The sequence below is a fragment of the Protopterus annectens genome, chromosome 8.part1 (assembly GCF_019279795.1).
Source record: "Protopterus annectens isolate FY-2018-M chromosome 8.part1, PAN1.0, whole genome shotgun sequence".
Lineage (NCBI taxonomy): Eukaryota > Metazoa > Chordata > Ceratodontiformes > Protopteridae > Protopterus > Protopterus annectens.
The window spans coordinates 25524011-25596099 of NC_056742.1; positions in this window are offsets into that span (position 1 = coordinate 25524011).

Genomic DNA, 72089 nt, shown 5'->3' on the forward strand with positions numbered 1-72089 from the left:
CTCTATACTGGAAACAGTAAACCACAATTATATGACAAATGGTTGAGGCTAAATAAGTCCAAAAAATAGATATCCAGTTGTGTCACGATACAAATAAAGTTATAATAACCTATTAAGTGTCCATGCCTTTCAAAAGAAATCCTTGACCCCGTAGCTACATATATTTTTGTGAGGAGACAGTTATAATGGTTTTGGCCTATGTTGTAGATGAAAAAAATGCTGTTACCTTGTTCAGCAAGAGAAAAGCCAAGTCACGTAGTACCAGCAACAAAATCATAGTTTATAACATGTATACTGAAGCAAAATAAGACCAATGAATTAAATCCACAATCCGGATAACCAAAACAGGAGGCACAATAGGATGTGTAGAGAATCCAAAGTATAATCCAAAATTGTGAAGCCACAAATCCTTCCTATCTCCACTGAGGAGTCTCCAGCATGGAAAACACTGCTACAACCTTGCTCAACCCCAAGCAAGTGAGACAGGGTGCACGGACCAAACCAAATGAATTGTAGAACACCAAAAAGAGTCCAGCACCATTCAGGTGGTAGATAGAATCATAGTTTATTGTGACTAAAACAACATAAACAACATACCGGTTTGGGCAAAACGTATAGCCTTCTTCAGTGCCTTAACTCCTTTGAATCTATTACACATTTAAATAGTACTCCATTAAACCATACTAGAAGCTGATTGGTGTATGCCAGAATTAACTTAATTCATTAAGGCAGGGATTAAACAGAGCCCCTAGCCTGACAATCCAACCAGATTCCTTATTATTTAGTATAGAATGTCAAACTGCTTTGTTGAATTTATGTCCTTGAATTTTGTCAATGATTGTGAATTGAAATTTAGCAGTGACATGGGTCATTTTATGTTTGTAAAGTGCGTTGGAAATACTTTTAGTTCTTTTATCACTGAGATGTTCACTAACCCTGTGTTTTAATGGCCTGGATGTTTGCCCTACATAAAACGCCGAGCAAAAGCAGGAGGTCAAATAAATGACCCAGTCACTGCTACAGTTGCCAAAGCATCTAATTTCACAAATATGTGGTGGTGGTGGTGTATTTCTGCTGGTAAATTCCAATGACACAGGCCAAAACCATCATAACTGTCTCCTCACAAAAAATATATGTAGCTACGGGGTCAAGGATTTGTTTTGAAAGGCATGGACACTTAATAGGTTATTTTAACCTTAGATTGAAGATCAAATATTCTTGTTACACCCTAGGGATGGTTTACGTGGCTTAGTGCACAAATTGTAGTTGTAAATGTTTTTACATTGACAAAACCAAAAGACGGCTTAAGGAGAGAATTTATGAGCATTTGAGGGACATTAGAATTGGCACCAACACAAGTGCCCTGTTCAGACACATTGACAAATTTCCTGTACACAAATTCAAGTTTTTTGTACTTGAAAAAGTAGTACAGGATCCTGGGGTAGGGTCATTGGGAGGACTACCTCGAGTTCAAGGAATTGTGGTGACAAGTGAGAATAGATGCACTCGCTTTCCCGGATTTAAATGATAGTTTGAATTTTAGTAGTTTGCTAAGGTTGCTCTCGTACAAGACACGATGTGATGAGACTTTTGTTTTGACTTACTTATTCTGTTTTGACATTCCTGATTCTTCTTCTTCTTTTTCTTTCGGCTGCTCTCGTCAGGGGTTGCCACAGCAGATCAACTGTTTCCATTTCTTCCTGTCCTCTGCATCTTGCTCTGTCACACCAACCACCTGCATGTCCTCTCTCACCACATCCATGAACCTTATCTTAGGCCTTCCTCGTTTCCTGTTACCTGGCAGCTTCATACTTAGCATCTTTTTCCCAATATACTCTGCATCCCTCCTCAGCACATGTCCAAACCAATGTAATCTTGCCTCTCTGGCTTTGTCTCCAAACCTTCCAACCTGGGCTGACCCTCTAATATACTTATTCCTAATCCTGTCCATCCTCGTCACATCCAGTGCAAATCTTAAATCTTCAACTCTGCAACTTCAAGCTCTGACTCCTGCCTTTTTGTCAGCGCCACTGTCTCCAATCCATATAACATACCTGGTCTCACTACACTCTTGCAGACCTTACCTTTCACTCTTACTGGTACTCATCTGTCACAAATCACTCCTGACACTCTTCTCCACCCACTCCATCCTGCCTGTACTCTCTTCTTCACCCCTCTCTTCCACACTCACCATTACTCTGAAGTGTTGATCTCAAGTATTTAAACTCATTCACCTTTGCCACCTCTACTCCCTGCATCCTCATGATTCCTCTATCCTCCCTCTCATTCACACACATATACTCTGTCTTAGTCCTGCTGACCTTCATTCCTCTTCTCTCTAGAGCATATATCCACCTCTCCAGGGTCTCCTCCACCTGTTCCCTACTCTCACTAAAGATCACAATGTCATCTGCAAACATCATAGTCCACTGAGACTCCTGTCTGATCTCATCTGTCAACCTGTCCATCACCATTACAAATAAGAAAGGGCTCAGAGCTGAACCTTGATGTAATCCCACCTCCACTGTAAATGCATCCGTCACTCCCACCGCAGACCTCACCACTGTCACACTACCCTCGTACATATCCTGTACCACTCTTACATACTTCTCTGACACTCCCGACTTCCTCATACAATACCACAACTCCTCTCTAGGCACCCTGTCATATGCTTTCTCTAAATCCGCAAAGACACAATGCAACTCCTTCTGACATTTTCTGTACTTCTCCATCAACACTCTCAAAGCAAGCATCACATCTGTATTACTCTTTCCTGGCATGAAACCATACTGCTGATCACTAATCATCACCTCCCTTCTTAACCTAGCTTCCACTACTCTTTCCCATATCTTCATGCTGTGACTGATCAATTTAATCCCTCTGTAGTTACTACAGCTCAGCACATCACCCTTATTCTTAAAAATCAGTACCAAAACACTTTTTCTCCAGTCCTCAGGCATCCTCTCACTTTCCAAGATTTCATTAAACAATCTAGTTAAAATCTCCACTGCCATTTCACCTAAACACCTCCATGCTTCCACAGGTATGTCATCTGGACCAACAGCCTTTCCATTCTTCATCCTCTTCATAGCTATCCTTACTTCCTCCTTGCTAATCCACTGCACTTCATGATTTACTATCCGCACATCATCCAACCTTCTCTCTCTCTCATTCTCTTCATTCATCAGCCCCTCAAAGTACTCTTTCCATCTGCTCAACACACTCTCCTTGCTAGTGAGTACATTTCACTCATTATCCTTTATCACCCTTACCTGCTGCACATCTTTACTAGCTCAGTCCCTCTATCTAGCCAATCGGTACAGATCCTTTTCTCCCTCCTTAGTGTCCAACCTTTTATACAACTCACCATACGCCTTATCCTTAGCCTTCACCACCTCTCTCTTTGCCATGCACCTCATCTCCTTATACTCTTGTCTACTTTTTTCATCTCTCTGACAATCCCACTTCTTCTTCGCCAACCTCTTTCTCTGTATACTCTCCTGTACTTCTTCATTCCACCACCAGGTCTCCTTGTCCTCCTTCCTCTTTCCAGATGTCACACCAAGCACCTTTCTAGCCATTTCTCTTACTAGCTCTGCTGTAGTTACCCCTGATTATTGCACTGTTTTTATATTTGTTGTTTCAGGCTGTTAGTTTTTTTATCAACTTCCCTGTGTTTGTTTGTTGTTAATGAATGCATTTTTGTAGGAATATCTACGATATTCATGTGTTTTATTAACAAGTTGGATGCATTTTTATTTATATACATGTTATTATACACTTGCACTTTAATTTAAACTTTTAATTGTATCATGTGACTGTTTGTCAGTATAAATATGTCTATTAGCACTTTTTACCTTATTCTGATGAAGTTTGCTGATTAGCGCTTAACTTATTTGTGTGGTTCTCTAATAAAAAAACTTTGTTGTGCTGAGAAGGTGTCCAAGGATGTTAGTTTTATTGTTTCCTGGTTTTATTGTTGGATTCTAAACTAGCCATCACACTAACCATCCAGCAAGGTAACATCTAAAATAATTTCTTTGATGAATATTGGTTAGGGACTTGATGAAAAACTTACAGAAGCAGAAGCTACGATCTTAAGTGTCAAGTTTGGTGGATTGTGTGGTCACATTTAGGTGAATGAAACCTAAAATCATTAGCTATGGGCTTATGAACACAACATTTTTTTTCAACGGTAACTTTGTCTTGTTCAGGGTGGACTGTAGTGGATTACTGAATTGTCGATCGGCCTTTTTGAACATGCCAGTTGGGGAAGACTGTTGGTGCATTTTATGACTGTGTTATATGAACGGTTACCATTTGGAGAGCCGTTGTCTAGATGGCGCCATCTTGAAACAGTGATTTGTGAATATAACGGCCTCAACACATGGGAATGGGGTCCTTCTTGGACTTATAAATATTGTGGTGACTGAATCATGCTATATATGTTTAATTGGGTTTTGCATCACTGTTCTAAACTTCATTTTGAAGGTTGTATGCAAGTTATACTTTAATTTGTCTCTGAATATCATGTCATTGTTTGAACTGTAACAATTACTTAATCAATGCATATAATATAGTACAATAAGCAACGAGGCAAAGCAGGTAGTCACTTCACATCAGCCAAGTCAATTCTTTCGCAAAAATAGCTTAACTTTTCATAAAATAATGAAACATATCATAAAATAAAATGTTTTAATAGACTTGATAAGCGCTTTCGCTAAAATAGCTTCTTCAGATCAACATAAGTCAAATTCATCTAAAATTCTATTTAAATAGCACATTCAAATCACAGGAGCCCAATCAGCTCTCACTATCAATTAACAAATTGATGCATTTTAAAGGTATCTCATTGTATATTTCTCTATATATATTATTAGGGACATATAGCAGAAATATTCTACCCATCCTACTTACAAAATAATCAGATATAAACTATAAACATATAAAGAATATATATATATATATATATATATATATATATATATATATATATATATATATGTATATAAAATATAAATACATAAATATACAAAAAATATATGAAACAATATATGTACAACACAAAATATCTAAAGCACATGTTTAAAAATATCTAAAGCACATATTTAACCTAGAAATATATCCTAAATAATAAATACCTATACATTTATTCATCATTGAGTTATTTCATTCTCCTACCCTTTTTAAGTAGTGGCTTAATAGAGGCTCTCTCATTTAGACCCTTACCTCTGTCTGCTCTTAGCATAATTATCCACATATTCTCTCTATATTCAGTATGGTTGCGAATGTCACCTTCACGGATACTAGGGGAGATAATTTCCAGAACTCTAAACTTAAACCAATGTGTATCATTAGTATTAATGACATGCTTCGCCAATGCATTATGTTCTGATTTTTTACGAATATGATACACATGTTCTCGTATTCTGTCTCTCAGTGTCCTGTTGGTTTTCCCAACATAAAATGAGTGACATATTTGGCATCAGCTAAATATACAAGATTTGTTGTGTTACAATTAGCCTTATATGATAAAATAAATTCTTGCTCCAATTCTGGATGAATAAATTTGTTAGATGTATCAATATATGTGCAAAAATTGCATGATCCACATGGTGCTGTATTCCCTGTTTCCAGATGTTCCTTCTTAGGATAGCAAAATAATCTTTTAAGATTTTTCTTATTTTTATATAAAAACTTTGGTTGTTCACCTACATTTTTTGATATTCTCATCCACTTGTAAAATGGACCAATTCTTACTGAGTATCTCTCTAATTCCTTGACTATCAGATGTAAAAAATATAGGGAATCTGATTGTATTCTGTTTACTACGAATATCCATCACTCCTGTACCTGGAGTAGGGCCATAGTAAGGTGCTGCTACTTCTGTGCGTAATGTAGGAATCTCTTTAAAATTATTATCTATTTCTACCTCACTGTAACCTCTGTTTAGAAATTTTCCTTTGAGGTTCATAAGCTCTTTATTGAAACAATCATCTAATGGATTTAGTATTGATGCCCTGATGCCCTGGCCTTTAACTATATTTTTAAAAATATGTGCTGGATGCATACTTGTTCTCAGTAAAAATGAATTACGATAACAATTTTTACGATGGACACCTGTATTGATTAGTCCATCCAAGAGCTTTTCTATATATAAATCTAAATAATTTATTTTTGATTCTGACCATTCCATGGTAAACTTCAGATAATTATTAAGGTTATTCATTCTATCTAGGAACTCTTTTAATTGTTGTTCATTTCCGTCCCAAAGTAAAAAAAGATCATCTACAAAACACCGATAGAAGGTCACATGTCTAGTAAAACCTTCTAATATAAAAAGGGTACTTTCTTCCCACTGTGCCAAAAACATATTAGCGTAGCTGTTGGCACATGAGGTACCCATTGCTACACCATCTAGTTGCACATATAGCTTATCTCCAAATACAAATAAATTGTTTTCTAGAACAAGTTCTAAGAAATATGAAATTAAATCAATCTGTACTTCAGTATACTTGCTGTGTTTCTGCAAATATGCCGTTATATATTGGATTCCTAATTCATTAGGTATAACTGTGAATAGGGATTGTACATCTAATGTGACTAATAATAGATCCTGTGTGTTATTGGATTCCTGATTCATTAGGTATAACTGCGAATAGGGATTGTACATCTAATGTGACTAATAATAAATCCTGTGTGTTATTGGATTCCTGATTCATTAGGTATAACTGTGAATAGGGATTGTACATCTAATGTGACTAATAATAAATCCTGTGTGTTATTGGATTCCTGATTCATTAGGTATAACTGTGAATAGGGACTGTACATCTAATGTGACTAATAATAGATCCTGTGTGTTATTGGATTCCTGATTCATTAGGTATAACTGTGAATAGGGATTGTACATCTAATGTAACTAATAGTAAATCCTGTATGTTATTGGATTCCTGATTCATTAGGTATAACTGTGAATAGGGATTGCACATCTAATGTAACTAATAGTAAATCCTGTGTGTTATTGGATTCCTGATTCATTAGGTATAACTGTGAATAGGGATTGTACATCTAATGTAACTAATAGTAAATCCTGTGTGTTATTGGATTCCTGATTCATTAGGTATAACTGTGAATAGGGATTGCACATCTAATGTGACTAATAATAGATCCTGTGTGTTATTGGATTCCTGATTCATTAGGTATGACTGTGAATAGGGATTGTACATCTAATGTGACTAATAATAGATCCTGTGTGTTATTGGATTCTTGATTCATTAGGTATGACTGTGAATAGGGATTGTACATCTAATGTGACTAATAATAGATCCTGTGTGTTATTGGATTCCTGATTCATTAGGTATAACTGTGAATAGGGATTGTACATCTAATGTGACTAATAATAGATCCTGTGTGTTATTGGATTCCTGATTCATTAGGTATAACCGTCAATAGGGATTGTACATCTAATGTTACTAATAATAGATTCTGTGTGTTATTGGATTCCTGATTCATTAGGTATAACTGTGGATAGGGATTGTACATCTAATGTGACATAGTAAATCCTGTGTGTTCTCATTATTCTCTAGACAGATATACAAGTCCATTAGAAACTGTTTTGTATCTCTAAGAACAAACTGATTTTCATTTATAATGGGTCTAAGATATTTCTCCACATATATGGAGAGTGGCTCTGTCAGCCAACCCCCCCAGAGACTATAGGCCTCATAGGAGGATCCATGGCATTTTTGTGAATTTTCGGTAGGCCATGTATTGTGGGTATTAATGGATTAATAACCATGAGATAACTCAATAATTCTTGTGAAATAATTCCTCCTTTATACATGTCAAGTAATGTAGAAGTGACATAATGGATGATACTATGTGTTTCCTCTTTTGTTATTCTTCTATAAAAAGTATCATTCAATAACCTCTCCATGGCTATAATATACTGGGTGGTATCCATAACTACCATCCTACCTCCCTTATCTGCTGGTCTTACAATAATAGAGTCATCTATCTGGAGTCCCTTTAAGAATTCTCTCTCTTTAAAACTTAAATTCTCTTTATTCTTTCTTCCCTTTTTCCTACTGAAACTATTGCTTTGTATATCATAGTATTTAAAAAGCTCCTCTTCAGTTAGTTTCAAATAGGCTTCCACTAATGGGTGGTTACTAGGTACAAAATTACTAAGGTTTCTTAGCTTATATTCATTATTAATTCCCATATCAGCTTCTTGTATATTCACATTCCCATGCATAAGTTTTAACATGACGTTACGACAAAATACTTTGAGATCTAAAATGGTGTCTGTTATATGGCTTCTACTAGTAGGTATAAAATTCAGACCTTTCTCAAACAAATTTTCTTCTTCTGATGTAAAAGTGTGGGATGAGATATTGAACATTAATAAATCATCTCTTTTCCCCACATCTTTTTCAGTGTTTGATTTGTTGAAATCTTGCCTGAGTGTTTCCGTTTCTGACGGCCACGACTCATGGACTGAGTTCTTCATATACCTCTGTCTTTCCTGACTGGAAGGGGAAAAGAAATATTTTCCCTAAATTCTTTACATAGTCAGTGGTAATTACATCATTCTTGGTTAAAACTTTCGGTCAAACTACTGGTTCTTGTTCTAATGTTATTAATGGTGATTTAGTAACAAAAATCTCCTTTATTGAGTTTCCTAACTGATATTTCAGCAACGGAGCATTTATCTGACTGGCTGGCAGAAATGCATATAATATGTTATGACTAGGGGCTATGTCTAATTTTAGGATGCTGTCTATATTTAACATTTAATATCTAAGCATAGTGATGTTATTTAGAACTTGTACATAACTATATATAAGTTTCAATAATAAGTTTCAATATATTAGGTTTATTGAAGTCACCCAGTGTTTGGATATACAAACTGCAGCCGCTTTGACTGGGTTTGGTGCTTTTTTCTTATGATCGCATTTCAACTTCTATGAAAATGGAGCTATATGCCTATATTTTTATATGTCAGGGGCAAATATATTGGGAATTGACTTATATTACATGTTTTTGACAACAAGTTCCAATTGGGAGTTAAAGCATGTTATTTACTCTATGGCACATGGAATTTATAAGTGGAATTAGGAAAGTTTGCTTATGAGCTTATTGTGAATTGAGACAAAAGTCAACCTCTATACAAATATCCACTTTTTGTGCTGAATTTTCGGAATTTATATGGACAACATCATGCTTTATGAATAAAAAGAGGTGTTTTACATGGCAGAGATAAATGTCGGACATTTATTCAATTGAACATTCATGTTTGATTTATTAGGATATTCCTAATCATATTCCCAGTTTTTGCACTCTTTCTATTATTAATCTTGGAGGCATTATTATTGTCTTTATGGTATATTAGTTCCTCATTGGTATAAGTTAAAATTTGACTTAATATTTACTTATAGACATTTAATATACATAACTTTTTTGGATCCCAGCTGGCTGCACTTTGTATTTTGTCCATGAATTGTTAGTGGGATATCCGACTAAGGGGTTTTTGATTTCTTATTTGATACTTTCAACATTGATATGCTTGTATTGTTGTTATTGAACAAGAATTGGGAATCTGTGTTTATGTCATTTAATTTTTGAATTACAGCTGCTTATTACAATTAATGCTTACTGAATCTTAGTTGGAGAAAGGATTCCTGGCTGTAAGCCATATCATCTAGGCTATAGCAGCATATTTTTGGTTGGTTTACTTATACATATAGGAGTAATCATGGATCTTACAAAACTGCTAGAAGGTCTCTCAACAGACCAAGATAATTTGACAGCATTTGGATTACAACCATCAGGTTCAGACAACGTAACTTTGGAAAAGGACAATCCTGATTGCCTTTGTAGAACTTTATTCCAAAAACTCACTAAGAGTATGAGAACACTTAGGTTCAATATTTGGCATTGGAAGCTTTTTAAAGCATATAAAATAAAGGACATTACCCCCAGGGGTTTATGGGTTTGCACCCAACCTGTAGTCAGTCAGATAGATGAAACTGTATCCCAAGATTGGGCCCAGGCCCAACATAAAGTCTATATGCTGTTTGTAGATGCTCTCATCTCATATTGTGAAAGAACCATAGATTTAAATATTGTAGAAGTAACCAACAACTTGCAAGGAAGTCCAAATATATGAAGGAGAATCCTTCTTTGACAAACATCTTAATGCTTTGGCCAAAGATCTTTCAACTCTTGAACAATTGTTAAAGAGGAAAAACAAATATTTAACAGAGACATTTTAGATTATGACAGAGGGAAACCATTTAGTTCAAACAAGAGTGTTAGATTCCAAGAATTGGGGATTAAACAAATTAATAATAAAAGAAAGACCCAGATCTATACTTAGGAACAGAAGTCACACACATGGGGGGACATCGAGGATAACTTGTCATCAGTCACGGATCTCAATCCTATCTCTACTGAGGAATCTCCAGTACTGAAGAGAAAACCTAATACTGACCCTTTATGGGCAAGAAACACAGGGGGGGGGTAGGAAGCATCGGAGAGGTACAAAACATCCAACAACTCTTGGACAAAATTCTAACACACTAAATACTAACAACATTCATAACATTTATTCCAAACCTTTGTCAGATGCTGAAATAAAATTATTGAACAAAGGATTGAATTTTGTTCCATCTTTTTTTGTGGCTGAACATGCTCTTATTAATGATATTCATGAATTCTGTAGAATTCTTAACCTCAAATTGTTTTTTTTTTCAAATTCAAACCAATCTCAAAGATCTACTGGATTCCATTTCCATAAATCTAATTTTATACCTCCCATGGATAAACATGTCTCAGTTTTTAAAGAATGTGTGCTGAAAGATTTGCACTTTACCATGAGCATACTCACCAACAACAAATACAATCACACTAAACAAGAACAGGATGTCTTACATAAACTCAGCAATAATCATGACCTGGTTATTTTACCAGCTGACAAAGGTGGGGCAGTAGTCATTATGGACTGGAGTATGTATGAAACAGAGGCTACAACACAACTGTCCAGCAACAAAATTTATATGCATATGCCCCTGGACCCAACATTCAAATTCAAACATGAAACTGATGCCTTTCTTAAATTGGCACAGGAGGAAGGGATCATTGACCAGAAGGTTATCAGTTGACGGTCCAGAATCCGAGGCAAAAATATCTATATATTCTTCCCAAAATACATAAACATCCTACCAAACCACCAGGTAGACCAATTGTCTCGGGTCTAGGATCTCTGACAGAACCATTATTGGCTTTCCTCACTGAATATTTACAACCACTCCTTCACCTGGTCAGAGCCAGTATCAAAGATACTACACAATTTTGTAACATCATAAATGATACACAGTTGGAATCAATTTGGCCACTATGCAGATTGGATGTCACTGCCCTACACACTAACATCCCACATTGGGCAGGATTAGAAGCTATTCAATTCTGGCTGGACAAAGCTGAGTTATACACCCCTGGTTTCAACACCCTTCTTGTTTGTTTAGCTGAACATGTTCTCACCAAGAATGTTTTTTACTTCCATGGGAGATGTTACTGGCAACTCAGAGGTACAGCTATGGGAGTGTCTTTTCTTCCCATTTATGCAGACCTCTACATGGGTTACATTGAGGAACAATTGATATATGATGAGAACCATAACATTTTTCTAGATAACATGGATATCTGAGACGTTATCTGGATGATTGCTGGATGGTGTGGAGAGGGGTTGCTGGATATGCAGAGGAATTTGTAGAATATTTAAATGAGAATAAATGGGGAATTCATTTCACTCTCAACTATGATTATCAAGTAATTACATTCCTGGACATCCATATTCTATGACAGGAAGACTATACACTTGAAACGCAGATTTATCAAAAATTCCCCCAATTCAGCACCTTTCTACATGCCTCCAGTCATCACCCCTCCCACATCATCCAAAATATCTCAGAATCCCAATTTCTACAAATTAAGCATATATATTCATCGGATGAAGCCTACAACATCAGCAAAAGTGATCTTTCACAATGATTTTTGAATAGGGGTAATCATGTAAACAACATTAATAGGGCATGCTCTTTTGCTACTGAATAAGATAGGAAAAAGTTGTTAACTTATGGCAAGGGACCCAAAGGCAAGGATGTACAGTCTCCCCAACCCATTCACCTAGTTACAACATTTGGAAGCAATATAGATGCCTTTAGAAATATTATTAATAATCATTGGGATATTCTATTGGCAAATGAGAGACTAGCTGGAATACTTTGCCCAGAGTGTCTTTTTTCATATAGAAGAGGCTGTAGTATTAATTCCCATGTAACCCACTATAAACACTCTTCACCTACTACCACACAACAGGTCACCCTATTTGGAGATAAGTTAGTGGGTAGCATCCCTTGTGTTCACTGCAGTTTTTGTACATATATATTCAAATCAAAATAATTTACCATCAGCAATACACCACATATTTTTGAAATTGGATACTTTGGCAACTGTAGCAATGAATGGGTCATTTATTTGGCCACCTGTTTTTGCTCAGCTTTTTATGTAGGGCAAACATCCAGGCCATTAAAACACAGGATTAGTGAACATCTCAGTGATATATGAACTAAAAGGATTTCCAATCCACTTTACAAACATACAATGACCCATGTCACTGCTAAATTTCAATTCACAGTCATTGACAAAATTCAAGGACATAAATCCAAAAAAGCAGGTTGGCATTCTATACTAAATAATAAGGAATCTGGTTGGATTGTCAGGCTAGGGGCTCTGTTTAAACCCAGTCTTAATGAATTAAGTTAATTCTGGCATACACCAATCATCTTCTACTATGGTTTAATGGAATACTATTTAAATGTGTAATAGATTCAAATGAGTTAATGCACTGAAGAAGGCTGTAAGTTTTGCCGAAACCGGTATGCTCGTTTTGTTGTTTTAGTCACAATAAACTACGATTCTATCTACCTCCCAAATGGTGCTGGGCTCTTTTTGGTGTTCTATAAGACACACAGATGCCCCACTTACCAGACTGGACAAGGAGATAATAATGGTTTGTTGCTTATCTTGTTGCTTATCTGGAACCAGGATGCTCCAGGTTGCACACACACTCATGTCAATGCACCACAGATACCAGCATGATTCTGCCATAGTCCATATTGGTGTAAATGAATTCAGATGTACCTCAATGGACTATATGATGAGAGACATTATTGATCTTTCTGGATGAGTCTCCAGCAGGTACGTTCCCTACATTGAGCAGTATTCTGCCTTCACCAAAGATGATGCCACAGTATAACAAAAATAATTGACTTTAGCGATTGGCTTCGTTTCTGGTGTCATTCCAGGGGGATTCAATATTTGTCATCATGGCAAGACATGGCTAACAGACCTTGTTGCATTGCCAAGTATGGCATATACCTCTCGTCCCTGGGTTTCCGGATCTTGAATAAAACTTTATTCAACCACTAAAGCCTTTTTTAGGCAATGCCAAATTGACAAAATTGCCATCTTACCAAATAAAACCCAAGGAAACCTAAAGGTGTTACTGCTCAGTACTAGGGGGTCTTAAAAAGAAACTACACACTGTACAAGTTCTCCTCAGTCTGGAGAAAATAGAAATTTGTGCCATTACAGGGACATGGTTTACTGCTGCAGAAAGTACTCCAGCAGTACAAGGTTTCAATTCTTTCCACACATTTAAACTATCAGCCATACAGGCAGGGAACTAAAGGTGGAGGTGTCTCTATCTACATTAGGAATAAGTATTCCACTATTTATGGTGAATTACACATGGAAGCATTCCAGGGCATCATCCTGTTTAATCAACCTAAAGTCCGTTACCATATCTTAACAAGCTATAGCTCACCATCTATGCCCCAGTAATCCCATAACTCACACCTACACCTGCTGGAGGCACTCACCATCCATCCAAAGACACTATTAATGGGAAACTTCAACTACCCCTCTTTAGACTGCGGGAACATGTACTGCCTCCAACTTGCAGGAACAAAATTTTCTGGACTTTATTAACACAAATAACCTTGATCATTTAGTGCAAACTCCAACCAGATGTGCAAACATACTATAACTAGTACTCACCAATATGGTAAAGCCCAGCACTTCCCCTGTTCCACATCTACAATGATGGAGTCAGATCACAAAGCTGACTGCTTTAAAATAAAAATCAACATGGAAAACAAGTAAAGCCTGTGATAGTTAGGAACTATTCAAAAGTAAATGAAATCAAGTGACAGTTTGACAAAATTCAGTGCTCACCGATCCCAGAGTTCACAGCAACCTATGCAGAATTATTCACAGAAACCCTGGGCAACAATGTAAATGGCTACATAGAAGCTGCTGTACATACCACAATTAAACCCAAAATACAACTCCCAAACCACACTGATAGAATCTTATCTTTAACATGGTATATATCAAAAGAAAAAAAAAACAGTTATTGTGAAATCAGAAAGCACAACTCTCATAATGGCAACATGTCATTAATTTAACTAAACAGGAAACTAATAGAACTAATTAACTGTAGCAAGATTAACTGAAAGGTCAAGATAGCCTCTCAAGCTAAAACCAATCACAAGACCTTCTACAGCTTTGTCCAAAACCTTAATATTAACTCAGTGCACTGTTTTGAACTGGTGTTAAACGGTACCACCTTCACTGACTGGAGTGATATAGCGAATCCGCTAGCTGACAAATTCAGGTCTAATTTCATCCCACAATGGGGCCAGATAATGTCCTTGGTTGTCTCCTAAATAGCTTGATACATGACTTATCATGACCACTTTTCAACTACAACCTTAAAACAATCTGTGTAGCATGTGAATAGATGGGCTATAACAGTTATCCCTCATCACTAGGGTGGATCATCAACTGACCCCAAAAACTACAGAACCATTAGTCTGATTCTCTGATATGCAAAGCCATGGAATGAATTATCTTGGAAATTATCAGCAATGATACTGGCAGTAAGACAATGGATGAGTGGAAAATAGTGCATACTGCCTACCTAGGCCTGGCTAAGATATTCATTACAACACCCCACTTAGGTTCAAAACTCATTGAACAAGAAATAAATCCCTACATAACTTGTTGGATTGCCAGCTGGCACATAGATAGAACCCAAGACGTCAGGATTGGTAAGAACACCTCCACCAAGACATTGATCATCCATAGAGTACCTTGGGGTTCAGTGCTGGGCCCACTCTTGTTTGGCATCTACTTCTCAGAGGTCAAAGCTAATGTCAAGGGCCTCTGGATAACAAAGTATGCAGATGACTTCAAATTGGGAGTTATCACAGTTTCCACCATGAGACTAACATCATACAAGAGGGTCTAATATAGACAAATGGTCTGTGCTAAAACCAAAGATTAAAACTCAATACTAGGAAGTGCATTATAGTACATTTTGGAAAAAAATCAACCCAGGTTAATTACTCCACCTATAAGACAACCCTAAGAGTTGAACCAGTAGGTAGGTATCTGGGAACATATATAGATAGTAATCTGGCCTTTCACCAACATGTAGTCAAGGTAGTAAGAAAATCATTATATATGGTGCTCAAGTAAAGGCATGTCATCCAGCCTCAAGGAAGTTATAGCACCACTTTAAACACCCATATCAGACCTATCATTGTGTATAATGCACCCTTCAGCACATTCCCTACCAGGCATAAACAGCAGTCAGAATGCTCACAGAAGTTCCTCACCAAAAGAATCCTGGGTATTGACACATTGTCTTATACAGATCACCTTAAAGCCTTATCTCTGTACTCAGTCTTCTACAGGTTAATGAGATGCGATCTACACCTGGCATCCTCAGATCAAGCTATAATCCATCTTTTGAACATCTTCAAAATGAATAGTACTGGAAACACGAGATCCAAGAATTTGCACTTTGCTTGTGATATAAATACATGTGCTGGTAAGACAGATATGTGTCTCAAAGGATTCCCATGGATAGGGTCCCAACCCATGTAAAGCAGAGTACATCACTAAGCCTATTCAAATGTAACCTTAACCATTGAATGGGAAATTGAAAATTCACCTTGAGTCTTGCGCCAATGTCTCTGGTAGATGCAGGTCAACAGTAAATATTACTGAAATAACGTGCCCCTTGATAAAGCCTTACCAACCTCTTTACTAACATACCCCTCTAAATAGATACCCATGTAAGCCCATGTTACATGGAGACACAATTGGATTGGGTTGGGTTACATGGCTAGGCTTACAAAGGTCCTGGTGGTCATTAACTTAGTATATATCTATGAAGTGGTAAGATATTAGGACAACTAGGAACCTTAATGAACCTTAAAATGATTTGAAGCAGCATGTTGATATTTGCTTATTTAATTTTAGTTTCCAATATACAAATGAATGAAGGCAAACTGCACAGTCACATAACAGAGATACAAGATTTCAACCTGTAAAAAGAAATATCTCTATATTTCATGGTGTGCATAAGTGTGTATGTGAATTATATATGATTGCATGTCACTTAGTCGACTGTTCAAAACATCAAACCATTAACTGATTGAGGACAAATGCTTGAAACACGATTCATTGAGGAAAAAAACACAAATTTTATGAATGGGTACAAGCCCCCTGCACCCCACACCCCCTGCTAATTAAATATATTAACTCCAAGATTGCATACTATGGGCAAAGGGCAAACTCTTCAATCCCTACTATACCACAATGTCATACAGTAAAATGTTTGTATGGGAAATGAGCTGCTTTTCAATTACGCATACAGGCTTTTTTTTTAGTTTGACAAAATTAATTCAGCCAAAGGTATGTTATACATAGAGAGACAAACATACACACACACACACACACACACACACACACACACACACACACACATACATATATATATATATATATATATATATATATATATATATATATATATATATAAATTAGTATACTGAAATTAAACTACATGTGGTTGACAGTCAAAATATTGCCAAAATAAGGTGGACAGAACAGAATATAGACAGTAAAACAGATTGACAGTGACAACAGACTGATCAACAACTGTTGCTATACGTAACGATTAACTCCGTTTATGATTGACAATACAAGCCCAAATGATTCACAGTAGTACAAATATTAAGATGGGGACATGCTACAAATAGCAGAAATGTAAGCAAAATGAAAAGGCAAATGAGAAGCAAGAAGCATAACATACGTAGACCTAGGAGCAGTCATGAATATCATTATCGAAGAACAATAAAGAAGCATAGAGCAGAATGAAAGAAAATCATCTGGTGTTCCCATTCTTACCATCTAAGAAACAGTTATCAAGTTATCTGGACCTAAAGAGACTGATATCCAACAAAGAGACATAGTCTATTAGACTTCCTTAAAACTCTGTCTATGCATTTTGAAGTCTGATATGTACAGACTTAGCTTCAGCAAATAACATTTAACTGTATAGTACATAACAAGAATTGTTCCTTATGGAAGATTATAAATGTTCTTGTCTTACTTCATTGATATGAATATACATGGAGTTAGAGGATATGTGTGTCAGACATGCTCCATTAATAATCAGCCTCTTGGATGTTTCTCAGACTGTTCTCGGTATCACCTATTTCTGTATTGGTTATGCAAGCAAGAATAAAAATACCCTGTAGTTATTGATATTTTCTGGTCGCAGACCTACTAAAATACTACAGCAGTACACAGACATGCTACATTTTTTTAATTATATTTCATTCCCGGTATATCCAAACATAATATTCAAAAATATTTTTACTTACCTATTCAAGAAAGTATATAGTCCACTTAGCATGTCACTAATTATAAATTAGACTTTAAAACAAACATAATCCCCGGGATTCAGTAAACTTCCGTGCAGGAATAGCTTATTCCTGCATGGAAATGACTGTTTAAGTGCAGCGCGGCAGAATGCCATGCATATATATGAAGGTGCGCTGCTTCTGCTCCTAAATGGACACAGAGCATGAACGAGTGCAGGGTGTGTCTGAGAGCAGAGCTCTCACAATATACATGCCTCTACACTGAAGAATTGCTATTTGGCAATTACAATGAGTGAGAATGCTCATGTAGGGGGTTGCCACCATTTCAAATTCCCAAAGTGGGACTTTTACTGTACAAATGTAGCATGTTGCAGGACAAAACACACCCACAGCTATTGCAAAGGTCAAAGCCTCACTTTCCAGGAAAACCCTATGCTCATAGCAACAGAAACATGCCAGGATGTGCAGATGCATGCAGAAATCCACAGCAATAAGTGAAATATGTCACTTCTTAGAGAAAATAACAACAATTTTTTTTTTAATCAAACTGATTAAATTTAACCATAGCTGCACGGGTTTGCCTATTGCTTAGCTATGCATACTCTAGCTTAAATGGCACAAGAAATTTAAATAGCAAGATTCAGTCAGTAGCAGCAGTACTGCAATAGTGTAGTGGTTAGAACGTTCACTTTGCGAGCCAGTTCAATCTTCACTGTAGTAAATTCCATTTTCCATGTGAAAGCAACTAATGAACATTTTTTTTGCTGTATAACCTACTAAATAATATATATTTATGAATTGGAGTACTAAATTAAGTGCAGATGTGAGGTGTCATTATAATAATGTGGTAAAATCCACAGATAAACACAAGTGCCCCATACAGTATACATACACATGAATCAGGGATACTAAACACATTCATAATATGTAATGAATGATAAATCAATGGCATACAGCAAATAGTGTAAAAAATGTGTAAAGTGTCCAAATCTACCGCTTTCCCATGACCCATATTTCTTTTCTTTCTAAATTAGTGCAGGGATAAGTGGGAGTAAACACTTGTACGCAGTAGTAGGCGGGTTGCAAAATTAAAAATAAGCAACGCTAAGCATTGCACACCTCTGCTTACCAGGTGTAAGCAATGTATAGCCCAGCTAAATAGATTTGCCCATTGGTATGCCCCTTTAAGCAATGCCAGACTTAGGTAAGCAGGTTTGCCCATAGCTTAGCATTTTCAAAACCATCCAATAATGACAAAGTGTGGGAAATCAGCCCTATTTAAACCCCTCAGGCAGGAATACATCTCATAGCTGGTTGCAGCTTCCTCCTGTAAGCACAATGTCTAGTGTTGGGGAAGTACCATGCTTCCGAGTGCAGTGCTGGGGCATCCAAGAGTCTAAGGCCATGGCAGGACTCCTGGTGAAAGACCATGAAGAGAGACTGCTGCAGAGCCAGTGCCAGGGTTCCCATATAAAGCAGAATCTTGGGACCATCTCACCCGTGACCTTACCAGTGCCACTAGCATCCCTCAAACTGGTGAGCAGGTCAGGCATCACTATGCTGACTTGAAATGGAGGAAGAGGGAGCTCTTGGATTAGTGGATCCAAGAAGCTAGGCAGTGTGATGTCCCAGAAGTGTGTAAGTACTCATTCTACTAACTGTTTAATAATTGCCTAGCTCATGCAAATTATGGATAGGTATGGCTAAATATTCCTCTAGGTCTATGATAGCTGCAGCAAAGTGGCCTGTGAGTCAGGAAGCCCATGCATGTAGACTGCAAAGGCTGCATCATGAGGCAGGTTAGTAATAATCTTGCATGTACTGTCATAAAAAATAAATCTAAAAGTAGCTGAAACTTAATTGCCAGTACAAAACCTGTATTGTGTATGGGATGCACTGAATAAACCAGACAATATGGTTGGAGTCTCATATAGGTTGTATGTAAATAAAAGGGTAACAGCTTGTGTTTACTCTGGTATCATATGGTAATATAGTATTGCATTATCTTAATAGTACTGTTACCCACACCGTGCTACATAAATAAAACATGTAGAAAATGTCTGTATACGACTGTTGTAATCACAAGGTCATATTGTAGAACTGAGGGAGACTTACAAAGAAAACAGTGAAAAGGTACACAAAAAAATCCGAATACACTCTGCTGTGATGTAAACTACTGTATTTTTAGCACACACAGCCATGGTTCGAATCCTGGGAGTGGTAGTAAGCTGTATGCATAATCATACCCCCCAACTGTACAGAATTTTTCAGAAAGTTCAGATAATTGGATTAAATCTTCTGCCTGCCCCCTTGGCAAATCAATGGGATGATCACAGAAGTTTAGGCAGCAAATAATGGCATACAACTGATTGTCAGACACCATAACCATCAGAAAAATATCTATAAGAACAAACCTGTCACTTTAGCAACTCATTAAAATGTTATGAGAGTAGTATGCAAATTATGTCCCATCTCTATCCCCATGTTGGGAAGCTATGACCAGAGTGTGTGCAGTAACAGAATGAGACTTATGTGCTTAATAATAATATGAAATCTGGTAATTTGTGTGGCAACATTCAGGTAGTGTTAACAAACATTCCCTCCACAGGTCTGTCAGATAAGAAAACTGTGCCTGGAAATATAGATTGAAATCCTGGACTGGTACTGTTTAGGCTGGTATTGTATGGCATTGTCAGTGTTGCAGTTTCTCTGAATAATAATGTATTAGTCATTACTGTCACCCACACTGTGCTACATAATAAAAATGTGTAGGAATCCCTGTATAAGACTGAAGTAATTACAAGGTCAGATTGTAAAACCACGAGAGACTTATAGACAAAAAACAGTGAGACAACACACAACATCTATATAGCACACTCAAACTGTGATGTACAGTGTTTTATTTTTAGCAGACACAGCCATGGTTTGAATCCTGGGAGTGGTAGTAAGCTGTATGCATAATCATACCTTTCAACTGTAATGATTTGCTCAGAATGTCCAGATAATTGGCCCATAACCATTGCCTGTTACCCTGTCCCCCTGGCAAATCAGTGTGATGATCTCTGAAATTTAGGCAGCTTTTAATGACATATAACTGATTGTCAGACATGTAAGTATTCAGAAAATGTATATGAAAACAAACCTGTCATTGTAGCAACTCACCAAAAGTTTATGAGGGCAATTGTCAAAATATGTCCCAGTTCCACCTGCATGTTGTCAAACCTTGACCAGAGTCTATGCAATAAGAGATTGAGAGGTATGTGCATAACATCAAGCTGGAATCTGGGAATATGCATAGAAACAGTCAGGTAGTGTTAACAAACAATACCTCCACAGGTATAGGAAGCAAGAGGTGGATACTGCAGGTAAAACACAGTTCACGTATATACTTGTCTGCAAACATACCACTGTCCAAACTAAGGCCATAGGGTAATGTAATAATAACTGTAAGGTACAGATTACAGCAGTGACTAAAAAAGTTGTGAGAACTGCAGGGATATACAAGTTGTTAATTGACATCCCCCCCACCATATCTGCAACAATAATCTAAATACACACCTCAATGAGTATGTGTACAATTAAATCTACTATTGGAACATATGTTCTATTGTCTGATAAATATTGAAAGGTGTTTCTATGTATGAGCCATGTTGAAATACTCCCACATTGGTGGCATGCTGCATTCAATGTAACCTGCAGGCTGTTGTAATGGCCATTGTGGTTCCATATTTACATGTGTTCTGTTTGCTATGCAACTGTCCCATATCTGATGTTTTGGGTTAATGGGAATATCTATGCATGCTATTATACATAATCCTGGAATGTGTTGACTATTACTAACCCACATATGTTTTAAAATTGCAAAACTATAGCATGTTTGGGAAGGCTGGTCCCAGAGGACCCATCTATCCCACCTCATCTGGCCATGGCACTGGGCACCAACACATTTAGGTACCACCCCAGGACATTCTCATCCCCTGGTCCTGCACTACCTTTGGGTGGAACTGCCTCAGAGGGTGGGGCTTGCCCCTCCCCCTGGGAATGGGCACGGACAGGAAACTGTCACCCATCATCAGGTCAGGCTCTGGTGCATAGCGAGCTCCTCCGGGAGTTTAGTGATCTGCTACGCCAGCTTGAGGGCCACATGGCATATTTAGAGGGTCAGCCTGGCCCTCTTACCCAGCCCCTAGCACAGCCACCTTCAGGGACATGAAGGTGCAGTGGTGACTGCCCATGGGTGGGGATGTCAGTCCCACTATTTCCATTTGGTTGCTCATGGGCTTCAGACTTCCAAACACCCCTCCCCATCCAAGGTGTTTACCCCCCACATGTGTTATATACTGTCCCTATAAGCTGTCTTGTCTGTCTTGTCTGTCATCCTACCCAACCTACCTCCCTAAATATACGTACTATCCTTCTGCAAAATTCCACTCTCACCATAAAAAAAAAATATAAAAAAAGGGCAATCTGTTCCCAAAAAAAAAATCTCACCCCATATATATCTGTCCATTTCACACAGGTGTCCACTGGACACATGTAATCTGGTGTAATTGGCTTCACAACATATTATTGTTGTCCTCACCCCTCTCTCAGGGGTTTGAGTGTCCAGATCTACCTCCAAATTCAGTGTATACGCACAGCTAGAAAGAGAACCAAATGTCCAAAATAAAACAAATACAAAATCCAAAAAAATGGAAAAAGCAGAAAGCAAAGTATACTGCACTCAGTTTTTAGTGTACAAAACCTTTAATCCATGCTTTCGTACAAAAACTGATGATATGGTATATTCACAACTGTTGTTGTAGAAGAAATGGGCAGCTATGGGCCTTCCCTACAGCCATCTAGCACATCCTTGGCTATTTTCCCAATTGTCTTTCCCTCTTTGTGCCCCTTTTTCAACACTTTCCTATCACCCTTTTTTCTTTTAAATAAATTGGCCTAGGGATAAGTGGGAGTAAGCACTTTTAAGTAGTAGTAAGCAGGTTTAAGCATGTTTGTGGGGGAGTAAGCAATGCACACACAGAATAAGCAATTTGAAACTCTCTATAAGTATATTTAACCAGAAGTTAGCATTGCTTACCATCACTCAAACCCGTGGAAACCCACGTACAACTGCTTCAAAGTGCCTTAATCACTCTGTCTTCAAAAGCCCCTGTTCTACCTAGCAACAAAATAAGCAGCCCTTGCAAGTCTCAAATCCAGGACCATACATACTATAGCCAAAGTGATTTACCACTAAGCCATGTCAAACATATATAAATATGATGTTTTCTTACACATATCCTCCAGCATAGTCACTCAACAGTAGAGGAAATGTATGTAGATATATGTGTGTGTGTGTGTGTGTGTGTGTGTGTGTGTGTGTGTGTGTGTGTGTGTGTGTGTGTGTATATATATATATATATGTTTCTAGATATATATATGTGTATATATATATATATATATGCATATATATATATATATATATATATATATATATATATATATATATATGTATACATATATATATATATATATATATATATATATATATATATATATGTATATATATATATATATATATGAAAGAACACAACAAATACATATATGACCAAAGGCACCGTTAATGGGGGTGAGGGGGCCCAATTTAACCACCTCTTGTAATTCCTGACATCATCCCCTCCTCGACAGCTGAACAGATCTGCCTTGCAACACAATACCAACACTTGCAAGTCTCATACCCAGGACCCTACACAATATAGCCATAAGAAGTTAACAGTAATCCATCTCACCTATACAATGTCAGGATGATATCAATACAATATCATGCAGAACATTATGTCTACTATAGGGAATGTACAATGTGGAAGTAGTAAACATTCCAATAATACATACACACACACACACACACACACACACACACACACACACACACACACACACACACACACACACACATATGTATGTATATGTATATATATATATATATATATATATATATATATACACACACACAGATATACAGACACGCACATATTTCTATCTATCTATCTATCTATATATATATATATATATATATATATATATATACAGATACATATATATATATATATATATATATATATATATATATATATATATATGTATAGACGTATGTCTACATATATACAAACACACACACACATTTATATATATATAAATATATATATATATATATATATATATGTGTGTGTGTGTGTGTGTGTGTGTGTATGTGTGTGTGTGTGTGTGTGTGTGTGTGTGTGTGTGTGTGTGTGTGTATATATATATATATATATATATATATATATATATATATATATATATAGGTTCATAGGTTCATAGGTTCATACTAGGCTATCTGCCCGAGGGCATTTACAAGCCTAGCCCATAGTTTTGTGGCTTACGCCACCCCTTTAGTATGGGGAACTATACCCATTATTTTGCTGTGCCTCTGTTGAGCAGTGACACTGAGGTAATCCCTGGGGTATATCTGCTATCTCCCATCCATTGGTCAAGATTTCTCTTGAACAAGGCCAGCGAGGTGCTCTGCCTCACATATACCGGGATTTTATTCCACAGCATAGGAGTCTTTGGGTGATGAATCTATCCCTCCAGCACGTCCTATTAATAGCCGTGTCGAGGTTTAAGTCTCCGCCTTGTGGCTCTGACGGATCTAGATTTTTGAGGTGAAGCATATTCATCAAATCTGGGTTTGACATGGCCTTGTATGTTAGGCAAAGGTCACCTCTGAGCAGCGGTGCGACTGAATAGAGCTGGAGTTCTTTCAGTCGGGCAGCATAGGACAGATGTTTGAGACCCTTTATCCTTTTGGTGAGGAACTTTGTGGCCTCTCCAGCTGCTGCAAGTGTCGGGTCAGATACATTCCGAATGGGGCATTGTACTCAATCATTGGTCTGATGAGTGATGAGTATAGGGAGACTATGACCTCCCTTGATCTAGATGAGAATCCCTTCATGATAAGGTGGGCAATGTAGAAGGTCTTCCTAACTACTTTAGCTACATGGGTGTCGAATGACAGACTACTATCAACCTGGGTCCCCAGGTCCCTGATAACTTCTTCTGTACTCAGTGGATTGCCACCTATTTGGTAGCTAGGGGTAACCTTGTTTTTCCAAGGGTATGACTATGCATTTTTTGGCATTTAACTTTAGGCCATGGCTCTGGCACCAGTTATCCATTTCTGTGAGACCCTTCTGAAGGATATCTGTGTCAGATGTGTTTTCTACTATGGCCCAGTTTGCAGTCATCTGCAAACTTTGTCAGCCATAACCCTCCTGTGTTTGCTTGTACTGGAAAAGTAGATGCCAAACAAGAGTGGGCCCAGGACTGAGCCCTGTGGTACACCACTTGTGACAGGCTTTGAGTCTGACATGGCGCCAGCAACTCTGACCCTGTGGGTTCTGTCACTCAGCCAGTTTGCAACCCATCTTGTGATGTATGGGTTAACATTTAAGCTGATGAGTTTTTCAATGATACCCGAGTGGGGTATTGTATCAAAGGCCTTCGCCAGATCGAGGTAGGCTGTATGGACTGCCTTTCCTCATCAATGGCTTTGGTGACTGTTTCGAAAAAGTCAACCAAGTTTAGAAGGCATGATCTGCCTTTGACAAAGCCAAACTGGGATGGATCCAAAGTCTGCAAATTCCCTATGTCTTTATTTATGAGGTCCATTATGATCCTCTCCATGGCTTTGCAGATAAGGCTTGTCAAGCTAATGGGCGGTAATTTCCAGGGTCGGTGGAGGCACCGCCTTTGTGAAGTGGGACCACAGTTGCAGTGCGCCACTCCTGGGTAATGTATCCAGAGGTAAGACTATGATTAAACAGCATCCTAGCTGTGGGTTTAATTCCTCGTTGAGTTCGTGGAGCACACAGCCGGGGACACCATCAGGTCCCATGCCTGCTGTGTTTTTTGCTTTGGAGAGAGCAGTTCTCACTTGGGCTGGAGATGTTTGGGGGGCTGCAATCGCTTGGTATAGATATCTCTCCTTTTGGGGGGGGAGAAGTTTGCACTGAACCTGTCAGCCAGTATGTTGGCAATGTCTGTAGGATCAGTAATCTTCACATCATTTTGAACTAGTTCTGAGCATATCTGGGAGTTTCCTCCCAGGTTTCTAACATAGCTAAAGAAGGCCTTATGATTGTCTTTTGAGTCTTTAGCTATTTTTCTCTCAAAATTTGCTTTGGATGATTTTATGAGAGCTCTTAGTTTTTACTTATAGTGATCAAGGGTGTCTTACCTTTTAAGGATTTTGCTCTATCTTGTAGTAGCTTCCTCCTTTTGTTGTAGAGTTTGTTTATGGCTGGGGTCCACCAGAGTGGACGCTTGCCTTGGTACAAAGAGTCTTTGTTTTGCTTGGGATTGCCTTATCCATGCAGTCCTGCAGGTGCTGGTAGAAGGCATTTGTAAGTGATTCAGCGGCTTGAGTACTGTTTTCCGTCGGCTCGGGGCCTTAAAGGAGACCACACTAGTCTTTAGAAGTGTGAAGTCGGCTTTCGAAGTTCTTTACTGTGGTCTTTTTATTTCAGGTGGGGTGGGATGAGGACCTCCAGCGAGATTAGTTTGTGATCTGATCTCACCAGTGAGGGGTATACTTCGGTGTTGAACATTGTGCTCCCATGTTCGTGATGATGAGATCAAGTATGTTTTCTCCTCTTGTGGGGATGGTGACTAGTTGTTCCATGGCATTTGAGTTTATGAATTCCAGGAACTTTTGGGCTAGGGTGTTTGGGCTTGAGTAGTGTTCCCAGTCTATATTAGGGTAATTGAAGTCACCTAGTATGATGGTGTTTGGTGATACATTTATCCCTCTAGTGTTTTCAGGAAGGCCATGTGAGGTTCCTGAGTTTGTGAGGGTGGCCTGTAACATGCTACAATTTGCAGAGCAGTCTTGCCTATGGTTAATTGCACCTGGATGGTCTCCGATGCATCGCGGCGTTGCCACCAGTCTGGAGGTGTGGGTGTCTTTGATGAATATGGATACCCCCTCCTTTCTTGGTATTGTCCGGATTTTGGGGCGGAGCATGATAAGAGGTAAAACCTGATAGTGCTGGGGTGCTCTCAGGAGCCTTGAACCAGGTTTCTGTCACTGCACAGACATCGATGTTCTCCATACTGAGAAGGGCCTCGAGCGTGCATTTTGAGATTTAGACTTCTGGCATTGAGCAGCATTACCCTTAGTTTTTTTCCTTTTTGTGTTCTAGGGTGGTAGGTTTAGAATTTGAGCCTTGCCTAAAAAGGCACTATGGGGTGGCAAGAGCCTTTGCCAATATCCGGAATCCCAGGGTGACAGGTGCAAGCCGTCCCTGCGGCAGCGTGGCTTGTCCAGCATGTCATCCCAGGCAGACAGACATTGATCCCCTTTGAATGACACCAGAGTTTAAGCCAATTGTTAAAGCTGATCATCTTATCTCTGTATTGTGGCATCATTCTTGGTGAAGGTAGGATACTGCTCAAGGTCAGGGTCATACCTGCCTGGGCTACATAATCAGAGAGCTCCTCAATGTCTCTTTTCATGTAGTCCAAGGAGGTACGCCTCAGGTCGCTTACACCAGCGTGGACAATGACTGAGTCATATTTGTACCTGCTGTTGCGAGACCTGAGTGCTTGTGTTATGTGGCGGATTCTAGCCGACAGGCAGCTTACTGTGACCTTCTCCTTACTCAGTCTGGTGAGCGGGACGTCAGTGTGTCTGACTATGGAGTCACCAATGACTAGTGTGTCTGGCATTGTGTTTGGCCTTAAGGGCTGTGACTGTTTGACACTCTGACTGTGAGGTCTATGTGTTGCAGGTGTTGTGTTCTGAGGTGGTGGTTGTTTGGGTGTCTGCTTTGGTGGCCTCTGCTGTTTTGGTAGATTTTTGATCAGAGCCGCCGAGTATGTCTTTGTGTGTTTATGTGTATGATTTGAGGTTGTGATGGTACTATGTGAGACTGGGTCTATAGTGTGTGTGGTAACCTTCTCCTCCTGACTGGTCTTGCCAGTCCTATGTTGAGAGAGCTCAGCCTCCAGTTTGGCCGTATAGTTGCATCTCTCGCATGTATTTGTGTTTTGTGGGAGGAGGAGAGGGTTGTCTGTGTACATGAGGCAATTGTAACATTGCCTCAATATTCCCAGGTTCACCAGCTGAGCAGGAGAGGACACTAGCAACTGATCCCTCGACATGCTAGAAGGACTAGACAAAAAAACTTTAAGAGAGATTCCGGGGGACGTGAGTGACCGAGAAATGGGGGTTTATATATATTTATAAATACAGTTCCCCTACTGTTAAATGAAAGTGCTGCACGATATGTGTGAGGGAACATCACACATATCTATACACACACACACACACACACACACACACACACACACACACACTCAGATACGCACACATATATATATATATATATATATATATATATATATATATATATATATATATATAGATATAGATATATATTTATATATATATATATATATATATATATATATATATATATATATATATATATACAGTAGTAAGTGGGTGCAAAATGTACAGTTATGTCTGGTGTGAAATCCATGTTGGGAACACATTGCTCTTGCTTGTGAAGGTGGGATTGTTATGTTGGGGAAGGATAGTAGGTATATTTGGGGAGGTAGGTTGGGTTGGATGACAGACAAGACAGCATACAGGGGCAGTATATGACACATGTGGTGGGTAAACACCTTGGATGGGGAGTGGTGTTTGGAATGTGGAAGCCCAAGAGTCCCCAAATGGAAACAATGGGATCAAGGTCCCCACCCATGGGCAGTCACAACTGCACCTTCATGGCCCTGAAGGTGCCTGGGCTGGGGGCTTTGCAGGAGGAGCATGCAGACCGTGTAATTGTGTACTGAGGGCCTCAAGGTGGTGTAGCACATTCCCCAAGTCTCTGTGGAGCTCCCTATGCACCAGACCCTGGACCTGACTTTGGGTGACAGGATCCTGTCTGCCTGTACTCCCAGGGGGGGATGCAAACACCATCACCTGAGGTGGCTCCACCTGAAGGTAGTGCTGGACCAGCAGATGATGAGGTCCCGGGTTGGGACCCAGATGTGATGTGGCCTGATAACATGGCCAGATGAGGTGGGAGAGGTGGTTCTGCTGGGAACTGTCTTCCCAAACATGCTATTGTGTCACAGTTATAACACATATTTGGGTAGTACTAGTCCACACATTCCAGGATTATGTCTAACAGCATGCATAGATAGCCCCATCAACACAAAACACCAGATTTGCAGCAATCATATAGCAAACAGAACGCATGCATATATAGAACCATAGTGGCCCTTACAATGGCTTGCAGGTGACATTGTTTGTAACAGGCCACCAATGATAGTGTTTCAAAATGGAACATGACTACAAACACATTGCACAAATTGTTGCACAATGCGATATATGTCCCAAGAGTAGGTTTGCTGTAGACATACCCATTGAGTTGTGTGATCAGATTGTTGTTGCAGATATGGTGGGGTGAGACAGAGATGTATATTAACAACTATTATATCCTTGCAGTATGAGGTCCTCAGACCTTTTTTCCTCTTTATGTCTTTCAGACACCATGTCACGGGACAGATTGCCAATATATACCCCTCAGGAGAATGAGGTGATCATTCAACACCTGGTGCACACTACCACACCCTGTTTGGATGTACAGCCCATGATCTGCAGGAGAGGACTGCCTTGTGGAACAATGTTGTCCACAGAGTAAATGATGTTTACCTGCATAATTGCATTTATGAGCCAGTCTGACATCGGTGCACTGACCTACTCCGCCATGTCCATTGATGTGCTGCTGCGGTTAGGTGGGACCAGCTAGCCACAGGGGGGGTCATGCCATCCAGCCCCCCGGACACATGCTGAGGAGCTCCTCGCCAGCCTCAGGGCACATACCTGCCCAAAAATACAAGATCCGGTGGAGAGCACTGTGGAGGTGAGTGCTACTTTCACAATGGATGAGAAGCATGCAAGTAAGGCCACAGGGCACATCAGTAGACCACCGTTGCGTATCCATCTGCATCTGTAGAGTTTAATCATGCATATGTGAGATAAAATATATATAGTCTTTTGCTGCATTGTAGTAATAAACATATGTGCATAATCTGTAGTATTGTGGTTTTGTACTGTTGCTGTACTGTAATGCTGCTCCCACCCTGTACCAATGCCACAGGTGTGGCTACTGACATCACATCTCTCACACAACTATGTAGGTCCTTCTGGTATAACTCCAGGGCAGCAGCCTGCAGCTGGTGAGTATGGTGTTTGTTCAGGTTTACCAATACACTGGGTATGTTATGGCCATGGTATTTTCCATGCAGACATTTAACACAGCTACCCATAATGCATGCTGTACATGTTCATTGATTGTTGCTGTTAATTGCACTACATCACAGTGGTCACCATGGTGGAGTATCTGAAGGGTATGTAAGAGTTCTGCAATATAACTAACAACCTGTCATTGCAAGATGTGTGCACAGAGATGAACTTAATGGTGGGACAAATGGCCTACATTAAGGACATGTCTGAAACATCACCCTTATACAATACTACAACAGTGTATATACCACTATTCCAATGGCAACTGTTACAGATCTATACAACGGCATATCACAATAATACATTCTACAACTCTTACAACCTGTAATGTGGTTCTAACATTCTCAATGAATGTGTAATATGGAATCCTATGTTAGGACAGCAAATATGGGAAATACATACCTTAACAAACACTGGAAGCATATGTGTGCATATACTCCAAATAACATAATGTGGAAGCAGCTTTTGAGGTACTGACAGCATGCACTCTTCATGAGTATCGACCTTCCAGCATGTACAGCTCCTCAATATCACAACAAGAAATGGTCTGCTGTCCAAGATGTTTGCCCATCAAATGTGCTCACTTACCTGCAACAGAGGCAGCCATGGCTTGCACACATATTACAAGCCATGGAATGGATCCCATACTCAATAGGTAGCTTGCATTAGATGGACATGTAGCCTTACCTCTCCATTGCATATATCATGGCAAACAGTGCAAACAGTCATGTATGTGGCGAGTATGTATGGGACAGGAATAATGTAGAAAATAAACAGATGGCTATCCAAAACAGATGATGACACATGTTGCAAACTGGTCATGCAGGCTGCCTAGTAACATGCCACAACACTGAGGGAGTTGCAGGAATGTCTAGCAAGTACTGGCTGTGCAGTACCTGTGTTGGCAATTGCCTGGACTCTGCATAAGTGTGGCCCATAAGTTAGGGTAATCAGATGGGACAGTTGTTCCACAGGAAACATCAGCCAGGGCTCTCTACAGGTAGTGTATGCATAACATCAATAGTCCCCCAAAGGCATGCGTTGTAATGTGTACTGGTGTACCAAGACCAATTTGGAAACCTACAGACTGTATCAATTAAGATACATGTGCTGCACAAATAACACCTCCCCCACTTCAGGCCCACCAGCCCCATCTATACCTTGCTGGTGCCAATGTACACCTGTAGGTTTGATATTCAGTAGCAAGAACTAGGCCAGTACACATAGTGTTCAAAATTTGGGACACTGAAAAATAACACACATGTGTAGGCCATAGTTGTCAAGCTTCTGCAAAAAGGCTGAGGATGGAGAGGGGCTATCATCCTGAAGCACAACAGTGAACTGAAGCAGAGATCCAGAGCTCATGAAGAATGGCTGTATCTGCACAGAGTCAAGGTCATGAATTGTGGCAGACATAACCCTGACTCCACAGCAATAGAGATGGCACTATGTGACCTTCAAAGGCTGTGCACATGATTTGACCTTGCAATCATGCAGAGTTGGGGTACATTTGTAGGGCAGAGTGACCAAATACTGGCAAATGCAGATGGCCCATGCTGGTATACCCCTTCCAGGAATAGTGACTGTTGTAGTACACTTAACAGTTGGTGCAACAAACCATCATGATAAGGGGGTGCACACATATGCACCCACAAATTGTATGCATCTCAATCAGCATGTGCACAACTAACACATTTATTTGATACTGCATTTGATTGCACAGGTCATATGTCACATATCAGGTTCATGTAATGTTAACGTATGCAGTAATGTGGCCCCATGTTATATCAGGGAAGACTGTGCCATATCAATAAAGGTGTGTACACTTCCCATAGCCACAGTAAGGTTTGAAGGTTGTCAGTGTAATTGTATTTTATTGGCCATACATGCACCACTGATGATGAGTTCTGCAAATCAGACATCAGGCGTTCATAAATAAAAATGTCCACATATCATCCCAGGTATGTGTCAGACAAACAGATAGGGGCTGTGAGCAGCAGTGCAAACATAACTGACACACATATACACATTCAGCAATGGTATGTACACCTGTGAGGTATGGTGCACAGTACATGCTAGGGTGCTGAACAGGTGCACAGCAATACAGTGTACATGGATGCAGTGTATTCCAAGGGAAGGGGCATCACCTACTAACACAACCCATTCATCACAGAGATATATAATGTTGATAATGGGGATTGACTATAGCTGCACTACATGCTGTTGAGTGCCATATGTCATGCATGTTGACAGATGGGTAATGAGAGGTTTATGTGTAATATCTTTGTACAATCTCACCTGTGTGTGTGTGTCTGTGTGTGTGTGTGTGTGTGTGTGTGTGTGTGTGTGTGTGTGTGTGTGTGTGTGTGTGTGTGTGTGTGTGTGTGTGTGTGTGTGTGTGTGTCTGCGCGTGTGTGCGTGCGCTCGTGTGTGCGCGTGTGTGCGCGTGTGTAATACTCTGACATACCCATCATCACACATTAACCAGGACTGCAATACAACCCCTTGTCTATCCTAAGAGTGCTACTACAGGGATATTTATCTAATGCACATGCCACAGAGATAGTAGCGTGATGCATTGTCATGGCTCTCCCATGGTCAGCAACATCACTATCCCTAATACTGTTTGTCAAGGTATATTGTATTAGGAGAATGTGGATTCAGAATGCTGTATCCTACAAATATACACACTTGCACACATACACACACTTACCAGAACTCAGAGGGTATTCCATGCCTATCAACCAATTTGTACAACAGTGTTGTGCTGGTTCTCCAAGCCCCAGGTAGCCAATAGGGTGAAGAGTGTAACAAGGTACATGTAATGTCCAGTGCAGCAGCAGCCACATCTAATTATGGCAATGGGGGGTGCAGTGGGTGTGAAGGGCCTCAGGGTATTATCAACTACAGGTCTACAAACACACAGACACTGGGCAGACACTGTTATTCTAAATAATGCACACATGCACATTTGTCAGTACCGAGGTCCACCGGTGCAGGTGTTCATAAGTGTGTTCCAGGATATTGCCCATGGACAGATGGGAGGTGTAGGGGATGTGTGTACAGTGGTATCATGCCATCTGCCAGCAGGCCATCTATCAACAGATACCATAGGGGTGATCCTCAGGGTGAGAGTTACATGCAACATCCAATCATCTAGTTGCCTCTTGCAGAGGGCCAGTGAGTTGCTTCAGTTGACATGTATGCAACATGTATTACATTAACATGGTCAGTGTCTGTCGTGGAGACCTGTACCCCAGCATGTTCTGTTGACTGTGATAGTGTAGTTGAGGTATCCATGGCATGTGGTGCATACAGGGTGGAGATTCCCAGCTGTGGCACTCATAACACAGCTGGGCAGACATGTCAGTGTCAATCAAGCATAGATTGCCTGTAAGCAGCAAAGATGGAGTCCCAACATTTGCACATGTGTACAGAGGACAGATAGACATCAGCTAGCCAACTGGTTATGCAGTAGGATGACTATGTTGACAGATAGATGTCCGACACTGATAGGTATGCCATTACTACATGACAGCAGCCCTCAATGACATATCCTATGCACACTGTAGTCTGCAGTTAATTTTCACATCTCAGATCAATATCCAGTAGCAAATATTTAGTGACACACAGCTCACATACAAAGAACACAATAGTGAGGACTCAGAGTCCATCTTTGCATGCAGGGGTGTTTGGTTCCAGTACTACAATCTGCAATCTACTCTTACTTGGGAAAGCACTGTCAACAGTAGTAACGTAATGATACACTACAGGCCAGTGTGACTGCATATACCCTGTGATACTACCCATGTATGAAACACATTCAAATGGAAAAGAGTGTTGTACAAGTCATATATACTCAAGTGTCCCAGACAGTAGACTCACATGCCTTGCTACTGTAATGACAGCACATAGATGCATGTTATGTACATGGAATTAAATACACTTATTAAAGATGTCATTGCCCTGCTATTTTATCAGACTGGAATGTAATTACTGGTTCCCAGGGCTGAACTATGCTTAGCAGGTGTAAACATTACTTAAATGTAACTGCTAAGCAGATTTGCACACTGGTAAGCGTGTATTCATTTAGCTGTACATTAGCAGCACATACGGTCAAGCAACTCCATGCAAACCTGCTTAAAGCTGCTCAAAACTGCCTTAACCCCTCTGTATCCAACAGCCCTTGTTCTGCCAGGCAACAAAATAAACAGCCCTTGCCGGTCTTGCACCTAGGACCCTGTATACTATACGCACAAAACTTAACCAATAAGCCATCACAGCTGTGAAGACAGTTGTTGTTTTTTCTAATATATCTGTCAGTACACATACTGAATAGTATTGAACAACTGCTATTACTTCTACAATTGTGTAGTACTTGTTAGTGATATTAGTGATGAATCACATATGTTATATCTAAATATACACATAGATAAATACAGTGTGATACATCTGGGAAGGTATACACAACAGTCATCTTTACACATAAGGATATATATATGTATATATATATATATATATATATATATATATATAGATATATAGATATATAGATATATGTATACATGTACATACAAATACATATTTATGTATATGTATTTATATACCTCTGTATATTGCGTTATATATATGGTCATATATATATATATATATATATATATATATATATATATATATATATATATATATATATATATAAAATATATATATATATATATATATATATATATATATATATATATATATATATATAACATTGTGATCTGTAGTGAGAGTAGGGAACAGGTGGAGGAGATGGAGAGTTGCTCTAGAGAGAAGAGGAATGAAGGTCAGCAGGACTAAGACAGAATATATGTGTGTGAATGAGAGGGAGGATAAAGGAATGGTGAGGATGCAAGGAGTAGAGATGGCGAAGGTGGATGAGTTTAAATACTTGGGGTCAATAGTTCAGAGTAACGGTGAGTGTGGAAGAGAGGTGAAGAAGAGAGTTCAGGTAGGATGGAGTGGGTGGAGAAGAGTGTCAGGAGTGATTTGTGACAGACGAGTATCTGTAAGAGTAAAAGGGAAGGTCTACAAATGCGTAGTGAGACCAGCTATGTTATATGGGTTGGAGACAGTGGCATTGACAAAAAGGCAGGAGTTTGAGCTGGATCTGGCAGAGTTAAAGATGTTAAGATTTGCACTGGGTGTGATTAGTGTGGACAGGATTAGGAATAAGTATATTAGAGGGTCATCCCTGGTTAGAAGGTTTGGAGACAAAGCCAGAGAGGCAAAATTACATTGGTTTGGACATGTGCTGAGGAGGGATGCTGAGTATATTGGGAAAAAGATGCTAAGGATGAAGCTACCAGGTAACAGAAAAAGAGGAAGGCCTAAGATAAGGTTTATGGATGTGGTGAGAGAGGACATGCAGGTGGTTGGTGTGACAGAGCAAGATGCAGAGGACAGGAATAAATGGAAATAGGTGATCTGCTGTGGCGACCCCTAACGGAAACAGCTGAAAGAAGATGATGATGATGATGATATATATATATATATATATATATATATATATATATATATATATATATATATATATGTGTGTGTGTGTGTGTGTGTGTGTGTGTGTGTGTGCGTGTGTGTGTGCATGTATAACTATTTTCTTCCTTGCTGCTGACTCCTTAACTGCATTCTCTCAGCTTGCTCTCTATCAGCCAAGTTTGCTTTTTCCTCTGCATACTGACAGCATACTGTTAAAAGTCCTGCATTCTGCATTAAACAGTTGCAATGAAACTCGCTTATCACACAGCTCTGTTCTCTTACCTTGCAGTGTCTCCTTATCTGCAAACTATCAGCCAAGTTTGTCTATTTCCTCTCCATGCTGACAGCATACTGTTAAATCTCTTGCATGCTGTATTAAACAGTTGCAACAAAACTCGCTCATCACACAGCTCTGTTCTATTACTTTGCAGGGTCTCTTTATCTGCAAAGTATTTTGGCTTAGTTTTTACATTTTACAGTATACTTATTTAAGACATTATCTCCTGTACTCTTTAGCAAGTTGGTATGCAAGGACCCCCCCCCATTTCTTAATAGACTGTTAGTTTTAACAAATGTATGTCAATTTCATGCTGGACTCATTAGCCTGTGTTAAGATATTTCTTACCCAGTCTGTTTTAAGTTATTTCTTACCTGATAGTACTACACAACAAAACCTCATTTTCTTGCTATGAACAGTACATAGCCTTATTCTGTTAGAGTTTTTAGTGATTTTTCTGGACTGTGCTTGACTCTGGGCTTGGCTCAACCCACTCCATTTGCCATTGCTTCACTCTGGCTTACTTTGCTCCTCTCCCACCCCCATTCCCATCCATTCCCATATCATTTCCTTTATAGCTATCTACTGTGCACCTTTCACAACATGCACCCACCCCTTCCTGTCTTTCACTCCATAATAGAGTATACCTCAACCCTCTTGTTGCTGCAACAAAATATTCTAACTTCATCCCCCCCCCCTACTGGTACTAGCTGGTATACATTATTATCCACTATCTAATAGACAAAAAAACTGTACTCCCATGCATTTTATTAACTAAAAACACCCTACAATATGTACTCCTCCAAGAGCAAAATATATGCATGTCTAACTACATCCATCCTATTACTGCCTCTCCTACTCCTTCTTATATTCACATCACTTAACATCCACTTACACCCCAAACATATCTCCCCTACAAACCCACATTGCTGTAGCCATATAAATAATCACCAAACCTTCACCATTTTTCCATCTTCTCATTAAATACTCCCTTACCAAAAATGCACTTACCTAACACCTAACTCACCCCTACCAAACATAAAACCAAATACTACACCCCCACTGTTAATATGCTCAATCTCATCTACCTCCACAAAAACATTCTCTTAGCTGGAGCCATCCATTCCAATCCTGGTCAAATAAACTCCACTGTTAGCCCTCCTAACCACAAAGTCAATAATCTCTAAAAGGAACATCTTTCCTTCTATTCAATAAACACTAGGAGTATTCTGAGCAAAGTAAGTGAACTACATGATTGGATCTCCCACCATACTCCTGATAACGTTGTTCTGACTGAAACCTGGTTGAAATCCCAACACCACCACATAGAGATCTTGCCCTCTGGCCATAGCATACACTGTCTAGCTCAACCAAAAAGGAAAGGTGGAGGCATTGCTGTCCTACACTCTAACCACCTTACCATTTCTAACTTTACTTTTACATCCCAAGCCTTCTCCTTGACCGAAATTTTATCTGTAAAACTAAATATTAATAGCCATTCCACTATCACCTTTGTAGCAATTTACATTCCACCAGGTGATAATATCCCCCTACTGGAAAATATGCTTGTTCATATCTCCCAACAAATCCCAAATGAAACAATTATTCTTGGGGATGTCAACATTAACTGGCTATCTCTCTCCTCTCAAACCTCCTCACAACACCTTAACCTCTACGGCTTTACTCAACTCATCTCTGATCAGACCTATTTCAATAACTCCCATACAGCCTCATCTCTCCTTGACTGGATTCTTGTCTCTCACCCTTCTAAATACCATAACCCTGAAATGCTACCAAATTCTCTAAGTGATCACTGTCCAGTAAAAATACTAAGATACACATCTCATCAAGCTAAACCTCAAAGATTTATCAAACACCGACAACTAACAAACTTTAATCCTTAAACTCTCAGATCTTTACTAACAAAAGTGAACTGGAATCCTTGAAAACTACTCCCCTTGAATGAAGCTGTCCACTTTTTTAACTCCACTTTGCTTAGTATTTTAAATTCTCTGGCACCCCTTAGAACAGCCTGCATAAAGTCTAACATATCCCCGTGGCTGTCCATAAACACACGTGCACTATTAAAAAAAAGACAGAGTACGGAAAATTTGGACTAAAACTAAACATCAACCAGACCTCCAGAAATATAAAGAACTTAGAAATCTTGCCAAAAGTCACATAAATAAAGATAAGAAAAACTTCTATAATAATCCATCTTCTACCTTTAAATCCAACCCTAAAAAGTTCTGGCACTCGGTAAATCAAATACTACATCCAGGTATGCAAGCCTCCCCTAACCCTCATCCTGACAAACCACATGAGGAAACTGCCCCCATATTTAACAACTACTTTATAGACATTTGTAGCCCAGTTGGACAAACCCTGTCAACAAATATAAAATAAATAAATACATAAATAAAATATGTATAGCTATCTATCAAGAGAAGTGGGTAAGAGGTAGGCATTTGAAAGGGTTAGTTCTGCTGTTTTGGTAAGCTATATATATATATATATGTGTGTATATATATATATGGTTCCCCTTCAGCAGGTCGAATGGCTGAAATCTCAAAATGCATATGGTCGAGACCATACGCTCGAAATTTCAGAAGCTCAACCTTCTGAATGGGGATCGGCATACAGCACAGAATGGGAGATTTCCCATTCTGCACTGTAGTGCAATCTCACAGCTGGAATAAATAAGTAAAGCCCCCCTGCAGAAACATTCCCCCAGATTCATGAATCTCAGTGCAAGGCTAGCGTAAGGCTTGTGCCGGCCGTGCAGTATAGATGTGGAGTAGTCACGCCATATTCATATTAATGAAGGCGCGCAGCAGCCACGTGCATAGGAAATGTGCACGAGTGCAAGGAGCATATCAAAGTTGCGCAGGGAGGCATGTCAATGTCGGCTTCCAAGGAGCAACCTAAACTGCTGAATATTATATTCCGCCAGCAATAGTAATTGTACCTATCAGTTTCCGTGGAGACTGAAACGTATGCAAAGCAGAGTCCCTGCAAACAGAAAATGAAGACTCAAACACAAATGCATGGTAGGGAATAACGAGTCCCTACCCATGAACAAATGACAGGAAAACCGTGTGCCTGTAGTCCAATGTAGTGTAGATAGCTATACCATGTGGAAGTGAAACGTATCAGATGCTAGTGCGCCACCAGTAGGTACGTCCAGTCCAATGGAGAGGGTCACCAGCCGACCCATAATTTGAGTGAGGGAACATAGCTGTGCAGATGTGTCCATAACAAAATACATGAGGAGAAATGCAGATATAGGTAGTGACCGTATGTCTGAATCATATCCCACAAGCCATGTAATAGTCACATACAAAAGGTATGTCCGTATTTCACATACCAAATGTGATAGGAAATAGCATACGCATGTAAACGAAACAGAAGGAGCATATAAACGAGCCATAACAACACGGACACATGTAGGCTGAAAGGAACAGTATGATCCATACCATCGACCAAGATTACAACCTGTCCCACTTTGTGAGCAAGAGTCCCTATGTGGGCAGATGTGTCCTGGCACAAACATGTAAAACTGGCAGATGTCCAGAGAATATAGGATATAATTCCTCCGTAGACATCATGCAATAGTTGCATTAAACATAATTCACTGGACGTATAATACAGAAATGTCATAACAAACAGAATAAGATACTGAAATGCTACAAGAATAAGCTTAGATATAGGCAAGAATTGTAAGTTCTATCTGCCGAACTGACCGTGGGTATGTGTCGGTCTGTAAAATATGCTGTGTTCACCGCAACTGTCACAGTAGGGTTGCCACCCTTACAAATGGCCAAAGTGGGACATGTTTGGTACAGACATCAGACTGTACAGGCCGACACATACCCACAGCCAGTACAAAGGACAGAACATAACTGTTTTGCCTACAGAAAAGCGTATTCCTGTAGCATTTTAGTTGCTTAGTCTGTTTCTCATAACAGTCAGGTATTTTAGATACAGAATTAACTGTTTAATGCAACTATCACATAAAATATAAGAAATATGTTTGTCCTAAACTCCCAGGACATTTGCCATGTTGACAATTACATGTCAGGACACAACTGCTCAAAGAGGGATTGTCCCTCGCAAAGTGGGACAGCTGGTAACCCTATGTCACAATGTGGACAATTGAAAAGGTGGAAACACAACCGTTGATTGTGGGGAGGCAATGTCCACAACAGTCGGACATGTGTAATGAATAGCTTGGACATAGGAAAAGGTGCCATCCTACCAATGAGTAGAACAGGCTGGCAAAATCCAGAAGGCAGCTGTATAATCCGAACGTGTATGTGACACAGTCGAACGGGTAGTACCCAGATACACCAACCAAGTAATGAAAGTGAAGTAAGAGCGTGTACCTATGTGCGTGAGGTATAGCATGTGGACAGCAAACATGGCAGGGTAGTCCACACAACCATAAAGGTACCCAATACATGTAGGGTAGTCAATGTGTAACTCTGGCCGTGTCATGGGCCAACAACCAAAGTAGTGCTCCATGGGGTGTGAGTAATTCGCGTGTGAGGGGTGTGTGTTTAATGGTAAATTCCTCAAAGGCGATACTTGTGTCGTATGCAGAAAAGGTGAACCGGAGGTGGATGAGGGGCCAGCGGGTGAAGTGGAAAGAAACACAACCTCATGTAGAAACAGCTGCAAGACAAGCAGACAGGCCATAGTGTAGAACACAATCCCACAAACATATGAATATGGAAATATGTGAGACAAATGTATACATATGGCACCATCACATACCCACAGATGGGTCCTGATGGAACTGGCCATAACAAATGCAACACACCTGGATGCATAATAGCCTACCCAGCATACCCTCCACAACACACAACCTGCCACCATACCAGAACGTCCACCAAATCCAGCCATACTTGGTCCAATGATTTGTTGCAGTAACAGCTACACACAGTGACGCCTACGCATATGTAGTAGGTATTGTCACCATAGGCAGTGTCAGGATTAAAAACCATGTATCCCCTGCAGGTAAAACCCCCTGCACGTTTTCATGAAGCCACAAAAATCTTCGGTATCTAACTTGTTTTTGTCTTGACCAATTTTTGGGATATCCCTCACGGGATGACCAACTTGTGTAAATAGTAGAATGGGTATGACGACATGATGTCCAATCCAGTAGATATCTGGACACAAGTCAGAACGTGCAGTGGAGGTCCATGACACTGTCCATCCCTAAGTGGGCATGCATAAGCTACCACCCAGGATAAAATACCTTCCCGTGATGCACGTGTCCAGACACAAATAGGAGGGAGAATATAATGCATACATTTGCAAAGTGGAAAACGGCATGAGGGCGAGGAAGACACTACGTAAACAGGTCAACCCTGATCAAGTGTGAGGGACACTGACTGTGTGCAGTTGTGACTGACCATACCTGTCAACCTGTGTGAGCAAAATATCTGGACAGAGCCGTGAATATAAGTGAGACAAAGGTCCAAACTCAGGGACAATCTGTAAACATATCTCTTAGAAACATAGAATTTGATAGAATAACAGTTTGCACATTGGCATTAATGTCTGGAGTATGAAGTCTGAAACCCAACTGTCTGTCAGCACGTTCCAACTGCAGTCTTTAATGCTAAGCTACTGCTGTGCCAGAACACAACAGCATATTACAGAGGTCCGTTCCATACCACTCAACTGTCCGGATATTCGCAGAATGACTAGGGTCACCACCTGTCCCACTTTGCGAGTAACAATCTCTCTGTAGGCAGTTGTGTGCTGTGAAACAAATCAAGACATAGCAAATGTCCTGAGAGTTTATTTCCTAATTTACTTTAATAGTCGCATAAAACAGTTATTTTATATATGAATCCTCAATATGTTATGTGAAGTAGCATAAGCAATTCAAATGTTACTAGAATAAGCTATTATATGTACAAAAAAGGTTAAAGTTCAGTAATATGCATGGCTGTTGGTATGTTTTGTCCTGGAAAATCTGACATCTCTACAGAACATGTCCCACTTTGGGCAGTTGAAAAGGTGGCAACCCTAAGAATGACCACAGGTTTGCACCATAGTGTTGGTGTGTGCCTCCGACAATCTGCAACAGTGTGGTAAATAGCTGAGGATTGACATCAGTAAATAATGAGAAATATCCTGAGTATAAGACTCCACAACCCGCAGAAAAGTCATGCTAATGCAAGACCTAGTATTCCATCAACATTGTAAGTTTGTAAGAGCAATCGTTAAAATGTGTCCCTAATTGTCCCCCCATCGTGTAGGTTTTGCGCAGGTTTGGTGCTCTAAGAGGTATGGTTCGTACATATTTACAGAAACAGCCCTTCACACTTGTGTAATGTACAACCGCATATGTGTAGTCACTTCATGTCCAAAAATAACAATCCCCGTATGACTGTATACTGGTAATAAGTCAAATGTGAATGGGAACACCCTTCACCAGGGAGTATGGACTGTAACAAACCTACCCATAATATTTAATGCCAACAGAATTAGCTGCTGACAGGTGACCAAACACCTGTGTCTATAAACACAGGTAAAACTTCAAAATAGGGAGATAAGCCCTGTCCATATGCTTCGTCTGACATTTGACCTCGGCCAGAGAAGTTCCGTTCACCAGGTGGACAAGCCTAAACCCAGATCACTACATGAACACCCTGACAATCAAAGACCTGTATGTGGCTGGACTATATGCCTTGGTGTTCTGCATAGCCTCGGAGTGATTAACAATGCAGCCAGAGTTCACAGCACTAGGCAATAGGGAATGTGTAATATGTAGTACCGGCTTTTTCCCAGCAGGAGAATGGATGCCTGTGTCGTAGGTGAAGCGGTGAGGCGTATGTTGATGTAGCTAAGTACTATGGGTATGCATATCAATGAGGGAGAACACCAATAGAATAGTGGTTCCGGTATCCGGCCAACGTGAATGCAGTCCCGGTTGACCTATGACCACTGCATATATAACTTGAAAGTGTAATTAAAGCGTTCGTGCAGTACACACATTTAAATATGTAAAGGTGAACGTGTGTTTCTCAGTAGTCCGTAAACTGGAATACAGATATGTAACTGTTACGGTCAGAATTATGAAAGTTCACAGAAGCACAATTATCTATGAAACATATGTAACCCACAATAAGGGTATGCATGTGCGCTTGCGCATGTGTAATCCGCTCACAGAATAGAAAATGAATGGTGTTTTCCCAATGTTCCATGTACATGGCTCATACCTGTTAAACCCATAAAGTACAAAACCAGACAAAGCCATGACAACAACTGGTACAAATAGGGACAATCCCCAGATATTGCCCTAACAAACATAGAAAGTGGATAGAATAACAGGTATGTCACTAGCATGGATTCTCTGAAGGGTATGAAGTCGTAACCTGAAATGTTTGTCATTATTTACCAACATCAGTCTTTAATGATATGCCACTATCTTGCCAGATAGACACAAGGTTATGAAAAATGGACCACAAATAGGGACTATCCCCAGATATTGCCTAACAAACAGAGAAAATGGATAGAATAACAGGTGTGTCACTAGCATGGATTCTCTGAAGGGTATGAAGTCGTAACCTGAAATGTTTGTGATTATTTACCAACATCAGTCTTGAATGTATGACGTACGAGCTGATATCTGCAGAGTGGGGAGTGCTCGGAAGTGTCCTCACACTTTATTATCGCTCACATTAAACATGTCTAATGGGTACTGTGGAGGTGTGTCAGGTATGCGAATCATGGGTATGCAGAATTGGGCCAAGGTGCTAGTTGGCACAGATCTATGAGGTACGCCCCATGGGAGTGATCAATATACCTATGTGGGTATAGCAGACGCCTATATTCATCAAAAAGGTGCAACCCACCCACTGGATATTGTGTAAACCATTGGGGGAAGACGTAGGGACCTATATCAGTGTCATGTAGGCGATTATCATGGATGGACACGCATACGACCAAGATGGTAACCATACCTGACAGAATGTCAGAATAAGACAGCTGGACTAAGGCATAGTACACGACAGACAAATAGGGACTATATTAAATATACCTCAGACAAAGTCAGACCGTTGGTAGAATAATTGCGTAGTCGGGAATATGAATGTTATGAGAGTTAGTAATCATGAAATAGAAATGTCAGTCATGATTACCTAACCGCACAGTCCATCATGGCTTGCCAGCAATCTATCAGAAAGGCACATTATCATGACAAATGTAACAGAATCATAGGTCAAACCCCAGTGTGTATACCCATAATGTGTACAGGTGAGAGGTATGAAGGTAACCCGTCCTAATGAAATGTACAGAACTAGTGATACTAGGTGGACAGGTGAGAAGAAAGACGTCAGGACAAATGACAAAACATGTACAACTCATAAGCATGTTTGTCCACAAATGTGAATTACAACGTATGGCCTGTGAAAGTCAATGTGGAAGGTTAATAGACTCAAATGACATGTGTCCCTCAGGGTGTCATGCAGTGTCACTGATACAGTGTCCAGTCCACCATACTCGTACGTGAGCTCTGCCACTGACGGAAAGCGCAAATACCAGCCTACACATACGGTACATGATGGTGTGGATAAGCACCTGTTGGCCTGTGTGAGGAATATAACCCAGTGGGTGGGTGTGTTCAGCAATAGGAATGTAATGGTAACTGGCCTGTGATGGCGCCATTTATTGTGTGTATTGGCATAACTGTACAAATGTGCAGATGTATTCCTCATATGTGTAGTGTGTTCCTCTCACAATCTGTACCTACATACCTCTCAACTGTACAGATTTTTGCAGAATGCCCAGATTTGTGCTTCATATATTTGGTACATTTTTCATAAAATTGTGGTTTTGGTTTTCTGGCAAGTTAGTGTGAATCATTAAAGACTGAAGTTAGAAAATAATGAGAGACATTTGAGTTTCAGACTTCATACCCTTCATAAAATTTACGCTAATGCAAAACCTGTTATTCTATCAACTTTTTAAGTTTGTAAGAGCAATATTTAAAAATTGGCTCTACTTTTGGGCCTTTGCCCCACCCCACTTTTACTTATGGCTTTGTCCAGATTTTCTGCTGTTGGACGTTGAGAGGTATGTGTACCTGTCTGCCAAATACGTGACAACTGACGTCAGTAAATAATGATAAACATATGTGTTTAAGACCCCAAATCCCTCAGAAAGGGCATACTAATGCAAAACCTAAAATACTGCCAACAATCTAAGTTTGTAAGAGCAATATGTAGAATCTGCCCCTATCTGTCCCCCCATCATGTTAGGCTTTGTACAGATGTTTTGCACTAGGAGGATGATAGGTATGATCAGAAACAGATACATGTCTGAGGAAACAGCATTATTGACCACAAGATAACACAGAAGGTATGAAAAGCGCTGCAGTAGGAAGTTCATCCACAGGTATGTGCTGACATGTCAAATGACACAGCAGTCTACAGGAAGTACCTATAGGGTGTCACCTTTACCAATGATGATAGAGGAACATACCCACAGCCATGCATACACCACAAATAGACAGCACACAGCAAAGCCTAGGCCATTATACACGATGCCTTCGGTGTTTATGGATTGAGTGAGAGTGCAGCAAGGAAAGATGATTGCCAGGCTATTCAGCAAACACCCGCAGGGGCGTTCAAGACCACCCGTAACAGGAACATTGCACGGACAATGTTGGGATTTGCAACATACCCCATTTGTATGTGTAAGCTATGCAAATGCTGTAACGGTAACTACGCGATACATGAAACAGTAAGCTGTCCGTGCAAGAGCAGAGTTATGTGCAGAAATGTACCCGGATGTTATGCGACTGACATTTTGCACGTTGCTAAATGGAGCAATGACAGCTGCAAATACAGTACGAATACAGTCGAAGAAGCATGCAATGTCCAAGTCCAAGGCCAGTGGCGGCTTTGTCCATTGGATATCAATGCACCAGTAGTTGTCCTCCCCCGATCCCTGGTGTAGAAGCGTAGCGCAGTGCCACGAGAACGCGCTGCACTTCATCACAAGACATATGGATAATATACAAACAAAATGTAGGCTTAGTTAGATGTTAGTACGCCATGCAGATGAATGGCAAGCTGGAGACAACATGGCTACTGCGTACTGGTACCTATGTGTGGAAGTGCGCTATCAGAGATGTAATGAAGCATTTGTAGGTAATGTGAGGCAAGTGAGGCTGAGGATAGTGAATCACAACATGTCATGCCATATGGGCCAAGCCTCTACAGTGTAGTGTAGGTTAAGGGGATTATTAGAGTAGAAGATAGGTGACAACAGGAGTGTGTATGTACAAAACACTGTAACCTCACCGGAGCAGATACATGAAACAGTAAGCTGTCCATGCAAGAGCAGAGATATGTGCAGAAATGTACCCGGATGTTATGCGACTAACATTTTGCACATTGCTAAACGGAGCAATGACAGCTGAAAATACAGTACGAATACAGTTGAAGAAGCATGCAATGTCCAAGTCCGAGGCCAGTGGCGGCTTTGTCCATTGGATATCAATGAACCAGTAGTTGTCCTCCCCCGATCCCTGGTGTGGAAGCGTAGCGCAGCGCCATGAGAATGCGCTGCGCTTCAACACAAGACATATGGATAATATACAAACAAAATGTAGGCTTAGTTAGATGTTAGTATGCCATGCAGATGAATGGCAAGCTGGAGACAACATGGCTACTGCGTACTGGTACCTATGTGTGGAAGTGCTCTGTCAGAGATGTAATGAAGCATTTGTAGGCAATGTGAGGCAAGTGAGGCTGAGGATAGTGAATCACAACATGTCATGCCATATGGGCCAAGCCTCTACAGTGTAGTGTATGTTAAGGGGATTATTAGAGTAGAAGATAGGTGACAACAGGAGTGTGTATGTACAAAACACTGTAAGCTCACTGGAGCAGTGTCACATGTGTGCTGTCAGTACTCAGTGGAAGAGGCGTGTCATGAGCTATCCCAGGGAATGTCAGGAGACTGACGGCATACGCCATGGATACCACCGATGTGACATGCAAACCTGCCCACAGTGTGTCTGCGCCCGTGCGCACAAGTAAGCCCGAGTAAGTATGTGTGCTCGCGTATTAGCCCGTGTGCGCATGTGGAAGAACGAGTAAGCTGGTGTACGAATGGTGAATCCCATGTAATGTTGTGTATGCATTTGTAAGCTGGTATACATGTGTACTACACACATCACACACGTACTGCACACACAGACACACATGCTGCCAATACTACACACATCAGTGAAATGGCACATGGATGGAGACTACATCATCAGAGGTAACAGTGCTGTAAACTATGCTACAGTGATGATCATAGCTGCAATGCATCATGCCTGCTGAAGTACACCTGGAAATAACACACTGTGTGTTAACAGCATGCTAACATCAATACAGTGGAATAAAGCCACTGTGTGCAGCAGCACCAGGTTAGTCAGATCCTGCATCAATGTTACACATCACAGGTGGTGGCACAGGTGACATCATATGCACAGGGTGTGGTGTTAACATGTCCAGAGCTGTCATAGAGCCATCCAATGTACACGTAGGTGTGTGTGTGTGAGGGACAATGGTTATTGCATGGCCAAATGGTGGTGCAATGGGTGTGTGTATGTGATAGCCGTAGCTGTTTTTGGTAAGTGTGTGTGTCTGCATATACACAGGTACAGCATGTGTCAGCCATACACAGGAGGATGTGGGACAGTCACACACCGTACCTGCCAGGCTGTAGAGATCCCCATTACTGGCCATGGACACCCCTCCATGCATCCAACACAACCCAGTCCTGCACCTATCAATGTCTACACATACAGTCCTGGGATCTGTACCACAACCTGTGGATAAACGTGTGTCTGTAATGTTAACCTGGGGTGCATAGACTTGACAGTTACTACAGACGGGTATGAGCCATACTCACACTCCAATGTAATAACCACCATTGACTGTTTCAAAGATCTGCATACGACCACTCAAAGGTGCTACACTAACATTGTTTCCAATGCCCGTGTAATACCTAGCAACACAATAACCGGTCACTACACATGTATAACACACGATCGCTACAGCACACACTATGTGCACTATCACAGAGCCATAGCAGATGTAAATACATCCAAGGTGTTCACATACAGACAATGCAGCACAGTCAAGAGTGATAATCCCAACATACATATCTACATACAATATATATATATATATATATATATATATATATATATAAGCTATATACATACATATCCCTCTCTATATATATATATATATATATATATATATATATATATATATATACATATATATATATATATATATATATATATATATATATATATATATATATATATATATATATATATATATATATATATATATATATATATATATATATATATATATATATATATATATATATATATGTAGATAGATACATACACACACACACACACACACACACACACACACACACACACACACACACATGGCAGGGTTGGGAGCAGAACATAAACGTAAGCACTGTACCACACGACAGTATTATGCAGTTACAAAACGCGCTACCATGCTCAGTGGATCACACGATTCACACAGGCACACGTGTAGCCTGAAGACAGCAGCATCAAAAACAAAAACGCCGCACAGATGTTACGGAGAGTGAATACTGTCAAAGCAATGTACTTTTGTCATGCAGATGGAAACACATACACACACACACACACACACACACACACACACACACACACACACACACTTGGCAGAGCTGGGAGTCGAACATACACCTAACTAGCTTAACACACTACAGCATGACACATTTACAGAACACGCTACCGACATTACTGAGCACAGAACTCCCAGAGGCATACTTCTAGGTGGGTGACACCATCCGCAAAGGCAAAGACGTCTGTAGCAAACTGCTGCGGTGTGCGGCGTCTAAAAGCAAGACTGAGTCCCCAGGCGGATGGGAGCATGTGCGCAAACACACACACACACACACACACACACACACACACACACACATATACACACTTGACAGGGCTGGGAGTCGAACATACACCTAACTACCCTAACATACTACAGCATGAAGCATTTACAGAACGCGCTACCGAGATTACTGAACACAGCACTTCCAGAGGCATACTTCTAGGTGGGTGACATCATCCACAAAGGCAAAGGCGTCGGTAGCAAACTGCAGTGGTGTGCGGCATCTAAAAGCAAGACTGAGTCCCCAGGCGGATGGAAGCATGCACGCAAACACACACACACACACACACACACACACACACACACACACACACAAACACTTGGCATGGCTGGAAGTCGAACATACACCTAACTACCCTAACACACTACAGCATAACCCATTTACAGAATGCGCTACCGACATTACTGAACACAGCACTCACAGCGGCATACTTCTAGGTGGGCGACATCATCCGCAAAGGCAAAGATGTCGGTAGCAAACTGCTGTGGTGTGCGGCGTCTAAAAGCAAGACTGAGTCCCCAGGTGGATGGGAGCATGCGCGCAAACACACATACACACACACACTTGGCAGGGCTGGAAGTTGAACATACACCTAACTACCCTAACACACTACAGCATGACGGATTTACAGAACGCACTACCGACATTACTGAACACAGCACTCGCATAGGCATACTTCTAGGTGATTGACATCATCCGCGAAGGCAAGGACACCGATAGGGAATGTATAGAGAGTGAGCAGTCTGAAAGCATATTACTGTCCCAAGGTAGACATAGACAAACACAAGGCAGTGGTGTGATCGGGGCAACCAAATATCTACGGAGCACTACAACAACACTACATAGATACGGCAGGCGCCACAGACAGTACACCCTTCAAGACAGTAACCAGTGTGTTCAATGTAGGCATCCATCGTGACATTGAAAATGGACACCTGTTGCCTGGATGACCACCATCGCTATACAGGATGCCAATGGTCATGCCCACACGCTTAGTGTCATATGTCTGTTTGGAAAGTACTGTGTGTCCATCTACACAATGGCATACTGGGCATGCTCACACACTTAGCAGTTGCAAAGGGCCATCTTGCATGCATGCACACGGATTCTAAACACGGAAGGGTGCAGTTTGGAATGTACTGTGTGTCCGTCTACACAATGGCATACTGGGCATGCTCATACACTTACCAGTTGCAATGGGCCATCTTGCATACACACGGATTCCAAACACGGAAGGATGCAGTTTGGAATGTACTGTGTGTCCATCTACACAATGGCGTACTGGGCATGCTCACACACTTAGCAGTTGCAAAGGGCCATCTTGCATGCATGCACACGGATTCTAAACATGGAAGGGCACAGTTTGGAATGTACTGTGTGTCCATCTACACAACTGCGTACTGATCATGCTCACATACTTAGCAGTTGCAAAGGGCCGTCTTGCATGCATGCACGTGGATTCTAAACACTGAAGGGCGCAGTTTGGAATGTACTGTGTGTCCATCTACACAATGGTGTACTGGGCATGCTCATACACTTAGCAGTTGCAAAGGGCCATCTTGCATGCACACGGATTCTAAACATGGAAGGGCACAGTATGGTATTACTGTTCCCACGTATATGAAGGCCACTCACATGTATTGATCAGTACACACTCAGGAGCTATCACAGATGTCTCAGGTGCATATCACAGAGGTACACATTGTAATCTACAATGTAGCCCTCCGTCATCACCATGCCATTGGACCAGCAATACACAGCCATATATTAACACAACATCGTGTGACTCATGACCAGTGCACTGTACATAGGTCTACAGCAACTGTGCAGACTACACATGTACCAACAGGGTTCCATCATGTATTATGCATTGCAATGATACCACTGTACATAACCAGGTCAGCTCTACACATACCAGGGGCCCTGGGTCTTACACAGCTGTGACAGATGACTGTCACTGTACACCAACAAACACACATGCTAGGCTATGTCATACATGTAATTGCAGTGGATATGTGCATGGACCACACACACGACACATATGTACATAGCATAGCTTTTGCTGTCCTCCGTGCAGACAAGTGGCTACAGCAATCATACGCATGAAAATGGAAGGTGGGTCCATGGCTGTTGAATTCTAACAGTACATGAGGCAGCAATGTTGACCGAGAACACATTCCCTCTGTACTAGTTACCCATGACACCCATCATATCATACAGCAGTCCATGTGTTATGTATGTCAACACACATGTCCACCAATTGCAATGCATACAAACATGGCTACATGACAGGCATGTAGGACCAACACACATGTACAATCTGTAGTGTGCATGAAGCTACCATGCATGTGCAGTAGCTGATGTAAGTAACCAGTCTGTGCCTAACTACAACATGCAGTTGCAATGCAGCCCCATCATTGACACCTGTATATGGTGACATACTGACAGTACAGTAGGATGTACAGCAGGTATGGATGGATGTGGGTACATAAAGTTGTGATCCACCTGTGTAGATGGATGTTTGCCGGGGATGGCTCACAGGTGTGTCACACGCCATCCTACCATTACATGTGCAAACAGTACGCTATGTTACCGTTACTTGACAGTGGAGAGATAAAACCTACACAGCAGTCAGGTGTCACCGACAGTACGTCACTTGACACCTGCAACACTTACATCCTCCCGTGTGCATATAGCAGCACAATTGCTGAAGGTAGCATTGGTACACATAATGCGGCCAATACTGCTGCATGTCTGTCAGACGTATCATCATATAGCAGGTGTATCTTTCACAGTACTGCCATGTGTGTTTGCTTGTGAGACCATATATGCCACATATGGTGGGGAATACATCCCAATTGTCACACACCGTTGTACACTGTTGTAGAGATCTGTATATACTGCAGTGTGAAAAGCATGACATAGGCAGGTGTGTTGTGTGTATCACACACATCAGCTATCCATATGTGTATCACATATGTGGTCTCCACAGTGTGTGTGTGTGTGTATGTAGGTATGTATGGCTGTCTGGTGCATGGAGTGAGGGTGTATGCTACCATACAGAACACACAGGATCCCTAACCCCTCATGGTGATGCAGTCCACTACCCTGTTGATGCCATTGTTCTCAGCCGCACTGGCTACCTGTACATATTCTTTCTCTGTGTCGCGTCGTGTGGGTTCACAGTACTGTGACGGTGATGACCACATAGGCAAGGGTCCTCACCTCAACACTATGGGGTGTGCGTTATAGTGTTGTTGACCCTGTGAGTGTGAGCATGTTCATGTAATGTGACAGGGTATTACTGCTACACAGTGAGGTCTCATGCTATCAATTGTCCTCTAACATTATCATTGGCCAGACCACTGTGTACAACCCCTGCACCATGTCAACATACCTGTGATGTGACCTGGTATGGATGTCACGTCTCTAACCACTCTAGCCTATTAAACTGCCCACATGCTTCTGGATCAGTATATGTGTGGACATCTGTGTTATGTTAGACTTTCCAACAGTCAGGCTGAGGCTACGTATAGCATGTTGATATTGCCATATGTGCCTGTGAGTACTCCACAGTTACACATGGGAGACTGCAAACAGTGCTACCTGTAGGCACATGCAAGTAGACCATAAGGAGGGAATCAGGGCATTATTATCAACATGCTTTTATGAACCAGGACATCATTACCAACATGCTGTTACTGTTGTTACCGAGACACATACCGTGAACATATAACAATGCATGCTAAACCTATACTACATGGTATGTCTGGTGCGTGCCAACAATACACAACTAATGTAATATACACGTCTCTCACTATTCACACACAACTAATGTAATATACACTTCTCTCACTATTCTTACACAACTAATGTAATATACACTTCTCACTATTCTGTTCACCCTGTGCATCAGACCATTTGAGCATGTCCCTGCACCAATGGTGTGGATGACAGGGATGTGGCACAGGCTTCATCATATGCATAGGGTGATAATGTTTGCCAGGGGCATAGGCTGCACCAATGGATGACATTTTGTGTGTGGGTAAGGGCCAGTGATATGATTGGACATGTCTGTTCAGTATGCATGTGGGTGTTGTGGTGCCCTACAGATGTCTTTGCTGTGTGTGTGTATTTGTGCACACAGTTCTGCCTTTTGTGAGGCCTACACGGGGTATTATTGACAGCTCCAGATTGTACAGACCAGGTTGTACAGCTCACTGTGTCCGGCCACGGCCATGTGACCTGTACCTGCCAGGGGTTGCACGGGCACTACCAGGCAGAGGTACAGCTTGGCTACTGTCCGACGACACATGTCCACTGGAACCGTGTCCCCACTGGGAATGTCCAGGGCCACGTCCCCGTGGCCTGCTGTGTCCTGGTGTGGACAGCGCAGCACCAGCTGCACTGCTACTGCTACCAGCACTATGGGAGCGGGCATGTGAGGTGGCATGCTCACGTTGACCTGCACTAGGTGGTGTAGCTGGCCTATGTCCACATGGCCTACACCTCACTCCTACCAGATGTTCCAGCACAGACAGCTCATGCTCGTGGATTGCCATGCCACGGTCAAGGATTCCAACCATGTCACCCAATCGCCTGTCCAGAGCATCAGCATTCTGCTGTTGAGCATTTGTCAATGCCTGGATGTTGTCATTTAGGGTACGGATCGCAGCCCTCTGCAGCCTCTGCCCTTCTCTGTTCTGCCATTCAGCACGTGCCTGTGCCGCCATTACAGTCTGGAACATGCGTCTGGTGATACCAGCTGCTGCGCTCTGTCCTGCAGGTACATGTCTGCCAGAGGTCCTCCTACGAGCAGCACTGGCCACATGCCTGTGTGGCACATCTGCAGTCATTACACTGACACCATGGTGTGTAGACACACCTTCTGTAGCCACCACACATTCCTGTTCCACACTAACAGATGCTGACTGTCCTTCCTCTATGGCCACTGGTGATGCGGTATGTGTTGGCAGCAGAACTGTGTGCAGGGAAGAGGGTGACATAGCTGGGATGGCAACCATTGGCACAGATTCAGCCCCTGACAACCCTGCCTGTACCTCATGCATATGTTCATCACTGCTAGTATCTGTGGGGACACTAACAACAGATGGACTGCAGGAGGGTAACGCACCTACATCACCTGTGAATGCAAAGAAAGACTCTACATTACAATAGACAAACAGACACACACACACAGACACACACACAGGCACACACACACACACACACACACACGCAGACACGCAGACACGCACACACGCACACACGCACACACACACACACACACACACACACACACACACACACACACACACGCACACACACACACACCATGCATGTGATTTGACAGATGGCATGCAGCATGCCTGTGATACAGCAGAGGGCATGCAGCTCAGACATTAATAGTGTCAGTAAGCATACCTCCCTGGGGTGCACACTGCAGCAAGCAGGTGTCATATCAGTAGCCATGCAGTTCACACAATTATGGTAGTATGCATGCATCCCCGTGATACACCATGTGGACCAGAACAGGATAACAGTACACATGGCTGACGTGACCTTGACATGTAATCTGCTGACGTGTGCATTAACATGCATACATGTCTGACACAATGGTGTCCTGACACATGTACAGCATCATAATGGGCATCACATTGCAGTGTTGTCTGTAGGCCCTACAGATAGAATCATGTTTAGCAAATGTGCATGAGCATGGAAGGGTAGTGTGAGCCATCTACATTGCTATACAGTGTGAAGTACAGACACTGTGCCATTGCATGGCATCATGAGGCATCTATATTGCTGTACAGTGCATAATATGTACACATTGCATAGCCATAACTGCATGCATACCCATGACATAACTGGATTGTGACCCACAATGCTGAGGTGTATACACACCAAACCACGCTGTGTCAAGTGACAGGTAAGTAGACGATCTACAGATGACACCACTGCACAACAACTACAGGGTCTTAGCTGCCTGGCAACCATGTCCACACATAGGGGACATGTCAATTCACCATTTCCCACATGATATTGATGTACCACACACACAAGGTGCACAGCTAACGGTGATGTCCTACAGCAGCATGGGAAATGTACAGTATCTGTGGCCTGATGTGGTGGCAATGTCTGTGGAAGCTGTACAGGTGACTACTGTCATGCTATGACACAGTTGTGATGTTCAACAGATCTTATATGGTAGACGTCAGTGACACCTCCACTAGCTCTACACAGGCTTTTAGGATGTCTAGTATACCACATCAACTGTATAATCAGTCAACTAAGGCTTTAATTGGACCATGTGTGGACAATGTGCAACAGGGTGTGTACACATCACATCTACTTTATGGCTACGTGTCTCTGGCCATCCCCCATGGCCCTGTGTGCACATGTGTTGACCAAATGTGTGTAATGGCCATCTCACATGTCTGTGTTGTCCCATATGAAATACACCCATAGATGTCAGATATGTCACCATCCACAGGCATATGCAGACAACGGGTTGTATGTTTGGTATGTGGTGTATGGGTCATGGGATAGTGTGGCAATATTGCAGCCAGAACACTACGTGTCTGGGACATGTCAGATGGCACATCACAATGTGTGCACCCAATGCAGGGGCATATAACACAATGATGACACCTGTGGGCTGCTCATATCACAGCTCACTGTGTGGTACTGTTTGCGTACCACACATGTTGTTCCACTGCATACTACATATGCCTCAATTGTAGAACACCTCCACTGTTGTATGCACACAGATGACTACACATGTAGCAATGACAACTACTGTGGTTTCAAGTCGGTGTATCATTTCGTTTGTATATATTGCACATGGGTGGCCTGTGTGAATGATGGGTGGTGCGACCTGTATATCATGACTGGAACAAACATCAAGTGTGCAACTGTTTAACTGGCCACATGGCAAATAGATCTATGATTTAACATGCCTGATACTGATGACAGTCTCACCTGCAATGGACTCATGTCTGTGCGGCACACCAGAGGTACCTGTATAGGGGTGACACAGCAGTATGAACATTATCCCTGACTGTTTGACAGCCACAGGGTGCACTGTGCATGTTAACACATTCGCCTGTATAATAGCATATAGTATGCACATGTGTGCATACTCAGGGTAGCATACTGTAGTATGCAGCATGTGTGTCCACATACCTTGCATATGTTGTTATTTTACATAATGTACAGTGACACATGCAACTAAATGGGATATAATAGCCATATGTGCAGTACTGACTTACCAGGCAACTCCAGGCTCATTGGTTGGGAGACACCCTCCTCCACAATGGCAGCTAGTGTGTGTGGATGCTGTTCTGAGGGTGTCACCAGACTGGCCAGTAGCTCCTTGGTGTGTGTGAGTGGGGGCTGGGTTGGTTGCCCACCACCTGTTCCACCTTGTTCCCTGGGGATTGCAGTGGAACGCTGTTTTGCATGTCGTATCAAGTCCATGCAGTGTCTGCGAACCTGCTGGTAGGTGCGGTTATGGCCACCCAAATCGTTCACCCTCCTGCGTAGATCCTGCCACAGGTCGTCCCACTGCTGGGCATGCTGTGGCACATGGCTGAACAACACCTCATAGTTCTCATGGAGGTACGGGATGAGAACATCATCCTCCTGGCGGCTGTATGCTGGAAGGCATGTACGAGGCATTATCTGTAAGACATAATGATAGTGACAGGTCACAGTTTCAGAGATGTACAGAGATACTGCTGCACATACATTTCTATGACATCTAGTACATCTGCACAGTAATCATTGCAAATCATCATGACAATGACATGACTGATGTTTGTGTCACACACATGTAACACCCGTTATGCATTGGATATCATCACCATATATGTGTGTCACCTCATTACAGTGTTCATACTCCATGTGAATGCTGTCTTGATGTGGGCATGTCTATTTGCCTGTACTGGTGTTCTTACCTACCTGCACATGTCTGGATGTGTCCACGGTATTGCTGTTGACCTTGATACTGTGTATATGTCACATATCAACACAGACACAGCCTTACTGGACTTGAGCAGTGACAATGCACACATACACATGGACACCTGTACATGTATGTGATTTTCCATATACATCTACACAGCACTGTACAGCTGTTCAACATCCTGCCATGGATCACCTGTGTTGCACTTGTGATAGACATGGGACAATGGCTAGCCGGACGTCATTCGCAGGGATGGTTATCAACCATAGCATGTATGGGCAAGGTTTCCCAGCTGTAACAGACAGCCAGTATGCCACCGCGAGGTGCATCAGTGCCGCATTACTGATCCGGACAGTTGATACTACATCTACCATGTGGCCATCACACCATGTATGACTGGGATGACATGCGCAGCTTTGATGGACAGGGTTGCATGGTTTGGCGGGAGTATGTCACATGTATGGCACAGGGATCTGTCCAGCATATGGCGATCCTAGTATTAGGACGGTGGCTGTCCATGACGTATGTCTTACAGATCAGGATATGGACATGTAGCATGTCCATCATCATGGTGTAGCAAATGTCTTTATGCAAGGTAGACAGCATGCTGTGTAGTGGAGGTGAGGATTGTGAAGGCTGGTATCGCCCATCCACGCATGGCCATTACCCCTTAAAGGTGATATGTGATCCAATATTGCTCACCCCAGTGTTGTATATGCCTGTCCAATGATCTCCATGCTCATGGATGGCACCCTGTCATGACATGGGTACCTCGTATGACTACCCAAGGGGCCTGGAGATGTCACCAAGGCAGGGAGGTGTACTGCACAGCACCATCCCTTACACAGTGTCCATAATGTTGACCACAGCCTAGGTGGTAGTTAATGGGTACAGGGATGTTCACCTAGCGGTGACAATGCTGATATCATCCATCAGAATGTGCACATATGTCACACACCTCACCCACACATATCATTCTGTATGTTGTTCACAACACTGACACAGCTATTCCTCATAGGTCATGGCCATTCACATCCTTACATACACAGATGCCTAACATTTGTCTGTGTGGTATGGGCTACAATGAGGGTGGAGTACAACACATTAACCCTGTTCTACTGTAGCTGGCACTGGTGTGATATGCACGTCACTCTGGCACTTTTTGTAGTTGTGAGTCTGTCAACAGGCACTGGTAGAACACTCCTGTGACATACAAAGTATTTGTAATCAAATGTCCGTACTGTCTTGTATATCTGTATTGCTAACATCTGCAGTGATAATGGTTCATGGACATGCACACCATACTCAGCAGGTGCCACCCATTATGACTGTCGTCACTACTTGTAGGTTGATATTATCCAACACCCTAGCTGTATTGTATGGTCATGCTAGGCACTTGTTCAGAGCATGAGCATGTCATGCGCTACTGATTAATATAGCACCCATTCCACACCATTTCCCACAGGTACACTGGCAGTTCTAAAATTTCCAGCTTGCTTATGGTACAACAGCTGTTGTACACACGTAACGCACATATCCTGTGAGACATGGTTGTATATACAGGCATGTCCGACTGTCACGTACTAGTGCTATTGCCTGTCTATATGATGGATATGTCGTACATGTGGCAATAGAGCAATTGTCTCATGTACACATTCAATCCTCACCTCCCAACATATGACACTACAGCCTGTGGGGGATGCACTTATGCAGCCCTGCTGGGGGTAATGCTGTCACCAACCCTTGCTGCACCTGACAGTCATGTGGGGATGTGTAACATTCGCAACACACCCCACTCATCACATAGTCTCACATGATCTCCACCACAGTCCACACATACGGGGACATCTTGTGCAGTACCTCTCCATACTCTGTGTAGGCACCAGAGACAGCCCCCATCACGGAACACAACATCACCAACTTATAGCCCACAGACTCATGTGTGCCCATCACATAGAGCCAATAGGGTGGTATAACATACACAACACACCAGTCATAGGTGAGTCTGTAGGAGGTCACACTGCATCTCCACACAATAGGCTACACAAGGCAATAGTCGCTTACATCTTGCTGTCGGGTAACTGGTTCTGCAACATAACCTATGCGCCCATGCCACACCTCACCAGGTATGATGTGACTGTCATTCTCCATGTTAGTGTGACTGCCCTGAGATGCCACTTCACAGACGACGTGTGCAGGGACATGCAATAGCTCACCAGTGTTGTAGCCCTGAAGGTGTGGGCCTAGCCCTGGGGAGCATTATGCATTCATCCGGACCCGATACCACTGTACAACAACTGACTGTGTCACTTCAACAGTTGCCTATACTTTTGCTGTCATTCCACAGGCATCTGGTATCTGTCCGCTTTGACTGACCTGGTCAAACACAATGCTTTGGCACAGATGACCTGCACCTGTCAGCCCTGGGAGTACAGATCACATGTCAGTCTCTTGCTGCTTCTATACTGCCTGTCTTGCACAGTTTCCAATCACAGTCACCGGCAGAACGGGAACTGGCAAGCAGGACATGGGGTCATGTGACACACTGCTTGCATCTTCCTCTGTGACACACGCAGGCAAGGCACACCTTATAATGCACCACTCCAATATCTCTGCAGTGACTGGGACCTGCCTCTAGGCTCTGCAGAGCACACCTGCAATGACAGGTTATAGACAGACCATACCTTTCTGGTACATACCTGGACCGGCACACCCACAGCTGGGTGTCCCCATATCCCACTATGTTGTACACACATCCTGGCTAGTTACTTAGCACAATGCATCAGAGGTGCTCCACGTGCAACTAACTGTGTCCGGAACCGCTATACACATTGTAACAAGCTACAGATTCAACAACATACACCACGGTTACCAGACCTCATTTGTTGGTGTACTGGACAGTAGGGCTCAGACAGCTACTACTGATGTGTGGCTGACACTACCACACACTTAACTGGGATAGCCACTTATGTACCGACACATCAATGAGTCATAACCTCCATTCGGCTGGATCAACCCATAAACACCACCTCCAAGACCAACATTAACCTTGACATGAACACTACCAACATGTGACTGGTGCTTCACACCTGGGGTTATCCCCTTATTGGTGGATTCCAAACACATGCTAATCAACCTTGTTAGCCACATCCTGGCACCACACCCTTCATGGCATACACAGTACATGAGTACTACAATACCTACTACAGACGTCTTATGACAGCAGTTGTTAACATCATGACACCCGTGCAGATGAACAATGCACTTACAAATGCTGAAACATACCCCAGTGCACTTCATTAGCACATACACGACTGCATGGATCATGCTATTCCACACAGAGCCATGATGATACACACCAGATAACAGACGCCACTCTGGTGGTCAAGTTCCATGGACATAATGTACAACAACAGGTGGAGGCTGTTGCACAGTGGTGTACAATCCCATGGGTGGGGTAGCTCACTGGTCAGCCTCGGTAGGGCCACAGGATCCCTCATTACATACTCCAAGACTAGCTACGTAAACATTACTGCAACACTTTCGGGGTGTACCACGAGGCATTATGGTGGTATGTCAGTAGTCGTTGGCAACACCCACATCTGCTCTCACATTCAACAGTCACTCATGAACATTACAGACCCAGGTGATGTTGGCAACATGCTGGCGGATGGATTCAATGCTAACATTACACCCTCTCACTCACTACAGGGCCACAATCCATGCAGGAACATTGTGGTGTCCCTGCGGTCACACCTACACAGTACTAACCTGAACTCTATATGTCCTGGACACTGGCCCCATGTCACCTTCTAAAGTCCCAGGCTGTGATGTCCACAAATCTCTGAATGACATGTCTCCCCACTAGGCCACCATATTCAGTAATAGCCTTGTATCAGACATTGTGGCCCCTGAATGGCACACAACAACATTTATCACACTCCACACAGGTGGCACCACAATGCACGAGTGGGACTATAGTCCTACACACCTGACTGGACTGTTCTGCATGGCTATGGGGCACATCATCAAGGACGTCATTCACAGAGACATTGTTGGGCTCCAGTCCTTTGATGCCACCCGGGTTGGACTTGTTAGGGCCAGAGCATGCCCCTACTCCTTTCATACACTTACCAGGGTAGTTGATGATGGTACGGGAGTCCACACATCCTACATTGTCCTCTCATTGCCTTTCAGCACCGTTCTCTATTCTGGTATTGACAACACACACATCCACCTGCACATCGTACCCTATGTCTCAGGATATTATGCAACATGGCTCATGGACAGGACACACACAATGAGGGTAGCATACCATAGCACCTACTGCATTTCAGTTACACATTTGCCATACCACAGTCCTAAGTCATTGGGCCCCTCATGTTCAGTATATGCTTCCCTGAGGTACAGGCTAGCACAGAGGTACTTTCCCTGCCTAGCTTTACAACCCCCTGCATACAAAGCACCATGATTAATCCACCAGCTGATACTGACTCCATCCATATGGGTGTCACTGTGACAGATACCTGATATGAATATCATGGCCTCAAGCTGCATGACACAAGGTGCATGAACATCACGTTTGCATTACACCATTCACCCACTGACTATCACATAGGTGGTAGTCCCCTACATACATGTCACATTGTACATGTTTGTAGTACACACATATGTCGCACCCACTCCTGTGGTTACCGCATTGCCACTGTGACATGGATATCCTTCTACGTGGCCACACTTATCTGTACTGGGTGTGTAGCTGGTACATAGGCACCCATTGTACCTCTGAACTCAAGATGTCTACACACATTCAAGGGTACATCACCCCATTTAGGGTGTACCTTACACAACAGCTACAGCTTTACATACAACACCATTAACACACCATGATGTTTACTGAACTCTGACAGTTAAAGTATGCGGCTGAACTACAGACACCACGTCTGTACACATTTGCATACTACATACTCAGGGGTGACCTCTGCTGAACAGACAGGGCCCATGTCCACAACAATATTAATGGACATACTCCAAATACATGACATAAGCAAAAGCCACCGTGAGCAACATGCTCATGGATATGTGCACACACGCAACAATGAGTGGGATGTGCTTGAGGGTTACATTCCCAAACCGGTCGCTCACCTTGCTTTGGAACATGAGTCCTATGTACATCACGCAGGGACACTCAGTAGCACTGTTCATGTGATACCTCCCTTGGTGGTTGGGAGACACATGTACACCAGGGATCACTGCAGTGGCTGTACTGTGCAGAGGTGCAGGTAACACATGGCTCTGCTGTTCACAGGACACTACCCTAGAGAGGTGCCCCTGGTGTGAACACTGTAGTTGTGCTTACACATAGACTTGCCAGACTGCATAGTACCCCACTATGAACCTGTGAAGCTATTACATGTCCTGTGTGCATGGTTACTTGATAGCCCTTCCATTTAGATTAGCTATCATGCTATTGCAATGTCCCATGCCTACAAGCCATATGTATCCTGTTATTGTACATGCCAATAGACGATACCTTTGGTATGCATGATATGCCTGTTATGCTGTGTAGAATATCTGACATATCTACCTACAATACTATACATTACACATATTTCACATAGTATCCCATAATACAAAGCATACTTGCACAGCGGGACCACCTTAGACATGTCATTGTCGTTATATGTCCATACACATGCCTACTGTGACAGTATATCAACATATACTATCCCCTGCTATGGCACGTACTTGATGGACATACCCTAACACTGACGGCAGGCTGTATGGAAATGTTCTGTTTAAAGCCCTCATGTAGCATCCCTTGTGGTGTCTGTGATGTGTACCTTGTGGCCCACTGCTGGACACACAGTTTCTACATGCGTTAGTATGCTCAGCAAGACATCACTACATAAGTACCTTTTCCCACATTATGCATATCAGACACTTTTAATTAATGCAAACCAGGCTATACATACAGTAAATAATTAATAAAATACATGCTATACATAAAGTTACATACCGAGTGTTCTACATACCTTGTTATCGTTACGGACTTTCGCCTCTATCTCTCATACTGCTTAAACAGGTAGTTTGTATGAGCATACGGTTTGAATGTCTAGCAAATCATCCTTATATACGTCGATACCTGTAACATGTGGTTTCCTCCCACCAATTGGTGCTCCTGAGTGACTAATTACTTGCATATCAGCTGTGCAGCTACTCCATTCCCCAATTATGCACCAACAGTGGGGTATAATTTAATTCTCTACTTGGGCATTGTCCATTTGCCCTACCTTCGGGGAGACAGCCTGCATTGTGTTTTGTTATGTGTAATTGTAACTGCTATGCATAGAGACAATTATACTTTGGATTCATGTCCCCCGTGGATTGTGTGTGACAGCTAGAGTATGTGGTTCAACATGTGGGTGTTCCTGTCATCCCAACGTCTGATAACGGACTATTGCAAACAAAATCTGTAACATCGCTGTTTGTTCCATTATATAACGGCTGCAATTTTGCATGGTGCCTTTAACTGTATCTCTCACAAGGTATGTTGACGGTTCTGCAGATGTAATTGACTAACTGGATGTTTGTGCTGATATTGCAGTCTGCATTGCTATAGTTTCTAGTTTGGGGGATGTCGGTGGGTGTACGTAGCATATACAGGTTTGTGGGGCTTGCATTTCTACATATTCCATATATATATGTGTGTGGGCTCCGTCCCTAATTAAAGAGCTATCAATTAGTAGATTTATGTTACGGGAATGTACATGGGCCATTGTTAATTGGTTTCTATATAGTATGCTGGTGAGGTTGATACTTCCATACCTCCAGAATTGCAGCGATATGTAAAGGGATATGTCTAACTGACAGCTATCCCGTGTATTTCTGTCCCAGATATTTGCAGTCATTGCGGTTGTCTTGGTAGCAGAACCTCTTTGCCATGGGTAGCCACCTTTTCATATGGCCATTGTTGGACACTTTGCGGTGTTTACAGGCCAACACATAGCCATGGTCAGTACACAGGTTAGAACATACTTTTATCCTTAATACATACCTATTGTGGGACTTTGGCTACTTATCATATTGCATGTAACATTTACGTTTCTTACATACAGGCATAACTATTTAATGCAACTATTACATTATATATGGGACATATTAATGTCCTACAATCCCGGACATTTGCCCTTTGTAATGTTTTATGTCAGGACACACCTGCCCAGGGAGGGGCTGTCCCTCCTAATGTGGGACAGGTGGTAACAGTATGCCTATGGCTAGCTATACCCACACCTACCATAATGATCTACCTCTGAGGTGGCACTAATAGACACATGATGCAGACACACACACACACATTACAGTCACATGGAGATGCACACGGCACCCTCAACACACACATACACAGACTACGGCGCTCACAAACACAGTTGAACACAGAACCTACGTGGACCGCAACACCGGCAGCTGTAACTAAATGTCCCTTCATATCATCAAACTATTACTCGTGGTTGTACTGTTCCGGTACTGTGTTACTGTGTGCTTTCAGTCTTTCAGCCTCGTGGTTACGCATGTTGGTATGTTACACATTCCATAGTTGGCGGTATCCAATTTATTTGTACCTCCGAGGTGTTATGAATGTCATTGACCTATCTATATATATTTGCAGATATCGCTGACTCCATATATATCAACATATATCACTCTATCGCCCTTTCTATATATATATATATATATATATATATATATATATATATATATATATATATATATATATATACATATATCTGACGGGGAAAGTGACAGGCAAGCTACACCTTTCATTGTGTACTTGTTGGTGTATACTGTTTCCTGGACTCCGCCCGTTTGTGTCTGTACCTGTCACATTACACACCTGCCGTAGGTTAGGGTTAACAGCTGTCCCACTCTGCGAGGGACAATCCCTCTTTGGGCAGTTGTGTCCTGCAAAATACTTGTGAACATGGAAATGTCCTGGGATTTTAGAACATACTTATTTCCTATAGTTTATGTAATAGTTGCATAAAACAGTTATTCTGTATCTAAACCATCTATATGTTCTAGAAACAGAATAAGTAAGTAAATATTACAAGAATGAGCTTTTATTTAGGCAAAACAGTGAAGTTCTGCATTTCGTACTGGCCGGGTGTATGTGTCCGCCTGCAGACATCTGACGTATGTCCCACATTGGTCATTTGAAGAGGTGGCAACCCTACCATAGGTACATCTTGCCTAGCAATAGTGTTAGGTGATTCTATACAGGATTGTGTGTTCTACACCTGGCAGTGGTCGTTTTACCCTTCAGAGCAGGCGCTATTAGTACAGGGGTGAATAATGCTGGTTTCACCTATTCTGGACATCATTGACCGTGATCTGTGCGATATTTGGTGTAGCTTATCCCTGTTTCGCGCATATCCATGTAGTCATATTTAAACGTCTCTTACCAGCAGTGGGCAATGCATATTCCCAGTAAGGTGTGCTAAACATGATCTGCTGATCTGCATCTAACATGCATTACTCGTGCCTTCGGGATTACATCCCTTGCAGGACATGGGTTCGGGAACATGCACGACGGTCACTGCATTTAACATATGGCCATCTGGGATTTGTACACATGTTATGTCGTTTTGTACATGGAGTATACTACGGCTGTTACTCCATACTGCACTCACATGGGTAACTCAGTTAGTTTACATATTGATGAGTCCAGTTAATGGTATGTCCATGTGATGTTTACTGGATGTGCTCCGGCATTGGGTATGTATATCTCAGTGAGCCACACACGATACTGTGCTACACCTTCAAATGACCATGGGTGGAGCATGCTGGGGTGATGAATACCTGTCATGGGTACACCACATGCCTTGACACAACATCCATGATTATATTATGTCCAGCCTCTCATTAACACAGCAGGGACTCTGTGCTCAGTGTATGCAGAACAGTGCTTACACACATGTGCTCCCATGATTGCCTCTGCTCCTCTACACGACAGTTGGTTACTTGATGCTGTGGCGACAGCAGACACTGTTTGCCCCATTTGGTGTATGGCCTCTGACAGTCAGGCGTGAACCTACCGTTGTACCTGGGAACCTATACACACAGCACCACCATATAGTGATAGGCGAATGTACTGTTCAGGTGTTGACATTCCTTGTTCCTATAGCTGTTGTGTGTACAATGTTTGAGGGCTGTCTATGTAGGATTCACACAGTGGGCCACCTATACGTTACATTTTACAGGTGGTTGTGCTTGTGTGCCATCCATTTTACTGTGTGTGCAGGTAGAGAGGTGTGTCAGTCCGTAGGGGCCTCCACTGTCAGAGTATGTGCTATACGTTCTCTCTTTGCCAAGGTGTAGGCATATTGGGCACGCCTCTGTCTGCCTACTGGGGCTGGCACAGTGTGTTTGTGGTCTGAATCCCTCTGTGCCTGTGATGGCCTTGGCAATTGCAGTGGGCTATGAGGGCCTTCACCATTTTGTCTCTGCTGCAGCTGTTTCCGCAGGATCATATTATGTAGCATGGCACATACTATGACAATGTGGGCTCCACCAGATGTGTCCAAGCACCGGAACCGTGATTTCAGCATCCCGAACACATGCTCTATGATGATTCTGGTTTGTGTGTGTGCCTCATTATGGCGTTATTGCATGGGTGTGTGTGCATTTCTGATGAGAGTCATCATCCATGGCTCCAGTGCATAGCCAGCATCTCCCACAAGGTGGCCATGTGGGATGTCCCCCCTGAAAAATACCTGATACATCTGTGAGGCATGCCAGATATGGGAGTCATGGTAGCTTCCAGGGCTGCCAGTACACACATCCATGATAATGCCCTGGGCATTGCACATGACCTGGCAGTTGATGGAGTGGAATCCCTTGCAGTTTATGTAGCGCCTACCATGCTCACCAGGTGGTGACTTGATTTGTATGTGCGTGCAGTCTATCGCACCCAGTACCTCTGGATAGTGTGCCACACGGTGGAAGTGATGCATATTGCTGGCAAACTCCTCCTGAGTTTGGGGGAAGTATATATGCTCATTGGCATGTGGTAACATGGCATCCAGGAACTGGTGTAGTACCCTGTATGCTGATGCCTGTGAGATCCCCATTATATCTCCAGTTGGCCTTTGAAAGGTACCTGTGGCTAGTATTCGCATGTTTACACATACCTTCGTGTCCACTGGAATGGGTTCCACTCTGTTATTTCTGGTTCTCAGGTGTGGCCGGCACAGCTCCACTATTTGCTGTAAGATGTCCCTGTCCACCCTGTAACGCTCTACTATCTCCAGATCATGTAGCCCCTGGTAGGTTACCCTTGGTCTGAACACTCTTCTCCTCCTCCAGGGCCTGCGGTGGTTGTCAGCATCATCCTCCACAACACCGTCAGTCTCTAACACATGCTGATGAATCACAGCTATGGCAGCTCCCAACATGTACATTTTAAAAGTTCCCCATGTGTTTACACCTATGGTGCAGTGTTTGGAAATTCACAGGTGTGTGTAGGGTGCTTTCAAACTTTATACTATTGTGCCGTGAACACCGATGATGTCATAGGGTGTGTATGTACGATTGTAGCTACAGGGTATCTTATGTGTTTTACTACCGGAACTACTATTGTGGTGCCTTTGGTGTTGAATTACATTTGGCTGCTGTGGATTACCTCTTGACCTTCCCTTTACATTTCTGCATGTTCCACCTACCATTTTCTGGCATGCATCCAGCAGCCTGCTTTCATTTGTATTTTCCTAGACCTGGCGTATCTTGCGTAATGTGTGCTATTGCCGGTCTACTGTCGGTTTGCTTTGCTCTGCTATGACAGATCTCCTATCTTTGCAATCCAATGCCTCCACTCCTTTCTTTGCATTCCGATGCCTCCCCTATCCTGTTTTGCAGGTTTCTGCGAGCAGACTTGACAGCAGCTGTTGATTGCCCACCGTGAGTTGATTGGTGTTGATTGCTCATTAATACGCCAATTACCCTACTTCGGCATTTCCTTCTTTTCTTCCCCTGACCTTCCTGTTTGTGCTATTGTTCACGCAGCGTGCATCCGCTTACTGGGTTTCAGGCACGTTTTCATCCCCATACACATGTGCTTTTGGGCACCATGTGTGCTCTCAACTAAACGATTCTATACCTTCCTCCCCACCCCTGTCCTGCAGCTTTGCTTAGCAACGGCCAGGCCAGTTTGCATTGCTCCAATGTGCTTGCTGCTATGGTGGCACACCCCTCTGCTAATGTCATGTATCTCCTCTGAGCCACTCCTTGGTATTATAGCGCTGCGCCGTATGGTTCAATATTCATCCGGCGGGACATTTGCGATTCAGTATTATCTGCTGCATTTGCATGGCATTGACTACTAATTCATAGTTACTGCGCCGAATACTGTCACAGGCCCTTAACAACCCTTGCACCTTGGTTGTGGTGTTCCATGCCTACCATTGTGTATTATGGTGTAAACCTGATTTGTATTACATTGCGATTTTATGATATTTTTATATATTTTCTTTATGTTCCAGTTTGCGCACAAATGCCCTGCGGTTGTACTGTGCGTTACTGTGGACATGACATTAAATGTTTTTTAGGTGTTGTGCATCTTTTCTTATGCCATTGGCTGTGTATTTAGCCATTGGCATATGTTAACTTTGTAATACATGAGTCTGGTCCACTTCCAAAGCTCCGATGTTCTGTTTGGGAAAATGTAAACCGTGTTTTTTGGTTTACATTTCCGTGGGCTTACGCTACACCTGCACCACTTCATGAATCACTATCTGCCTTCATTTGCATGGTGCGACACTGCGCATGGGGTTATTAACATACCTATGCCGAGTGCTGTGCAGTTCTGTCATATGCTGGTAGTGCACGTGGTATTGGATCGTACCTGAATTGCTCGACAGCCATATTTGGCATTATTCCGCCTACGCTACGCCTGCGCCTGGCGCAAGCTTCATGAATCCCGGGGATTGTTTTGTGTTTTGTTGTTTTTTTTTTATTTCCCTTTCAGAAGGTTGAGCTTCTGAAATTCGAGCATATGGCTTTGGCCATATGCATTTCGAGATTTCAGCCATTCGACCTTCTGAAGGGGAACCGTATATATACACACACACACATATATATATATATATATATATATATATATATATATATATATATATATATATATACACATATATGTATAACATATGTCCATAACATGTAACATGTAGTGGAATCATACCTCAGCACCAATAGTCACAACCTCTTAGTGCAAGGGGATGTCATGCAAGTATTGTAAGTATAAATGTAGACTGTAACTGTAACAGGGGTTGTCTTAACAGAAATGTTGTGGGAAGTCACATCTGTCAGACATCATAAGATCATCATAGTACAGTACCACACAAATCACAGTAATGATCCTGTGGAATACAGCAGAGATATGACCAATATATGTGGACAGTCTGACACACTCTGGTCAATCCACAGGTGTACACAGAACCCCTTAGTGCAAGACATGTGAACCAAGCTAACAAAGTAGATGCTTGCAGCCATGTAAATGGGGATATCACGAAAATACTGGAATAGATAAGCTCACACAGTTTATGCATTCACATGCTCAGGTCTGTCTTGACACATAATAACTGGAAGAGCAGAGATCACAAGCCCACATACTACCCACTAGTTAGTGTCATACACCTGTACAGCATCCCACTGCTTTGTCAGAAATACACAACAGTTATGGTGGCCCGGCAACAGTACATCTGACAAATGTCTGGACATAACATCACACTGGGTAAGTATCACTGAGCTGCTAGGCATATCACAAATCACTGTGCAATCTACAGGCAGACTGCCACAACATTGGCCTACATTTCTTATGGGGGAATACACATGTTCCTGCAAATATAGCAGGCTCTACAGGCATGTAACAGCATGGAGTAATAGACATCTGTGTGAAAGTGCATACCCACAACCAATCCGAACACAGCCACATATGTTAAGCGTACTTAATATTACAGTATATGGACTGTGTGATCAACACCATCCTCATATGTTCCACTCACACACTAAACCTACATATACTAGGCCAATACGGGTCTATATTATGTAGTCAAAGTTTCACAAATTTGACCCTCACATGAGCAAACTCATATGAGCAAAGTTCGAACCATCGACTATATAATAAAATAAAAAAAAATAAATAAACTTACCTTACCGCTCTGAGCAGGATGGCAAGCCCCCCCTGCACCCCCTCACCCCCACTACTTAAATACACCAACTCCGAGAATGCACTTCAGTGCAGAAAGGGAAAATTTCCCATTCTGAGCATGAAAAGCCGTTGACTTTCACCTTTGACCTTTCCGACATTCGATCATATTATGTCGACCGTCTATGATTTGAACATCAGAATGGTTGCTCATCTAATATAGACCTGGACAATACACAATGCATTCCGATGCCTGACTGTGGTATGGGACATGTGTCAGTCTGGTCCTACAACCATGTACGCCGATCTGGTACCATACACTGAAGCAGCATGCAACATCAAATAGAACAGGACCAAGAACAATGACATCTACCACAGCCTGTACACAGGCCAAGGTACATATCCACAATGCACACTTTGTCAACAATCACCATAAGTACACAGACCTCACTACTGTACACACTACAACAGAATGTCCAGGTTTTGTCATCAAATATAAGCCCTACTATGCATACCATGTCTAGCAGTCTGATATCTCACTGGCTTGTTATCAGGTATGATGTCAGTAAATAATGATTTACTGAACATATGCACCTCTTACTTAATGACATATGTATAAAGGTTGACAGATTTCTGGCTGGAGGCACAAACACAGGGCCAATCTTGACATGTTGCTGTGATAAACTCATACATTTAATGGTGTAACAGGGTTTTTTGTGACATATATCTTCTGAGGGATATGAAGTCAGTAACTCACATGGCTGTCACCATGTACTGACTACAATCCACAGAGTATGCTACTGCATTTCCAAAGTTAGGACATGTGTGAGTAACACAACACATGTAAGACTCCAAACACTGGTCAGTCTGCAGATAGCCCTACAGGTGAGTTTCCTCAACCACATAACACTGTCATGACAGATATTAAATCATGTAGACCAGCCATATCCACACAAATCCTGTTAAACCAACATTGCTTATATTCTGTCCTCATGTCTGGAACATCCCCCTCCTGCTTGTTGGTCTGTCTCCACAGCGTATGTTGTAAGAGGTATAGCCCACTACCCGCTGTGATGCTGTTTGTCAAACACCGACATGAAGTCCTGCTCACAGTGAATGAAAAGGGGCAACACCCACATGATGTTCTTAGTTATAGGAGTGTGTTTCCATGCAATTGGCTATGGGAATGATACCAGAGCTGTTCCACATGCAATCAGCTAGTGGGGGACTGCAATTCATGCACAGGCCATCAGCTGATCATGAGCATCACTTACAAAACACAAGCTGCTGCCTAAGTAAAGCAGGTGTACTTTTCCACTTCCACCAGAGAGGGAGTGAGAGAGACAGACAGAGACAAAGTAAGAAAGGAAGGGGGTAGGAGAGTAAGAGCTAAGCATGTTTGTGTCACACACTTACCATTACGGGGTTTCAAACCCCTGCCTCACTATGTATTGCTATTACATATTTATGCAATTATTGCATGTGCGATGGAGCTTACATTTTGGAGAGCTGTCTAAAGGTATCTTTGAAGGTGAGTGACATCAGCAACAGTGATAAAGGAGGGATAAGGTAAGTGTAGTACATGTACCTGTCCACAAAAGCAGGTGTCAAGGAAGACACAACCGCACTCTCTCAAGGACTCACACACATTATCACAGTTGGCAGGGTCAGGATTAGAATTCCTAACTAACTAGTTTGCTACACAACAGTATTACACAGGTATCACATGCACCACAGAGGTTATTTGGCTGATATATAGGCAAAGGGTATGTCAAGGTAACTGACATCAAAAGGCATGCTACAGTAGGGCAATGGGAGGTGTAGTGAGAGTGAATGGCTTCCAAATCATTCATCTCCACACACACACACACACACACACACACACACACACACACACACACACACACACACACACACACACACACACACACACACACACACACACACACACACACACACACACACACACACACACACACACACACACACACAGA